Source organism: Clarias gariepinus, chromosome 13 (assembly GCF_024256425.1).
Source record: "Clarias gariepinus isolate MV-2021 ecotype Netherlands chromosome 13, CGAR_prim_01v2, whole genome shotgun sequence".
Classification (NCBI taxonomy): domain Eukaryota; kingdom Metazoa; phylum Chordata; class Actinopteri; order Siluriformes; family Clariidae; genus Clarias; species Clarias gariepinus.
The window spans coordinates 4,521,340-4,593,428 of NC_071112.1; the positions used below are offsets into that span (position 1 = coordinate 4,521,340).

The following is a 72,089-nucleotide window of genomic DNA, read 5'->3' on the forward strand; positions in this document are numbered from 1 at the left end:
TCTCTCAGCACACTGTCACATTGTACTCGGCACATTGTAGATACACTTTCTCTAAATCTACAAAGACACAATGCAACTCCCTATTACCTTCTCTGTACATTTCCATCAGCATCCTCGAAGCAAATACTGCATCTGCTACTCTTTCTAGGCATGAAACCATATTTTTGCTTACAAATGCTCACTTCTGCCCTTAACCTCGCTTGCACTACTCTTTCCCAAAGCTTCACTGTATGTCTCATCAGCTTTATTACTCTGTAGTTGCCATATCATTGCATATCCCCCTTGTTCTTATAGATTGGAACCAATACACTTCTTCTCCATTTCTCTGGGATCCTCTCACTCTGCAAAATCTTGCTAAACAGACTAGTCAGAAACTGTATTGCCTCTTTAACGCACTCCTCACCTCACTCTTTGAAAGTCCCTACTGTCACTCCTAAACTCATGCCTTTCCTTCGATCTCTCTGTCTCTCTCAACAGCACCAGTGTCTAACATCGCACTCGTGAGGTGCGATGTTAGACACCGTGAGCTGCCGGAATTGCCCACCGACGTTCCGCTTATGTTCCGCGAAGACCGCCCAAAAAATAAATGTTAAATTTTTCATGCTGGAAAGATGGAAACGTAACCACAGCGCAAAAACTTGCGGTGAATCATGATGAACCCTACTTGTGGCCACTGTGCGAAACCGCGTAGGTGAGATAGGGGTATAACACCGCATCTCACAGCGAGTCAAACTGCATAGGTGAGATAGGTGTACTAAGCATTACAATCACTCAGAAAAATGAATGGATGCTGTGTTTGAAACTCCCAGGTTTATTTTCTCATTTAACTAAATAAAATTTTATTAAATAACACGTGTTAAAAGAAAAGCCCATCCAGTTATGGATAATGGCTAATAATCAATGAAATATATTTTAAACAAAAAGCAGCAAGCAGCTGAACATCGGGACGTGGAGCGTATACGAAGGGTTGGCCTGGCAAGTGCAGGTCTGAGCAGGTCAAGAAGCTTTATAATCTGTTGCCTTGGAAGGCAAAACCTTTTTTTTTAAAAAAATAGCGACCTCAGGGGAAAATATGAAAAGGGCTGAAGTGCCCAGCTGGCTCCTGCACGCTTCCATGACAGCAATTAGGTTATATTATTTCTTGTTAACATTAAGGTTTAAATCTATCTTTGCCCCCTGCCTGTGTATTTTCTTCTCCAAATTGAGTGCCAGGCCTGCAGGCCTTGTTTCTCTCTGGTATGGTTCTTTCAAAGAGGCTTTCTGGGTATTGGACATTAAACATTGGATTGTTTGGAGTGCTAATGTACTGATATATAATTGAAATTTAATAGAATGTTCCACAATTCTCACTGGGCCCAGCTTATACAGTAGTTTGATACACACAGCGGGTGGTCTGGGGGCTCAACAGAACTGTTTTTTTCACTAGACACAAGAATGTTGGACATTGCTGGATTATCAGTTTTTTACTGTGGACTTTTTGAAATTTGAAACTGTTCTAAAAAACAGCACAAAGCACATACACTGGCTGCTGGAGGAGCCCTTGGTCCACAGGGCCTATCTGGACATCTCTGACATGACCTCCCTGACACTTCGACACCTGACCAACATAACAGAAACAGATCTCTCATGGGCAGACAACCTGGCAGCATGGTTGGAAATGCAATCCCAGCGTGTTCTACATTGACATCATAAGAGAGTGTTCAGCTGAAGAATTACCAAATAGGTGATAGTACAGCGGAAGCTTTTCTCCAGTGAGGGTCCTCTCCTGCAGTGCCATGGTAGAGGAGAAATAAACATTGAGACAGTAAGCTACTATTTAGAGCTTGCGTCAAAGTTTTAAACAACTCATGGCAAGAGGTACCTGGGTTTAATGATGATGTTAAACCAGAGTGGAGGGCATTGAACAAACCATTGTACATTGCTGATCTCCAATGGAAGATTTTACATGGTATTAATGCTGTTAATCATTTTATCTCCATTTTAAACCCAGAGGTCACACTAGAATGTCCTTTCTGTGGTTAAAGGAAAACTGTTTTTTCATGCTTTTATACATTTCCCTTGCTACAGACTCTATTTGTGTTTTTACAGTAAATCAAGAATCCTAATAGATTTTAATTTCTATAAGAGCACTGGGATCTTGGAAATGTTCATGGCATTGTGGTGATGATGAGGCTTTATGCCATTAAATATAATATTAGTCATAAACAGTGAACTGTTTTTTTTACACACAATCTTAATTAAGAAAACAACCACAACCATGCTTTTTTATTTGTTTACATATTTATTTATTTATCTATTTAATGTGTACATTTTTGTAAGTTATTAAAAACTATTTTACTAACCTACTTATTAAGGCACACCAAATAAAAGATTGTAAAAGTCAAATTTCCTCTCTCTCTCTCTCTCTCTCTCTCTCTCTCACACACACACACACACACACACACACACACACACACACGGACATGGAGATGGACCTTAAATGGAAGAAGAAAGGCTATCCATTAAAAAAGCAACACTAGAAATTGAATTACTGGAGCGTCAACTTGTGCGTATATTAATCTGTTGCATGTTAAAAGTGTATATAAAGCAATGTCATTTAAAAAAAACACACATTTTATTTAATTTTACTTTCATTGTTTTTCAGGAAATAAAGAAATGAACTGAGCAGCAGACCAGTGCAAACAATTTAATAAAAGTAATTTTGACAAATCCTGTCTTTCATCTCTGTTGTGTGCAAAAATCTGCAGAGGTTCCTCTGGGCCATCTTATTCAATACAAGGAAGGTGGCTCTCTCCTCTTATAGTGGCAATGTGGTGAAGCACAACACAAGCCACTATGATGTTGCATGCCCTCTCTGGACTGACCCAGACAAGGGTATCCTCTGTCCCCCAGCAAGTAACCACTGTACTGTCCTGTAATGATTCAAGTGTGCAATACTAATATATATATATATATATATATATATATATATATATATATATATATATATATATATATATAAAAAAACATTAAATAGAGCAAGACATACCCTGCTGAAATGTCTGGCATTATGATGACGTGGAAAATTCTGGCATCATGCACAGATCCTGGCCATTTTGTCTTATCATTAGTAATGATGTGAGTTGCCTCACATATTAAAAAAGTAATGAGTTTAATGATTTTAACAAGGCAAAAAGTTAAGCACACAAAATAAAGTTGTTACCTGTACATTGCTACTATGAATAGATTTCCTATTAACATCGTCTCCCTCATTTATTGAAGGAGCTTTAAAAATAATGTGGGTGCCATCAATGCACCCAATTACATTTGGAAACCCTGAAATAGAAAGTCATATCTGGAAGGATCGAGTGTGTGTGTGTGTGTGCAGGATGACTACATGTATACAGTAGATATAAATAGTATGACTACATATTAAATATGCATCATTGATTTTACTACAAAGGATAAACCTGCCACTCTGTGGAATTCCTCTTTAATACCACGCAGAGGTTTATGGCCAGGGAACTGTACACATGTGTGTAAGAAGTGTTTAAGTGCCAGACATACTGTACAGTTGCCTTTCCCACATGCTCTGCATCGCCCACGTTGTACAAAAAATGCCCTGACGCAAAAAAACGAAGTGCTATGTACAGAATTATTTCTGAGCGCAGACCCGCGGTTTGTGACATTTGCAACATGCGGTTTTAAGAGATGTGTTAAGTAAATTAACGATTCTGTTGAAAACCAATAACGCTCTTTCAAATAATCAATAGGAAATGAAAAAACATCAATACGCGGTCTTATAACTCTCTCCCGGAGAATTTTTTTTTTTTATAATTTGTGCCTCCACGTCCACGGGATCCTCATCAAAAGGGCGCTCCATGCTGAATAACCTTCTAAAAACAAACTTACCCTGGAACATAACCTGCTACCGAGCAGGTTATCTTCAGAGAGTAAGTTGCTATGGTTACATACATACCCAGAAAGTTACCTCCGTTTTTGGAACCGTTTTGTATCCACTAACTTACCCTCAAACTTATCTGGGTATGTCACATAACCTGCTTTCTGGAATACCCCCCTGGTTGTTTTGAACCTTGCTTTCAAAAATGTTTTAAACATTCTGTGGTCTGTTCATCCATAACCTGAAAACTCTTCATAATAAATTTATAGTCATTTGTAACAACTTTAGAGACTGAAAGGTTAAAATCTAATTGGTAGAACTGCAGGTTAAAATAACTCCATATAAAGTCTGTAGGCACTCAACCACCATTACACTTGCCATCAGGTTTAAATAAAAAAAGGTTAATTAGTCCTTAACTGAGAAATTACTGCAGTGATTAATATGTTTCAGCTGGCAATCAAAACAAAATAACAAAACGGAAAAATATATTCAAAAACAAAATAAGAATATAACCAAATAAAAATATACAACAATATGTAGTTAAAGCAGCTTATGAAACGGACACGGCGGATAGTGCTGGGATTTTATTAACATGTTTAACACTGCCGGTGTGTGTAGAAAGAGCTCCAGCAGGTTAGTGGCCGACACTGACGTGTTCAGTGAGATGGCTGATCTGTGTGGATTAATGGTGGTTGTAGAGCAAGCAGGGGTAGAAGCTGGAAAGACGGGAGAGAGTCCATGACCTCTTGTGGTGGATATACAGTTCCAGGGGTCAATAACAGAAGAATTGAAAAGTGAAAAGCAAGGAGTAAGATGGATTATGAAATGGTTGTACACAGATGGTCATGGAGGATTGATAAATAAGGAAAAAAAATAAGCCTGGAAAGATAGTGCTAAACCATCGAATGGGGAAAGAAATGTGGACAAAAAAACATTAATAATTGGCATCACTTATATAGTTTAAAAGGCTAAAGAAGTATTTAAGGTTAAGTGAATTATAATAAATTAATTTATGTCACTATATGCATTTTTGCCCTAAGATTATTTAGAAAAATAGTTTACTTCTGTTATTCTCTGGAGGTCATGACTTCACACAATTCCTGATTTAAAATATTGTAGAAAGTTGCTGAAATGCTGTTATGTTTTTAAATAAGACATGCATATATACTTGCCTCACTGAAAATAAACTTTAAAGTACTTGCATTGCATTGTTCTTCCTGGAATGATCTGGATTCAGATCAGCAATAGAGATTGAGCAAAGGTTTCCAAGAACTGCTAAAAAATTTTAACTTCCTTGGTAACGTTGCATCGTGAAAAACGGCAGCACACAGAAAAAAGGGGGAGGTTGCAAAATATTTGTCAGGTAGGTTTAATGGCTGATATATACTGTATGTATATATATCTCGATCATCCACAACTTTAAAACCATTCATGTAAAAACCACCTTGATTTTAGGTTCCCCTTGTGCCACCAAAACCCCTCAATGCATGACTTCCCAAGACCTGTTGTATCGGGCACAGGATGCAGCAACAGATCCTTCAAGTGCTGTAAGGTGTGAGGTTGGGCCTCCAAGGATCAGACTCCACATTTCACGAATAAGTTAGTGATGGGTCGTTCATGAATGATTAGTTCTTTTTGAATGAGTCTTTAACACGACTCAGAAGAAGGAGTAGTCTCAGAGAGTGATTCGTTCATTTTCTTTGGTTTGGTGATGCACAAAACATAGCAAAACCTCAGTGGGTTATGTACAGGTACTAGAAAAGAGTAGTTACCTTTAAGTCAGAATTCTTCTTCTCATAAGTCTTCTATTCTGAGTCGTTCATTCTTTTGTCACGTGACGCTGATAGACGCTAGATTCAAAAGAACGAACGACTCAGACTAGAAGACTCACTAGAAGAACCGTTTAATTCTGTTTCCTGTGTAATGCACTACGTCTATAAGAGTAACATGAAAAAAGAACAAACGATTGTAAGCATTGTAATATTTTCATTACTTGGACTATAGCCAAAATTTGTGTATGTAGACATGTTGGTGGACTTTTTACTGAAAATGTAATGTTTTATTTTATTTCTGATTGTCAGAAATACTCAGTTTCCCAGAAGGCAACTCGGTCAGGTGATGCGGGTGCTCACCTGAACCGAGGTAGCTCATTAGTTCCGTTATAAATAGCTGTTTGTTCTGGGAAACTGGGTTGAGCATTAATATTACGGATTATGTTATGTTCTCGTTTAGTTTGCAATTGTTGTATGGAGCTGTTTGGTTAAATTTACATTTGTTTTGATTAAATATGTACTGTATTGTTAATGTCTCCCTGTCTCCTAGCAGGATTAGCCTCTAGGAGGATTAGCCTTTTGTGTGTTTACCCTTGTGTGTAAGTAACTTCCTTTTGCATGTTTAGTTCTTAGTTTGTGTAAATACTAACCATTGCACTACTAACTGGTTTAGATCTTAGTCTGTTTAGTCTCCTAGTCTGTCTAGTCTCCTCGTCTGTTTAAATCTTAGTCTGTTAAGGTACTAACCTTTTTAGCCACTAACCTGTAAAGTTCTTAGTCCGTACTATACCTATAGTCTGCTGTGTACCTAGTCTGTTCGTCCCTTGGGTCTCTGGCTACGAGTCGGTTTAGCAATTAGTCTGTTTGGCTACTATCTAGCTTGGCTGCTAATGTGCATAACAGCTAGTAGGCCTAGCCAAGTCTCTCTGATGTGTTTAGTCCCTTGCATGTATAACCCCTTGTGTTTAGTCCTCAAGTCTGTTTAGTGTGTCTTGTCTCATCTGGTTTGTATCCCTAGTCTGAGTTCTGTTTATAGCATGCTCCAAAGTAAAGCCAACTTCCTTTGTCCATTTTTTTTTCCATTAAAAGACTTATAACCTGCTCTCGCTACCCTCTGCATTTATGCCTGCCATTCCAGCCCACAGTCCAACACCTAACAGTACGTGACACTGATCAAAAGAACAAAATAAACTAAATGACACAGGAAGATTCATTAGTTTTGATGAACGAGATTCAAAGGACCGAGTCACTGATATGATTTAAACTTCCCATCACGTGATTGAAGTGAAATCTGAGGAATTTAGGGGCTGGATCAACAATTTTAAACTCATTGCCTGTTTATTGAGCCAATCAGTTTATTAAATTCCAGGACATGAGCAGTATCGAAATGCATCTAATATTTAAATATTCCTGTAAATTGGATAGCAATTTAAGAAGCAGTTTACTTGCAACATGGGTGGCAACTTGCAGCAACTTACTGGCAAGAAAAAAATAAGAAGACAAAGCAAATTGAAATTCCTCCTCTACTGATAAATCTATTCCATTTAGACATTCATCCTTGTTACGACTTTAACTTTGATGGATAAAATTCTAAAATTATTATTAGTTTATCTGCAGGTTACAATGATAAGTTGACATATTTCATATAATTTAACTAATATCCTAAGAAGGTGTGTGTGTGTGTATATTAAATATAAATATTGTGGAAAAAATGCTGTTATGTTATTGCATAAGACATGCATATATTCTTGCCTCACTGAAAAAAAACTTTAATGAGCTTACATTGCATTGTTCTTCCTGGAATGGCCTGGATCCAGAAATTCAGTAGAGATTTAACAAAGGTTTCCAAGAACTGCTACAGAATTTATAACTTCCTTGGTAATATTGCATTGTTAAAAACAAAACAGTAGCAAACAGAACAATGGGAAGTAGCACAATATTAGGCAGGTTTTTTTAATCTCATGGCTGATCAACAACCTTAAACTCTTTGCCTTCTTAATGAGCCAATTATTTTTTATTAAACCCAGGACATGAGCAGAATCTAATTGCTTCTAATATTAACATATTGCTGTAAATTTGACAACATTTGAATAGCAGTTTACTTGCAACATGGGTGACAACCTGCAGCAACTTAATCGTAACAAAAATTTCTAAAAGACAAAGCAAATAAAAATTCTTGTTTCTTTTAAATATGCTTCCATGTTGTGACTTTGACCAATGCAGGTTACAGTGATAAGTCGACATATTTCATAAAAATTTAACTACTAATATACTAAGAAGGTAGAAACAGAACACGTCAAGTCTGTTATTTGTTGCTCATAACTACATTGTAGCCTTCAATGTTCAATGGAATTTAATGGAGGTAGCAAAACAGATGACACAAAGGGTTGAAGTTATTCATTTATGATTAAAATTTTAATTCATTTTCATTTGATTACCTCCATACATTTTAAAAAGGATAGAAAATAAGTTCAATAGATAATTCTTCATCATCGCCAATAATATAAAAACACATTTCCAGGAATTTATTTATTAATTTTATTTTGATGAAATTATTACAAACTAAGTAAATACATGTAACCATTATGATGATAAACTACAAAATAAACACCCAGTACAACCACTTTTTCTTTCAGCAAGGTGAATGAAAATAAATGCAAACAAACAAAGTACCTATTCACTCAGACTGTCTTTTATGGTGGCTCTGCATCTTCCTCATCATCATTCACCTCGGTACTTTCACAATCAGCTTGGTCACTGTAGCTCAGCTGTTCTTTATCGTCAGGATCTTCATCGTCAACATTACAGCATCTTTGGAGAATTGTGACTGTGTAAATACATCAATAATTTAAGCATTGTAAATTAAAATGTACTTTAAAGTATGTTCTTCATAATATTTCTTTTTTAATACAGAATGATGTTTCTGGCACTTACTATGGCAACAATCCCTATGGTTCTAACCTTGCTATGGCTCAGTATGCTACTGTAATCACTGGCCGCATAATAGTGCATAGCTAAACATATTGCTCACCACATTACAGCAAAACTACCAACTGCATGCTTTTCATGTTACCACCACGGATTCTCAAAACTCTTATGTCTTATTCAAGAGTATTTACATCTCATTTGGAGGAATGTTAACCCACCTGTAGTTAGGAGCAAAGTTGTCGTGCTGTCACTCTTGTTTGCACATTTGCATGAGTGCAAAAGTATGTGTTTTGATGACTGCAATTTAAAATACATTCAAAGTTTGAGGTATTTTTAGATTTACTGACCTTTATTTCTTAAAATAATGATGGACCATCTTTTCTCCTTATTTAACAGAGAGTTTCTTACCATAATATGGATTTGTACAGTAGTTGTGGTACTACTAACTGAGCAACTGCCCCTGTAATCACCCTTCCTCTGCACAAGACAACTGATGTTCCAAAGCACTATAAGAAGACAAGAACTGTCACAAATTAACTCTTGACAAAGCACAAGAGTCAATGGTTTTAAATTGAAAACCATTTTAGGTGACTACCTTATAAATCTGATGAGAGAAGGTGATGAATGTGCCAAGTAGTCATCAAAGCAAAATGTAGTTACTTTGGAGAATCTGAAATATATAAAATATAATATGTATTTTAATTACATAATTCCTTTATTACATGTCTCATTCCTTTATAGAATGGATGTCTTCAGTATTGATGTTCAATGTTGAAAATAATAAAGAATAGGCTAAAGAAAAAATAAAGAAAAGACACTAAAGGAGAAGGCATGCCCTGACTGGTAGTGTTTAAAACAAAATTAAATATTCAGAATATAAATATGCATAGCTTAGATAAAATGAACTAAAACAACCACAGAATAATTTAAGGATCAGAGAGAGAGAGAGAAAAAAAGGAATTTTCAACGCATTTCATGTTGGGGTGTGGCTTCAGTAATTCTTATCAGCAACCTGTATTTAAAGATCTCCATCACAGATAGAGTTTCACTTCCACAGATAGAGTTTCACGTTTCACTATCAGTAGGCAAGAGATCTTGTGCAGCTGTTACAAATGAAGGTACTGTTGGTTTCTTTTCTAGTTTCAAAATATATGCCTATATATATAAAAAAAACATATATAACATTTTATATATATATATATATATATATATACATATATATATATATATATATATACATATATATATAAAACGTTATACTAATATAATATACATCATACTTTTTTCTGAAGTTTGTGTGTGTATACCTGACATGACAGGTAAGTAAAAGCAAACAGAAAAATGTGTGGTTTAAATTGACTGAACTTAGATAATTGTGGAATTTAGGGAAAAATCTTAGCAAACCTATGCGTGATAGAAAAAAGATACTATAAAAAATAAACTAGTAAAGACACTCACCTGCTGAGTAAGACTACTCTAGCATCTCCCAACACATTTATCCATGTTATTATATGAATTATACATAATTGAATATGTTTTTATGAAAATGCCCTCATGTACTATACTAAGAGTTTTTTTTTTTTTGTTTATTTGTTTTTAAAGGATTATGAGTTTAGACCCAAATTTTTTTAACAGGCAAGTGGCATGAGAGAATAAGTAAAGCATTCTTCCAGACGGAAATGGCTAATGAACACGTGTTTAAATAAGAAAGATCAGGAAAAACATGTGATGTGTGGGAAATAATTGAGTAATTTCATTTTTATAATTAAGTATTATTTTGGTTTTTCTTAAAGTTTTGGTTTATTTAGACATTGAAATGCGAATTTTGCACATAATGAGGGTGTGCTGCTTTCTTAGACTACCAATGACTGAATGCAAAATTGTCAACTTTTAACCTACAGAATAGGGAGGATTTCAAAATCAAAGCAGAGGCTTTAAGGGTCCACCCACACAAACATCAAAGCTTCAAGGACATTGTGTGCTGCATTCTGGTGACTTTAAGTGTTAAATGAATGAATAAATAAATACATAGGTAAATAAATAAATAGATAAATAAATAAATAAATAAATAAATAAATAAATAGATAAATTCATACTGTACAGACATACACTGCAACAACATTGTTATGTACACTACCAGTCAAAAGTTTGGACACACATTCAGTGTTTTATTTTATTTATTTTTTTTAGGGATGTATTTACAAAATTCTAGAACAATACTGGAGATTTTAAAATCATAAAATAACACCTGGAATTAGGCAATTAAGTAACACTTGCAACAAGAACGGTCCATTGTTATTTTAAGACATTAAGGTCAGCTGTTCTGGAACAGTTCTTGGAAGAATAGTATTGTCAAGTTCATTTGCAAAACCTATCAAGCACCATGATGAAACTGGCTCTCATGAAGACCTTCCCAGGAAAGCAAGACCAAAACTGACCTCTGCTGCAGAGGAGAAGTTTATTTAGAGTCACCATTAGACATCACAAAGTAACAAATAGCACGTCAGAGCACTTACAAAGCATAAGTAGCAGGCACATCTCAATATTAACTGTTATATTAATATTGATATAATGTGATTATTGCATATTTCTACAATGTAGAATAAATGAAAATCAGGAAAGACCAAAGCGTTATAAGGACCAGAAAATCTGCTGCATAATAGGCTATAAATAACAATAAAGAACAAAAAAATAACAAAACAGAGGGCATGAAGTTGCATGCATTATTAAATGGATGTAACTATTACTCTTTCTGCGTGTGTGTGTGTGTGTGTGTGTGTGTGTGCACGCCGCGCACCTGCTTTGAGGCAGTTAAGCGGGTGAACTTGCATGAGAAACGAGGTGATACCCCTCATATGAGAGGTCTGACAATTATTTTAAAGAATTAAGCCTAAGAAATTTTGCACAACTATGACAGAGGCTAATTTGTGTTACAATGGTAAGACAACATTACAATGTTACAATATTTCTTATAAATATTATTAAGATCTAAAACAGGCAAGAGCTTATAACCTGTAAGCCTGAGAATGGCAGAGATAACATATTTTATTAGTGAAATTCAACCAGTGAAATGAAAAAGTATTTACTTAGATAAATATGTTTAATCTTTCCTAAAAAAAAATGTTTTTGGAATGACATCATGTTTTATATATTTCAACCCAGAGATGGTAGATAAACTTCTAAAAAAAAAAAAGATGATGCGATAGAGCAAATGTGTTATAAGTTACTGTAAATACTGTATGTAAACGGTCATGATCACAGAAATAAGATTTTCATATTGGTTTGAATATGAAATGCCGCAGTATTCATTTCTGATTTTTAGTCTTTCACAAATTCTTACTTGTTCATCTTCATCTTGCTTCATCTTCTTACGTGTGAGATACAGAAGGAACTGGCAACATTCTGGAACCTTTCTGTCACAGTGCTACGAGGAAAGTTTGAGCATGCTTATGACGACAGTATGTCCCTTATTCCCTTACACAATTTTACTACATAACCACATAATCAGATTCTTCTAGTATAAGATTTAACATGCTGGTTGATTGAAGTGTATTGTGAACTTAAACTGCATTGAACACTCTTTGTCTAATTAAGCAGCATATATCCCTACAGAATCAGACCCTGACCTTTATGTGACCCTGCACCTCCCCACTGCCTCAGCTCGTACTCTGAGAACCAAGACGATCAATAACTGCAAGACACCTGTGTGGAACGAAACCTTCCGCTTCCGTGTCTGCAGCCTGGCCAAGGTGAGTCAGGCCTTGTGAATTTTCCCCAAAGCAAAGTTGTTGAGTTTGGTCACATGTCAAATGTACTATACTTAACATCAATATTCATGTACTCCTGATTTAGCACTGTTCTAACCATAGTACTGCTGCATTATAACAGTGCTGTAAAAAAGCATTTGACCCCTTACTGATTATTTTTTGTTTGCGTAGTTTTTAAATAATGCTTTCATTTATCAAAGGAAAAAAAAGCTGGCCTAACATTTCTGGCCCTATGTGAAAAAGTAATGCGCCTCCAACCTTGCTAAATCATGAATGAATTGTGAATTTTGGAAAGCTCAGTTAAATTTCACTTGCCACATTTAGGCCTGATTACATGTTGAATTAAGAAATCACTTAACAGAAACTGTCTGACAAATTGAAGCACGCTAAAAGATCAGCAAAAAAAACAAACAAAAAAAAAACAATTTAAAGAAATTTAAGAACAGATGAGAACCAAAGTAATTGGTATCTATCTGAAAAGGGTTACAAAGCCAATTCTAAGGCTTTAGGACTTCAGGCAACCACAGTGAGAGCTTGGAACAGTGGTAAACCTTTCCAGGATCCCCTCTACCAAAATTACTCCACGAGCACAATGATGACTCATCCAGTAACTCATGAAAGCACACAAAACAACATTTAAAAAACTGCTGAACACACTTGCACTAGGTCGAGGTTCATGATTCTACAATAAGAAAGAGGCACAAATGCCATCCATATGAGCCCAAAGCAAAATTTACTGCTGACTAAAAATAACATAAAGGCTCATCTCACATTTGTAAAAAAACAAAAACAAAAAAAAACAAGGCTCTCAAAAAAAAAAATTTTTTTATAAATTTGGTCAACATCTGGACTTAAATCTGATTAAGATGCTGTAGCATGACCTAATAAAGATTAAACACTCCAATGTGCCTGAATTAAAACAAGAAGAATTGGCCAAACTGCTTCCACAGTGATATGAAAGACTTATTGCTAGTTATTGCAAATGTTTGATTGCAGTTTCTGCTGCTGCCAATGGTGGTACAACCAGTTATTAGGTTTAGGGTCAATTACTATTTCACAAGGGGCAGGCAGGTTTGGCCAGCTTTGTTCCTGTAATAAATGAAATCATCATTTATAAACTGCAATTTGTATTTACTCGGGGTATCTTTGTGCAATATTTAAATTTGTTTGATGATCTCAATCATTTAAATGGGACAAATATACATAAAAATAGGAAGGGGCAAATACTTTTTCATGGCACTGTAAATCACTGAACAGGAAGAGATAAGTAATTTTCTATAACATCAACTCTAGTTGTTTTAGCTGCAAAACTTAAATTAATGACTTTGCACCAATACATTAGGTTGACAGGGTATATCCCTTATGTCTGTGCTTTATAACAGTCAGGGCTGTAAATAAGTTTTCTGATAGATTCTAAATAAATACTGTAAAAATGTACACACATCAATCCCAGGTTTATGGTCTTTCTCACTCCAATATTAAATTACCAAATTCTTATAAAATACTTATAGAGGACATTCATGAGGTTTAACATTTTAAAATAGGCAGCACCTCATAACATCACAGTGATATTTGGAGATTTGGGGTGGTAATGGGCAGAGACAGGAGGATGGTTGTGATTATTCTCTTTTTTGTTATCACTGTCCCAGCTTCACCTGCCCCTCTCCGTCTGCAGGCGACACAGAGCCTTACCTCTTTTACAGAATTACCTTCCCAGTCAATGATGTACACAAACCTACTACAGTATATCTACTGTCACTTCCATGGATGTTTTTGTATTAAATCCAGTGTCTAATTAACTTCATACAATACTACATATCAAACAATACAAAGTATATGAAGTATAAACAGGTTTACAATACTTTGATATAACCAAGTGGTCTTTTGTTCTCTCCGATAGAATGTTTTGGAAATAAAATTGTTTGATAGTGACAGAGAGCAGGAGGAGAAATGTTCCTTTATTATACTTGACATCAGCACCCTTAAACTGGGTCAGAAGGAGACCAAGGAGTTCATCACTGATGACAAGGTAAGATCATTTACAAGATCAGAAAAAAGCAGATATTAAACCTGTGATAAAAAGTAAAGTTAGATTATTCAAATTATTAATTATAGTAACTTATTCTTGATTTATTATTATTATTATTATTATTAGTAGTAGTAGTAGTAGTAGTAGTAGTAGTAGTAGAAGACATTTTTAACCAGTTTTATTTATTAGGATGGCAAACTAAGCCTTTGTTGGAAAAAGCTTATGATATGATGAACATAATTAATTAATTAATATTAATATTATGTATATGTTTTATATATTATATGTTTTATATATTATACAAAACAATTTGTAATAATAAAAATAGTGTTAAGATTGTTTGTGTTATTTATATGAACACATTTTAATACATTTGTTTTGGAAATCTAGACATTGCAGTGTATACTGTATGCACTGCCACATTTACAGTTTTGAGTTTAATTAAAATTGGATGTGAACAATGTGAAGATAGTTGCTAAAAAAGCAAATAAATTATTTCTGCTTTCATTTTCAGTTAATGGACAAGCTGTGGCTGGAATTTAAGATGACAAAGAGGTAACAGTTATGGTTTAAACTATACTGTAGCTAATATAAACATGGAGGCTAGCAGCAGCTAGTGTAATGTTTTAAATAAGATGTACTGTATAATTAAGTTCAATTGCCACCAATCTACAAAACTAAATATATTCACAATTATTTGTTTTTGCAAAATTTTTTTCTGTTTTTCATCTGATTTATCATTAAGAAATGTTCTACAATAAAACATTTCACTCAGCTACACAGCAAATTGTTCAGTGTTTAAATAATACTTAGAGTGTTGAACACCCAGCAGTATTTATATGAGTCCATTTCGATGAATGCGGTAACCTAATACTGGGGATTGCATTGTGTAACAATGTCACTGAAATCTACATTGTGACAATATTATCTCACTGAAATATATAGCGATGCCACAGAAAAGAGCAAAATTGATTTTCAGTTGATTCCACATCCATTCGTGGCTCAGAGTCAAAGTGGCAAAATGGCCATGCTCTCTGGGTGTGAAAAAGGGTGTACTGTATCCCGTCATTCACCGTGGCACAAGACAATCATGGGCATCCACGAGCTCATGTATATGAGGATGGATAGCACAACCCTGTGGCGTAACATGAGCATCATTTTGAAAAGATGCGTCTTCCTTGTTTTAAGTGTCTCAGAGGAAGAAAGTATTAAAAATAGAATTATTAAAAATGTTGAAATTAAAAAATACATTTTAATTCTCTTTTATTTCATAATTTACTATCTAGTTACATTTTATTTGATTTCCTAATTCTATCTTTTGTTTAATAAAATTTTCTAGCAGGTATACTTTTTTTAACTGAAGTATAATATACTTTCTTAAATATTTTACATATTTATTATTATTGTTTATTTATTTCTTTGTTTCAAGTCATAAACAGTCACATATTCATTTTATTTTGTGTTATACTGTGTATGGTAGGGTATGTGACAATTTTTTTTTTTTATTTGATTTAATTTACTGACTTTTATATATGTTTGCTTGTGTTACAGTCCTGAAGCACCTGTTGAGTATCTCTCTAATGGAGTCCTACTGGTAAGAACCATAGTATTCTTTAATGAGCAAATTAAAGTGATCATGTGATGATGATAATTATGCAATTATTTTTTTTTTTACATTTATTTTTTCTAAATTCTATAATACTTGGGAGAGTCTAAAAATGTAAAAATGAAAGTTTATTTAAGATGTCTGCAGAAGGGTGTTTTACCTAAACACAGTAAAATAGTAATCCTATTAATAAAATGTTCGTTAATGTTACGGAATATAATATTTAAATATAGTTGCAAGCAAGGATAAGCGGGCCTAAGCCCGCGCATACCAAAAAGACAGCGGGCACAGTGAGAACATGCATTTAAAGGGGATATCCCAATTCCATTATGACGTAATTTTAGAAAAGGGGGAATTTTATGTTTAGGCCTCCAAAAAGCCAGATTGTTGGAGAAAAAAGGATCACACTATGATGTCATTCAATGTGATGTCACTTAATATGATGTCCCACAGAAAGTTATTAACCACTTTTTGGGCATAAGTTTAAGGCAAATTCAACAGCTGACCCATTTAAGTTGTCAAAAATCCCCCTGCAATTTTGCATCCTCAATGTCTTTAGATTACATAAGTGGTCGGTGGCGATCGTATAAATTGCCCCCCAAAATTGTAAATTTCTTCAGGTGCATTTTGGCAAATGACACAAAAAACTGACTTCCTGTTGAGTTAAGAGTATAGCATGCAATGTAAAAGTTGTTTAGCTCAATTAACTTTAAATATGTACTGGGTTTCGTGTGCATACTGGACATGCAAGTGTGTATGAGCTGTGCAGCAAAACCTGGAGGGAGGGACATTTACAGTAGGCATCCTAATAGCAGCAGATTCCAACTTGTCTGCCAATTTTCATGGGTTTTGAACATGTGAAGCCCAAAAAGCCCCAAATTATGAAAAAAAAAAATACTTCACACACTATGATGACATACTGTAGGACTTATGTCATAGTGCTTGGGCCCTAATTAGAAACACCTTATTGTGGGAGCAATTTACTAAAATATCCAAAATTTTACAGCAAAAATTCCACAAAAGAAAACCACCAAAAATTCCTACCTGACGATGTTGACACACATCCGATGGTGTTAACTACATATATAGTGTAAATTGAAATTCTGTTTGTTTGGGCAGCCGCCGGCGGGCGGTGCAGGGCCAGTGGGGATGCTGTTTGCACAGGTAGTCACATGTGATTATCAGCTTTTATGTCATGCTATGAGCAAGTCACAGGCATTTATCAGCTTTTGTATCGTATTATGGGTGAATCACTGGCATACCTCCCAAACTGTAATGATATGCAGCATCATCATCAACTTTTACATAATACTTTAATTTTTTCACAAACATTCCTCACTGAATCAGCTAATGGTAGTGAAGAAGTATGAGAGAGAGCAGAAATGTGTTATATGTTAGTGTAAATATAGAAATGATAATGATCCCATACATAGTGTATTTATATAATTCTGAATATAAAATGCTGCAGTATTTATTTCTGATCCTCACAAACAGCTTTATATTCTTACTTGTGTGTTGCAGAAAGAACTGGTACCATACCGGACCCTTTCTGTCACAGTGCTACGAGGAAAATTCATGCGATATTTTAACTTCTGTATGTCCCTTATTCAGACACACACACACACACACACACACACATACACACACATACACACACACACACACACACACACACACACACACACACACACACAATTTAACTACTGTACATAAGCACATGATCAGGTACTTCTAGTATGAGGTCACATTAGGGGGAAATCGAAATGGCTTAAATTTACCTCAGTTACAAACACTGTCTAATTAAGCAGCATATATTCCCACAGTTTCAGACCCTGACCTCTATGTGACCCTGCACCTGCCCACTACCTCAGCTGATACTCTGAGAACCAAGACGATCAAGAACTGCAGGACACCTGAGTGGAACGAGACCTTCCACTTCCATGTCTGCAGCCTGGCCAAGGTGAGTGAGCAGGCCCTGTGTATTTTCCCCAAGGCAAAGTTGTTGAGTTTGGTCACATGTCAAATACTATACTTAACATCAATATTCAGGTACTCCAGATTCATCCTCTACTAAATGATGAATTCTTACAGTGGCCAGAGCGATGTAAAAGACTGTTGTTGCTGCCAAGGGTGGTACCACCAGTTATTAAGTTGAGGGTCAATTACTATTTCACAAGGGGCAGGCAGGTTTGGCCGGCTTTGTTCCTGTAATAAATGAAATTGTAATTTAAAAACTGTAATTTGTATTTATTCAGGTTATTTTTGTGCAGTAATTAAGTTTGTTTGATGATGCCAATGATTTAAGTTGTTTAGACATTTCACGTCATTAAAAATTCTAATAAATAAATTAAAATGCCATCAAAATGCCAATATCAATGCTTGGTTTATGGTTTTCCACACTCTAATATAAAATCACCAAAGGTCATTCATGAGGAATAATATTTCGCGTTCCCATATTATTCCTGTAATACTCCCTTAATATCCTGGCATGTTCCCATGATAAATGAAATCATAATTTAAAAACTGCATTTTGCATTTCCCCATGTTATCTTTGTGAGATATTTAAATATGTTTGATGATCTCAATCATTTAAGTAGGACAAATGTGCATAAAATAAAATAAACAGGTGGTTTTTCAGTTACATAACAAGCTGCATTTTTGTCTTAATAAGAGAGGCTGGTGGAGAAAAGACTGTTTATAGCTGCTGTAACTTAAGTGTAAAATAAAAATTTTTTAAACAAATTTACAATGCTATGATGTAACTAAAAGCTCTTTTGTTCTGTGTGACAGGATGTTTTGGAGATAAACTTACATGATCGTGACAAAGTGCTAAATGAAAAACGTGGCAGCCTTCAGTTTGACATCAGCACCCTTAAACTGGGTCAGAAGGAGACCAAGGAGTTTATCACTAATGACATGGTAAGATCATTTACAAGGTCAGAAAGGAACAGATATTAACTGTAATAAAAAAGTAAAGGTATAGTATCCAACTTTTTTCCAACTTATTATTTAGGACCCAAGCACTATAGGGCACGCAGGACCCTCTTGATTTCCTAAGGATCCACACACACGCACACACACACGCACACACACACACACACACACACACATATATACAAATACACACATTACAAATTTTAACACTCTTACACTCACACAGATGCACATACTGTACATACACACTCATACACACATACACACATGCGCAAACACACTTATATATTACACACATACACACACATCACAAATGTTAACACACACATCTCTCTCTCACACGCACGCTTGGAGAAACACACACATACATCACACACATATACAGTACACAGACACACACACACATACATCTGTGTCTCTCTCTCACACACACTAACCCTCAAATGTCACACACAATACACACACACACACACACACACACACACACACACTTAACAAATATTTAGGGCCTAAACTGAAATCAGCCCTATACAGTGGTTAATCAATCGGACTGTAGGTCCTACCGTCGCCGCGCTCGGCGGTACCGTTTGGCTTTGTGCGTTTGCTGGCTTTTACCGTTGAGTGGCGCTATATAACTACAGGCTGACGCCTCATGCCTTAGTTCATTCTCTGCTGGATTAATGAGACACAGAGTTTTAGAACTGCACGTAGTAGCGGATAAAATCAAGTAAAACATTGTAGTTAAACAAATTTATAATCACAGAACTAAAATGACGATACAAATGTAGAATTTAAATTAAATCTTATTAGGATCAAATTTAAACAAAATAAATGTTAACACAGTGAGCCTTTAAATTTTATCACGTGTAATTAGAAAAAAAACGCGTGTAGGGTTTTGTGTCGTCTTATATCTTGTGTTCTTTAAATTTATAGTAGATTTATTAACTAAAATAAATGACCATAAAAATTATAACATTGTCAGGACGTTTTACTGCGTCAGCTGATGTTGGTCATTCAGCCCCGCTTGTGTTTGTGCGTTATTATAAGAATGAAATGCAGTAGACTGTTATGATCTGTAACGGGTTCGACCCATGTTGCACGGGCGGCACCATAAAGCACGGACACGAGGCGAGGTCTTACGGGAAAAGGGTAATTTATTTAGGTAAAATGGGGAAGGAAAGTGTTGGAGGGAGAAAGGAAAGAATGGGATAAAGGTTGTGCATGTGCAGTTCCGGGGGCTGTGCCACACTGGCATGCGGGCACACAGCTGACGATAAGTGTTGGTGCGCGGAGTGGCAGAACTGAGCACGCGGAGGCAGCGCTCCTGCACGCTCCCTCGTGACGGCGCTTCTCCCGCTGTCGATGGCCGGCGCGAGTTCTCGCTGACGCAAAAACCTAACCACACTTTTCCTCTTCGGCAGCGGAGCTGCGAGGGCGGGCACGGTGCGGGAGTGAAGATGCCGCGGGAGCTCGCGCAGCTCTTTCTCGCGCTGTCCTCAGCGCGGAGATCAAAGGGCGGAATTCTAGTGCCCTTGTTTAAAGTCTCTGGGGCGCGTCACATCTCCCCACTGACATGCTTTTTTTTATATTCTCCATTACATCACGTACTTCCCAGACCTCAGACAAACCTCCGCGCCTTGCTTTTATAATGCGGAGCAAGCCCGAGATCATATTAACGTTAATTATCGCCAGCCGGCACAAATAGGCGGCTCCGTCCCCTTTAGCTGCCTATTCAGGGAGCCTACGGAGTGAGGGAGTAGTTATAGTAGATTTGGGCGTACACCCATCACACGCGCACGCCGTGGCAGATCATCATAATTGTCCTAAACTTGTATTTCATAAGGTTTTCCGAGCGGTGGTACAGCGCAACGGGGGTCATTATTTACTATTAAACATTAAACGAATTTACAAAACTTAATGTGTGCGATTAAGCGCTGATTCTACGTAGGAAAGTAAAGAAGAGGATCCTGATGCTCAACATTTCGGAGACCAAACCCCATTTAAATTAAATTAACAAATATTGCATGTAAATAACAATAGCCCACGTTTAAAAAAGCATTTTTATTTAGATTATAAAAAAATAATCCTGCATCTGTTTTAGGTGTTCCAGCTGCCACTGTTCTAAAATTCAAATTAAATCAAATCTTATTAGGATCAAATTTAAGCACAATAAATGTTAACACAGTGAGCCTTTTGATTTTATCACTTGTAATTAGAAAAAAAGCGTGTATGGATTTGTGTCATCTTATTTCTTGTGTTCTTTAAATTTATAGTAGATTTATTAACTGAAATAAATTACCATAAAATTAAAACAGTGTTAGGACGTTCTACTGCGTCCGCAGATGTCGGTCTTGTGTTTTTGCGTTATTATAAGAATGAAATGCAGTAGACTGTTATGATTTGTAACGGCTTCGACCCATGTTACTCAAACAACTCAGTTCAGGTGTAAGTAAATGTCTGTGCTGTTTGGGGGAGGGACGTGCTAATGATTTGGTCGGCTCTGTGTGTGTGTGAGAGAGAGAGAGAGGGGTGTCGCGGTCGTTTTCAGTTAAACAAAGGCTCAGCTGAAAAATGTTAGGCACATCAGTCACTTAACCCCCAATAAAAGGTATTTGAGTGTTATGATAGTTGTAATATAACAGATGCGCACTGAATACTAAACCTAAACCAGGCACGGAGATTATTGAACCAAGATAGCCCCCATACCCGTTTAAAAAAATTAAAAAAAATACCAAAGAATATTATTGTGTATAGACTGATTAAAAACAATGCAATTTATGCTATCATAAGGAAAATAAGTTCTTCCATTCCAATGATTAAAAAAGGTAACAATGTCAACTTTAGAATCTAGAATCCAGGAGATTAAAATTACACAAATTGAAATCACTGAAAGTCAGCCTCAGATTCAAGAGGTTTTTAAAGTGGGGAGAAGTGCATTTCAGTTCCTCTGAATAGGTGAGAACAGCCGATTCACACCTGGGGAGGGTGAATAATTTGTATTTGAATGTTGTCTGGCATTGTAAAGCACTATAGTGACACTAAAAGAACAACCCAGGATTAATAGGAATTCTTATACTGCATAAACATTATTTAGCACAAAAAAATTCCTCGCGCTCGGGAAAACTATGCGTGCGGTTGAGCGCTGGTTAGACTATAGGAAATTAAATCGGAGGTTTTTTTTAGACTATTAAAAAAATAACCTGCGTCTATTTTTAGGCGTGCCAGCTGCCACTTTTCAGTTAGAAGTTTTCAATACAAAGCTTATAATGCCCACATGACATGACGGAATAAGGCACGGCTGGTGATGATTGGGGTTTGTTGGGTTACAGTGGATTTTACTACGCGGTGTGAGTGCAATGGCCATCCGTCTACTCGCGCTGACTCTGCTCTCCGCGGATGGCCGTACCGGCCCCTCCCACCTCTCGCTCCTTTGAAGTCCGTGGGGCGCGTTCCATTTGCCCTGCTTGCATGCCGCACTTCCGCGTTGTTGCACGCGCGCTGCATACAAAGCGCGTAGTAAAATCCACTGTAGCCCAACAAACCCCGAGTATTTTATAGCGCGAGGTGCAAGCCCGGGCAACCATAGTAACGATAGCTCACCAGTCATGTGTAATTCTGCGGTCCCGCTGCTTCGCATGTCTGAAGGGGAGGCCGCCTAACTAGTGAGCGAGGAGCGATATTGATTTGGGCGTACGCCGTGACAGGCTGAAAAAACTGTGTCAGATTAATGTGCAAAAACTATATAATAAAACTATATAAGACTACATGCCTTTATAAGACTCACCTTTTATTTAAGCGCACTCACAATAACGAAAAAACGTTGTGATTTTGTAAGTGTTGTAAGCTGCGCTGTTCTGTATTGTTTTTGGTGAACTTGAGCGCGTCAGAAAATGAACGCAAACGTTTTTTTAAATGGTCAGAGTCAGTCTGCTTGCTGTTTTCCCGACGCGTTCATAATCATTAGTCTACTACTGCCGGTGCGTTCTGGAAAACTCCATGCATGCGGCTGAGCGCTGATTAAAACTATGGAGTAAATTAAAGAGGAGAATCACGATGCCGAGTCAAAGTCCTGAGCCCAAACCTCATTTAAATTAATTAACAAATATTATAAGTAAAAAAACAATAGCCCACGTTTAGAAACCGTTTATAAATTCTTTCCGACATGAGTTGGCCCGGTGTTATGCGCAGAGCGCCGGGAGATTTCCTGAAGCTCAGAAATCACTGGGCATGTTTTCTAAATAGCCGCTATCTTTAATAACTGATGGAGGTTTTGAGCTGTATACACACGCATTCCTGCCTAAACAACTCTTAAAACTACACCTGTGACACAATAACAGTAATATTTCAAACATTCTGCAGGCTGATATTTGGAGAAAGGAAAGAATAATGAATAAACCAGTTGTTGGGTCAAAATAACCCAACCAGGTGTTCATTTGTAAACTACATCTCATATGAGCCAACATGAGCAACCCAACAATGTGTTTAAAGTACCTGAAATAATCCAGAACTTAAATAACAATAAACCGATACAGAGATACGCTGTATAACGGTCACTGTTGTATTTACGGCAACGAGCGAAAATGTCACTTTGCGCCACCTGGCGGCCATTTTACGAATGACTTTGAAATGCAACTGATTTATTTTGGCCGCTGACGTTTTTTCGCGGCGGTGAGCGCGACGGTAATAACCATTCCAATTGATCAACTACTGTATAGTGTGTGACGTGTGCAAGTTGTGTGTTGTGCTCGGGGTGGCGTTGGCGCAAGGTGCTTGGGCCCGCTCATCATAGCTTGCAACCATATTTTTATTATTCTTATAGAAATTCTTTTAACCTGTCTTGTTCATTAGGATGGTAAAAATAAGCCTTTGTTGAAAACAGCTGACATCCTGACTGGATATAAATAAATGAATTAACAAGACTAACAAAGTTGATGCTCTATAAAACAAAAACATTTCTTTGACTAAATAAAAAACTATTTGTAATAATAAAAAAAAAAAATAGTGTCAACATTGTTTAATTCTGTTATTTATATGAACACATTTCCATACTTTTGTGAGCCATTTGTTTTGAAAATCTAGAGATTGCAGTGTGTATACTGTATGCACTGCCACATTTACAGTTTTTAGTTCAATTAAAAGTGGATGTGAACAATGTGAAAATAGTTGCTAAAGATGAAGCTAATAAATTATTTCTCATTTCATTTTCAGTTAATGGACAAACTGTGGCTGGAATTCGAGATGACAGAGAGGTAACAGTTATGGTTTACACAATAGATAATATACTGTAAGCATGGAGGCTAGCAGCAGCTAGTGTAATGTTTAAATTAGATGTACAGTATAATTATATCAAATTGCCACCAATCTACAAAACAAAATGTATTCACAGATTTTTTTTTCTGCACAATGTTTTTCTGTTGTTTTCCTCTAATTTATCATCAAGAAATGTTTAAAAATTTAAAAACATTTGATTTAGCACAGCAAATTCTCCAATGTTGAAATAATACATAGAGTGTTGAATTAACACCCAGCGGTTACTCCATTACTGCTAAAATATTATTCATATTATACATACATCTGTCAGTATATCATCATTGTCAGTAAAATATATCATAAGTTTAGGGAGCTGGAGTTATTTTTATTCCAAATTAATTATTATTAATTGGATGATTGCGATTATAACCTGGTGGCACGGTGATGTAGTGGTCAGCACCTCCAGGGTCTGGGTTCAATCCCCGGCCAGGTTTGACTCTCGTCTCTGTGTGCATGGAGTTTGCATGTTCCCTCCGTGCTTGGTGGGTTTCCTCCGGGTATTCTGGTTTCCTGCCCCAGTCCAAAGACATGTACTGTAGGTTAGGTTGATTGGTGTTCCAAAATTGCTTGTAGTGTGAGTATGTTCGTGCCCTGTAATGGATTGACACCCTGTCCAGGGTGTACCCCACCTCGTGCCCTAAGTCTCCTAAGATGGGCTTAAAGCCCCCCGTGACCATGAATACAGGATAAAGCACTTATAGCCGATGAGTAAGTGATTATAACCAGGTATGTTTTGTCTGGTGTGTGTATGGTTCTGTGTGTAGCTTTAAGGAGGACATAAATGTGCGTCTGGATTTTGACATACCAGCAGAGGAAAAGGAGTTTCTGGTGAAGAGAAGGAAAGTAGTGTCTCGTGCACTGCAGAGATTTTTAAAACTTAAAACTCCTCTGGATCCCTCCAAGGTATGACTATAATTAATGTCTATAGTGTAATAGGAATTGATAATGTTTTTTTTTCTTTCATGAAGTTCAGACACAAATTATATTAAAGATCTTCTCTCTCACACACATACACACATGCATACACATGCAATATTTAAGAATAAACATGTTGTATAGTTACAAATACATGCATTATATGCACTTAGCCTTTGATTTTTTAAATAAACCACATTGCTTAGCCTAGCAAATCAGTCATGTTTACTGCTGATTAATTAGTGCTCATTGACCATAATTTTTTTCACTAGCCTTAAAAATTATCAAAACAAAACCTATAAGTTTTAACACACCACTGAGTTCTGTACTGTAATTCTAGGCATTAAAAAAAATGTCGTGTGCAAACAGTCCAGGTGTGTGTGTGTGTGTGTGTGTGTGTTAAGGTGCCGACGGTGGCCGTGGTGTGTTCAGGAGGCGGCTCCAGGGCCATGACAGGCACATATGGCTCTCTGAAAGGACTGCAGAGCCTCGGCCTGCTCGATGTCATCACCTACATCACCTCTGTGTCTGGCTCCACCTGGTGGGTGTGTGTGAAAGAGCACCTCAGGCATTTTATGCGATATAGTCTTACAGTGTGCTACTGTTTGTTTATTTATTTCTCAAAGAAATATTCTTAGCAAAATGTAGGTCTGTATGGAGCCTCTGGGGTGTGATTTAATCTTGTGCCTCCATAAAAAAACGTATTAAGTTATTATTTTGCCATTATAACGGCTCTAATCTGAGGTGCTGGTTGTTAATTGATGTTTTTGAGGCTGGGAACTCTAAATAAACTTCTCCTCTGCAGCAGAGGTTGTTACTTAATTGCTTAATATGTGTTATTTCATAATTTTGAATAAATGCAATTTTGACCAACCTTTTGACTGGTACTGTATCCAGAAATATAACTTGTTTGTACCATACAATACCTGGTTCCTATAAGATAATAACTCTCAATTCAATTCAATTCAATTCAATTCAATTTTATTTATAAAGCGTTTTTAACAATGGTCATTGTCTCAAAGCAGCTTCACAAAAATGAAAGAAATAAAAAAAAAAGAAAATTTTTGCATGTATGTGTGAGAAAAATGTGTCTAAATAATAATGAGATAAATGAATAAATGATGAATGAAATTTCTCTGATGAGCAAGCCAAGGGTGACGGCAACAGTGGCAAGGAAAAACTCCCTGAGATGGCAATAGGAAGAAACCTTGAGAGGAACCAGACTCAACAGGAAACCCATCCTTATCTGGGTGATAACTGATAGAGATGATATAACACCATGTGTGTTGTGCAGGTGAAAGTTCAATATAACATAAATTCTTTAAATTAACATGAAGTCCAGTTCAGCATAGGAATGAGTCAGCAGGTGCAGAGGGCAGATGGGGTCTGGATCACTGGGAGCACAGGAGCAGGATGTGTAGCTCCAATCATAATAAGGCAGAATTCAGCTGAAGCTGGTCCTTCTCTGGATGCCTCAGGATCCTCACAGGGTTGGCCTTTCTCTACTGAAGCTGGCACAATCTCCAGATGCCTCGGGATGGGTAAAAAAATACAGAACAGATGGAGAGAATTAGCGTAGTTGCCATTCAGGATAGGTGTACTGGAGTATGAAGTTATGGGATGAGTTACACGTATGCCAGATTAAAGAGATGCGTCTTGAGTCTACTTTTAAACTGGGAAACTGTGTCTGAGCCCCGAACACTGTCTGGAAGGCTATTCCAAAGCTTTGAAGTTAAATATGAAAAAGCCCTGCCCCCTTTTGTAGATTTTGAAATTCTGGGAATTACAAGAAGTCCAGAGTTTTGTGATCTTAAGGAGCGTGGTGGATTGTAGTGAGAACCCTGGCGGCTGCATTTTGGACTAACTGAAGCTTGTTTATTGAGGATGCAGGACAACCACCTAGTAATGCATTACAATAGTCCAGTCTGGAGGTCATGAATGCATGAACTAGCTTTTCTGCATCAGATACGGATACGAAGTTTGGCAATATTTCTAAGATGGAAAAAGGCTGTTTTTGTAATTTTGGAAATATGATTTTCAAAGGACAAGTTACTGTCTAATATTACGCCCAGGTCTTTTACTGTTGAGCTGGTAGTAACAGTACATCCTTCTAAATGCAGGCTGAATTGTAAAAGCTGTTGTGTGCTGGTTTTTGGGCCGATAAGTAATATCTCCGTCTTATCTAAATTAAGTAAAAGAAAGTTATTGGTCATCATTTATGTCCTGGACACACTCAGTTAGTCTAGACAATTTAGGTATTCCGTCTGGTTTTGTTGAGATATATAATTGGGTATCATCGGCATAACAATGGAAACTAATCCCATGTCTTCTAATGATGTTACCCAAGGGAAGCATGTACACTACCGTTCAAAAGTTTTAGAACACTTCCTAACCTCATGATGGTTTCTGATTTTTATTTCTTTCTACATTGTAAAGGAATGCTGAAGGCGTCCAAAAAATGCATTAATCTCCTTTGAACAGTTAATGGTGAGATGTTTCTGCTACTTCTGCTCTGTAAAGACTTCATAACGCCTCTAATCTGAGGTGCTGTTACTTGGTCATTGTTTAGGCTGATAACTCTAAATGAACTTCTCGTCTGCAGCAGAGGTAGGTTTTGGTCTCGCCCTCCTGGGACGGCCTTCATGAGAGTCAGTTTCATTATGGTGCTTGACGGATTTTGCAAATGCACTTGACAATACTGTTCTTGCAAGAACTATTACAGAAAGGCTGACCTCTGTGTCTTAAAATAACAACTAACTGTTGTTTTTGTTGTTGTTACATAGTTACCTAATCCCATATGTGTTATTTTATAGTTTTGAAATCACCAGTATTGTTGTAGAATGTAGAAAATAAATCACTAAACAAAAACAAAGAAATTTGCAAGTGTTCTAAAACGTTTAAACGGTAGTGTATATTGAGAACAGCAACAACTTGCTCTTATAAGATTACAAAAACAACCAAACAAACAAATAAACAAACAAGCAAAAAAACATTTGGGAAGAGAAATCTACAGTATTTGCATGTACTCCTTTTAAACAATATCTGAGCAATATCAGAACTAAATTAATTAAGTAACATAAAATGTACATTACTTAATTTTAATTACACATGAGTAAAAACTATTTTTTAAAAATATAAAAATATCCTCACATATTTATTGTTTAAGATACACATGGGCTTTGTCACACAGTGCACATTCAGTGTCCTCCTTGATCATATGTAAAAATGGCATAATCATGTGATCACGTGATCAACTGTAAAGATGTAAATAACATGTTAAAAAAAATAAAAGCATATGTCTACAGTACATTTCTGAGACATAACTATTAAAAGTTATGTTACTAAAACTACTTAACCATTTAAACCTGTAAGACAAACATGACTGCTGACACTGTGTGTTGAGTGGAGCTGTGGATTTACAGCAGTCTGGATTTATGCATCTGTACTGATGGAGTTTATGATCCACATCTCTTTCTTATACAAAGTATACAATGTATTAAAGTATCTCACTTTCTTTTTCTATTTAAGGACCTCTTCTAGTCTCTACTCTGACCCAGATTGGTCAAAGAAAGACCTGGATAAAGCGATTGCATCTGCGCAGAAGGAGCTGTCTAAGGATTTCCTCAGTTTCTTATCTCCGGAACAACGTGCGTATTATGTCTCTGAGCTGCAAGAAAGAAAGATAAAAGGTTTCCCAGTCTCAATCATCGATCTCTGGGGTCTTGTTGTAGAACACCTCGTCTTTGGAAAGGTTTGTTTCCATGTTGACATAGAAACCACTTACATTCCCAGTCAAAATGTCTCTGTATATTTGGAGCTTCTACAGTTTATACCACAGTACTGTTGCATGCACAGCAGCAACTAGGTTTATATACGCTACCAGTTAAAAGTTTGACTGGTAGCGTATATAAGCCCGAAAGGTCATGGGTTCAAGCCCCAGCACTACTAAATTCTCGAACAAGGCTGCTATCTGCACTCTGACTCTAGCTTCCTAACTGGGATATGTGAAAAATGAATTCACATCCATCTCTTTTTTTCCACTGATGCAGCCATTACTCATGCTAGAGCAGGATAAATCTGGCCTCATCAGACCAAAATACCTTTACAGCAACAACATAAAGGGATTACAAATTGTGTGATTTTTTTTTATTAAATATTATTCTTGTTTCAGAAACTAACAGGTACACTGTCTGACCAAAAGAAGGCAGTCTCTGAGGGTCAAAATCCGTTGCCAATCTACACAGCAGTGACCATGAAAGAGGGAACCAGTGGAGAACCAGTGCCTGGTACAAACTGCACATTAACCCTGTAACTTGTAATTTCACCTGCTATGATCTGAACTTTGCTGTCATTTTTCACACCCTTTTCTTCTATTAATTGTGTGGATTACAGAGTGGTGTGAGTTTACTCCATTTGAGGTGGGGTTCTCCAAATATGGAGCTTTCGTTTCTGCAGAAAATTTTGGGAGTGAGTTCTGCCTAGGTCATATGGTTAAGAAGCTGCCAGAAACACGCATCCCCTTCCTCATGGGTCAGTGCTGTGTTTGTGTTAATGAGATTCTCTGTGTCATAAGTCTTCCTAATACTAATTGAACTGTACATGTGTAGGTATATGGAGCAGTTTTTTCTCTGTTAAACTGATGGACATCTTCAAACTTTTGGGTGCAGAAATACCTTCTGAAATGTTGTCCTGCCTGGGGGACAAAGTTGACATACTTGGTAAGTACACCTTAGTACCAGCCTTGTTCATCTTTACTGTTGTATTTAACAGATATGTGCAGACATTCAACAGACAAAAACATTTTTTTTACAGCATCCGAATAAAACACAAGTGAAAAAAAAGTTTTTTGCCATTTGGCCACCCTCTGTACCTCAGACACACACCCTCATTTTGGGGTTCATAAATAATGGAACAAACTAATATGATTACAAACATAAGGATTGCCTTTAATACTAGGTATCTTAAGTCTGGACCATAACTACAGTAAATGCTTATATTACTCACTGGAGTTGCAGGCCATTATTACAACTACTGTACCTTCAGCTGCTGCTTGTTTGAGGGTCTTTCTGTGTTCAGTCTTGTCTTCAATGAGACATAAAAACCATGCTCTATTGGGTTAAGATCAGGTGACTGACTTGGACAGTGAAGAATATCCCATTTATGTGCCTTGGTTAGTGTTCACTGTATGTTTTGGGTCATTACCCATCTGCAAAATAACGCAGCATCTGATCAGTTTTGCAGCATTTGTCTGGATTTGTGCTGAGGATATGTCTGTATAAACTTCAGAATTCATCCTGCTACTTTTACAGCAGTCAGATCATCAATAACATCAGTGACCCATGTCACATGGCATGCATGCACGCTTATGACTGAACACTGTGTCCACCATGTTTGACAGACAGTGTGGTATGCTTTGGATCATGAGCTGTACAGAGGCCAAATGCCAAAAAACAAACAAACCTGCATTTCTTACAAAATTTATGGACCTGACTATTTAACTCTCAGCTGTGAGAGAGGTGAGGTGAGGCGTATTAGCATAAGGTTGGACTTAGGCTGCTGATTCTGAATACAGTTCTGTCAGTAACTGTATCTGTCCGCTAGAAGACTAAACATTAGTTATTTTCTCTGTCCTATAGAGACAGATAATATTTCTGAGACCTTGGATACTGTGCGGATCAGTCCAGAGCCTTCAGAGGAGAGAAGATTATGCAATCTTCGCCCATTTATCAGCAGTGTATATAACTTCCTGAGAGAATTCTCCCTCCACAACGAGTACAGAGAAAAACCAGAATTTAACAACACTAAGGGTTAGCACTAATTTTCTTTTTTAACTTGATTAATTTACAGTTTCATTATTGTTCTTCCATATTATACAAGTGTTATTCCCTGCTTCACATCTAGAGTGCATTTAAGATTAATGGATTTTATTTTATATTTCCTTCTCTTTAAATGAATGCTCTTTAGCGTCACACCCAGATGCATTTCCAACCAAGCTGACCCCTGCAGACTCGACTCTCGGCTTGGTGGATTCTGGACTGGCCATTAACATAGGTTGTCCTCCTGTGCTACGCCCCCACAGGCGTGCTGATGTTATTCTGTGCCTCGAAAATAGCTGGGATAAGGATCGTTTAACGGTGAGAAAGATAAGGGTAGAAAAGTTATACTGTGTGGGGCGTTGTTTTTTGGAGATAATATTTAATTTTACCAAAAAAAAAAAATACAGTGAAGTTAAGGTTCAGTGTAGCAGGATAACCTGGTGTGTATCTGTGTAGCTTCACTTGTGTCTGTACATCAACCATTTCAAATGTTGTCCACAACTAATGCTAAATATTAAGATACGCATAATTGTATTAAGTTCCTAATGTCTATGTGCAACAGACCCTGAAGCAAACCCAGCAATACTGCAGTGACCACAAGTTACCATTCCCAAACATAGATTTCACTAAGTACAAATCTGAGCCAACCAGGGAAGTGTATGTGTTTGAAGATGAGGATAATCCTGATGCTCCTATCGTGATCTGTTTTCCACTGGCCAACGTCTCCTTCAAAGAGTATAGAGCACCAGGTAAGGGATAAATTAATTAACTTTACTACAATTTTTAAACACTTGTTTTAATATGCTGTAATACTTTGCTGTGTGTGTGTGTGTGTGTGTGTGTGTGTGTGTGTGTTTCTGGCGGGCTGTGTGTGTGTACACTTGCTTTACAGGAATACAGAGAAGAGGAGAGAAGGAGCGAAATAAAGGAAATATTGATGTGACATCCGGCTCTTCCCCATATACTACCACAAAATTGCTCTTAGCATCAGAAGATTTCCAGAACCTAGTGGACCTCACCTCCTACAACATTCTGAACAACAAGGAAATCATCAGAAATGCACTAAAAAAAGCTTTGAACAAAAAAGGATTGGTTAACAAGCCCATAGGTGAACGTACAAATGACTGCATACTAGCTTAACCAGTGGCTGATTTAATTTACTGTAAATCAGTTTACAAAAGAATGCTTAAAAACAAAATAATAAAATCATATTAATCATAATCACAGATGTAGTTCTATATATGTTGAAATATAATTACGCTGCCTTGTGGCTGAGCATGAAATAGATATATACTAGATTATATAATTATGATATATAATAGATTATACTGTGTATAAGAGAGATACACGAGATAAAAGTTATGATTTGACGATTGTTTGTAATGACTTTCTGAAATAACATTTTTCTTGATTCATCTAAATCTTGTCCTAACATTGTTCTACTGTCAAAGACATTAAATTCATTGCAGAAAAACTAGACATTCACACTGTTTCTGTTTTATGCTCATTACAATTTAAAGAGAAATCGTTGGCCAAGCAAAATATTTGACATTGCTGCTTAGTTGACAAAGTGTGTACCCAGCTCAAATTTTAATATTTACCAGCTTAAGTTGTACTGGTTTAGGGCTCAATTAATTATATTTCCCTAGGGTTGACTTAGCCCAACGTTTATCTCTGTAAAAAAGTAAGTGTTAAAATCAATTAAATATATATATATATATATATATATATATATATATATATATATATATATATATATATGCAAGCAAATTTACTTTTGTTAAGTAAATAATTGCAATACTAAAACCCACTATGATGACATAATTTTCATTATGATATATATATATATATATATATATATATATATATATATATATATATATATATATATATATATATATAAAATAAAATAGCTATTCAATTATTCTTCAAATCCTAGGAGATGATCAGTATCTAAATGTATTAAGTTTCAAAATATTGCTTTAAATTTGACTGCAGTTTAATCATAGTTTGCTTGCATTGCCACACATGTTATTACTCCACTGATAACTGAGAGTCTAGTTCGACCCTTGACCCTGTTTGATTACATTACAAAATCTAATTCGTTTATCTTCATGGTACAATGATCAGTGTAACATATAATTTAACCACCAAAATACTATGAAATTAGAAAAAATTAAACAAGTCTACTTATTATAACTACATTGTAGCCTTTAGTGAAATTTGGATATTTGGATATTGTTGGATCAACCATGCATTAACAAACTTCACTTAATTCTACATCAATTAATGTTTTAACCTGATTTATATAATAAAACAGAAAATACTATGCATATGTAAAGCTTTTAAAAAAATAAAGGCTACTGGTGTTTCATCCTGGGGAGTGGCTTCAGTACATGCTGAAGTGATCCTCATCGGCAAGCAGTTCTTAAAGACCTGCATCACATCAACTTAGAGTTATTCTCTTCTTATTCAGGTTTTCCCCGGTAGATTATTTACAGTAGGCTACCTTTTTCTCATAACCCAAGGGATATTCCGCAACTGTTACAAATGAAGGTACTGTTGTTCTCTTTTTATTTAACCTTAGTAATGTTGATGATAAAAAATATTAACAATAATGTAAATAAATACTTTAGATTTGTAGATGTGTACAGTATATGTAGATTTAAAGTTCAGTTTCCACAGTAAGAGCCATGTCCTGATGGGACAGGTGAATAAGAAAGAAACTGAAAAGAAAGAGAATGTACATTTGTGGTTTTAAACTGACTGAACTTTGATATTGTGAAATATGAGGGAAAAACATTATGAAACATGTTTCTTAAAAATGTTAAGACACGCACCTACTTGTTAGGCTGCTCTAACACCTTCTAACACATCTATATAAAATTTATAGAACTGAATATATTTGCATCACTTTTATTTAAAAAAAATAAAAAAACATAAGCTTACTTTTCTTTTAACTGGGTGGTTGTGGTCAGACATGACAAGTTTAATACGCTGTACTGAGAGTATGTTTTCAGACACAAAGGTCTAACAGGCAAATGGTATAAGAAAATGCTTTAAGACAATTAGCAAAACAAAGTGAATAGTGAACACTTTTCTTATATTAGGAAAATCAGGAAAAAGATAGGAGGGTTGGGATAAAATTGAGTAATTTTCAGACTATAATTAGGTATAGTATTATTTTAGGGTATTTTAAATTATGTAATTCTTGAATGTTGTTAAATACTGATACTGTTAATTACATTCCTCAAGGAATCTGGTTTATTTTTATTTAGACCTTGAAAAGTACTTGTTGCAAATAAAAGTTTGTTCTTTTCTTATCCAACGTTCGTCTGGGTTCGTGCATGCCAACCTTGAAACCTAGAAGATAGGGAGGATTTTAAAAACTAAATGGGGGGTTTAGGGGTCGACCCCCAGAAAACAGAAAAAGAAAAAGACGTTATTTTCCACATTTGAATTTCAAAGATTTTAATTTTCTGTGAATATGGAGAATAGAAAATACATTTTCTCTATTAGCAGGAGCTCCGAAATAAAAATAAACATGTATGTACTACTGTGTAAAAGCCCATAAATAAATAACACAACAGACCCTGTGCAGCAATGGGCTTTATTAATAGGACATAACTACAGTATAGATTTCATCCAATATTTTAGCTTGGCAGATGAGAAACCTGACACTAAATAATCAGGTCGAATTTCAAATTCCTGATGAAATGTTTGTTTTTTTTGTTACATTTTCAATTAGTTTGCTCTATATTTTGTATTTACTGTGACACATAGGCAGCACAACTTATCCAACAAACTTCACTATTAATACATGTGGTCTTGATTTCTCTTGCCAGGGAGGTAAAAACCACCTGTTTCTGAAACGTTGTGTTCCAAAGTGAAACTTTGTGGAACTATGACAGCTGCTGATTTGTGTGCCTGTGTATATTTATTATAGATATTATTAAGATCCAAAACAGGCAAGAGCTTAAAACCTGTAATACCATTGAATATGTAAGAGGACATTATATTTTATTTGTAAAAATCCAACCAATGGAATTGAAAAAGCATTAAAGAGATAAATTAGTTTGTTATTGTTGTATGTCTTTTTGGCCGCTTCCATCGAGGGGTCGCCACAGCGGACCATTCAATCTTCACAATATCCTTCCTGACCTTCCTGATGCAACCCTCCCATTTTATTCAGGCTTGGGACCGGCAGTGCATCCAGTAGCTGAAGTTTGAGTATTTGCTGGGAATCAACACTGGGCCTTCCGCATTGGCGGCGAGAGACCTACCACTGAGCCCTCGGAGAAAAATTTGTTTTTAGGACATTACATCATGTATCATATGATTTAATGCAAAGAAGGTGGACAAACTTCTGGGGAAAAAATTTATGTGACAGAGTAGAAATGTGTTACATATACAAACGGTCATAATCACAGTCACAGTGTTTTCATATGGGTCTGGAGGGAAAAATGTTCAAGATTAATTTTTCTTCTTGCTCATCTTCTTACTTGTGTGTTACAGAAGGAACTGGCACCATACTGGAACCTTTCTGTCACAGTGCTACGAGGAAAGTTCAAGCATACTTATGACTACCGTATGTCCCTTATTTAGTGGGGGGAAATCTAAACAGCTTGTTAAAAGCACAAAAGCAGGGAATGTTTTTCTCTCTTTTTTTGTAGTAAAGGAAGTGTAAGGTAACATGAAATGTACCATGAAAACTTGAGTTTTAATGTCTTAAGCTTATACAGTATATATGTAACATTTGACCTCATCTATAACACTGAGTTTTAGAATGTTGCATGATTAAATGTAATGCAAGACACCATTGTAAATCCAATTAAGCAGCATACAGTATATTCCTACAGTTTCAGACCCGGACCTCTATGTGACCCTGTGCCTGCCCACTGCCTCAGCTTGTACTCAGAAAACCAAGACGATTAATAACTGCAAGACACCTGAGTGGAACGAGACCTTCCACTTCCATGTCTCCAGCCTAGTCAAGGTGAGTCAGGCCCTGTGAATTTCTTCCAAACCAAAGTTGCTGAGTTTGTCAATATTCAGGTACTCCTGGTCCTCCATCCTCTACCACAGTGCTGTTGAATTCTGAAATCTTATAGAACAGAGTTGAATAATTTTGTATAACATCACTAACTAACTAGTTGTTTCAGCAGCAAGACTTATAATAAGACCTCCTCTACTTCTCTAGTACCTAGTCTACTAGGTATATATAGACATAATTTCTGATATGGTAATTTTTCTGTGAGTAAAAATACTGTAAAAAAAAAAACATTTGGATAAAGTCTCTGTGTGTAAGTGTTTTATAACAGTCAAAGAGAAAACTGTAACTAAGTTTTTGACATAGGAGCTTCTTCCCTTTGCATGTGACAGTTTTTTAGTTATATAACAAGCTCTTAATATCTTCAATAAAGAGAAGAGAATCTGGAGGAGGAAAGGCTGTTTATAGCTGCTGTAACTAATTAGAGGAATAGAGGACTATGTAGAGGAACTAACTTGTTTTTTTAACTTGACATTTCACATCATTAATAATTATTATAAATAAATTAAAATGTATTCATGTACACAATAATGCCAGGTTTATGGTTTTAATACTAAAACTAAAAATTATAAAAACCTAAATCCTTATAAATGGCTTATGAAGGTCATAACATAACTGTGATACTTGAAGATTCGAGGTGAAGTTCAGATACAAGAGGGTGGTGGAAGGTGAAATCTTTCTACTTTATGTACACAATTATGTTCCCTGTAATGCACACAAACCTACCTACTGTTATATTCATGGATTTGATGTATTAAATCCAGTGCCTAATTAGGTACTGTACATAAAAAAGTATATAAACCAAATTATAATGCTTTGATGTAAACAAGTGGTCTTTTGTTCTCTCTGACAGAATGTTTTGGAGATAAAATTGTATGATAGTGACCTAGTGCTGGACGACAAATGTTCCATCATTCTGTTTGACATCAGCACCCTTAAACTGAATCAGAATGAGACAAAGGAGTTCATCACAGATGACAAGGTAAGATCATTTACAAGGTCAGGAAGGAGCAGGTATTACAAATGTACTGTAATAGAAAATACAGTAAGCTAATTAAAGTTATAGTATCCAGCAATTATAGGTTAAAGTTGATGCTCTAATAAAACAAAAGCAAAAAGTTGTAATAATTAAAAAATAATGGCAAGATGCTTTTAAGATTTGTCTCATTGTGTTTAAGTGTTATTTATATTATACACTTAAATACTTTTGTAAGCAGGTTGTTGTCTAAGTATAGACATTGCCGTGCACTGTACTGTAATGCCACATCCACAGTGTTAAATTCAATTAAAAAGTGGATTTGGATTTAATTTCAGTTGCTGGACAAGCTCTGGGTGGAATTTGACATGACAGAGAGGTAACAGCCATAGTAACACAAACATTTTTGCAAATTTTAAAATGTAACAGGTGGCGTTGTACATTTTTCACAACATGCTTATGAGTGTGCAAATAAATTTCATGAAAATTAAGCCAATGGTGCATTTAGTAGATCAATAAACATGGAGGCTAGCAGCAATTATGGTAATATATAAAGTATATTTACACTTAAGTTCCACCAATCATCAAAAAATAAGTCGATTACTGACTTTCTGCAAACTTCTGTTTTCTCTATAATAAAGCATTTGATTCAGTTACATGAATCACAAACCCACAAACTTGGTTAATCTATTTAGTATTTTTCAGTAGTTATACTTTTATATCTTTATACTTTTCACAGTTTGCACTTTGATTTTGTCAGTTATGTTCCTGTGCAATTAAAATGTCTAATTTAATTATGATTTATTTCATTACTTTATTTCTACTTACTTTTTTGCAAGTCCTATCTCTAGTTTAATTTTATTTTCTTGTGTATATATTATTCGTAATATAATTCTATTTTTCTGAGTATTTTGACCAGTCACATATGCACTTCATTGTGCGTCATACTGTGTATGGTTGTGTATATGTCGAATAAAATTTTCATTTGATTTGTTCACCTTTATATACTATACATTGCTTCTGTTACAGTCCTGAAGCTCATGCTCAGTACCTCTCTAATGGAGTCCTATTGGTAAGAAATGTAGTATTTCTTAATAAACAAATTGAAGTGATCATGTAATGTGACTTAGTAGTTTATTTTTTTCTTACTTTATTTATTTTTAATGGCATTTAAGTTGATCAATCCAGCAGATGAAGAAAGCAATAAAACATGCTATGGTGCGTTGTTTTAGGAAACCCATGTTATGATAATGAAGTGCAAGTGCAGGTGACAGGCATTTTAAATAAAGAGAATACAACAAGACCAAAAACCCCAGGTTGGAAACAAAATTCTAATAATCCTTATGAGCGACCAAGCAATCCACAAGCAACACATCAGAGACTGGGCTTAGGCAAGGGTAGGAATAAGAATAGGATCAAAGTTAAAAACCTGGAAATTTTTTTTAAAAATAGTGGCTTGGTGAGCGCACAAATGATGCAACACTTTGCAAAGAGATAAAGAAATCAGATGGCTATACAGATGCAGATGGCATACACAGAACAATTAATGAAAAAACTAAAAACACCTGTCACTTATTAAAACACATGAAATAGTGTTGTGAAAAAATCTATTTAGAACCAAGGAGACATCAGTTATGAGTAAAATAGACAACATTTTTTAAAGCTTTGCAGAAGGGTCCTGTAGATCAATATCTACATTTACATTCACGCATTAATCAGATGCTCTTACCCAGAGTGACTTACAGTCACAAGAATACAGTCTAGATGCATGTATTCTTGATTGAGAGATGGTGGGACCAGCTAAGCAGTGTTGGAGGATTGGAGGGTATGTGGTGCAGGGTGGGGTGTGTGATAAGGTAAGAACTTAGAGATAAGGGGTGCTGGAATCCTGGGAAACTTAGGAAGGTTGAAAACAAGCCATGCATTTTGTATCAGCTAAAGAGGACAAATAGTGCACAGAGGCAGACCTGCAAGTGGAGAGAAATGGGTGGATTCCTCTGATGTTATCAACAAGAGCAAAGTTAGCCATTTATGGGGAAAATAATGTGGACAGTGATTAAAGAGAGATTGTAAGACGAATCACCTGAACAGCAGTTAAGTTTTACTTAAATTTAGTTTTAGCTGACCAGGACAAAATGTTTGCTAGACATGCTGAGATCCCCCACTTGCAAACCTAAGTGTCTGAGGGAGGAAAGAAGAGAATGAGTTGAGTGTCATTCGCAAAAAATGGTATGAAAAGCTGTGCGAGGATATGACCTCACCAAGAGATCAGGTATAGAGGTAGAACTGAAAAGGACCAAGTAATGAGCCGTCTGGGACACTGGTGGAGAGTCTGCATGGAGCAGATGTGGATCCCCTCCATATCACCTCATACAACCAATCTTCTAGATTAAATGCAGAGAGTTTGCAATGCGTGCAAACACATTTGTTTATATGCGGGCAGCTGGGGATATCTGTCTCTCCTAATCTGACTTGTTGCTATATACAAGATTAAAAGAACAGGACTTTCTGTACTCTTAACGCTACCCATATCATCTGCCTAAACATGCACAATACGGTCACATACATAAAAACTATGATAGGAGATGTTCTTCACTCTAAGATGATTACACCATAACCTATAACACTATAATCAGTAGTTAAATACATCATCAGATCATATAATTAAGTTTTTCCCTTTCAGAAAGACCTGGGTAGAAAAAGTACAAGAAATACACATCATATGTATACAAACCATAATGCAATATGAAGATTTCTACAGTTGAGCTGTCAAGCAGCTTGTTATCACAGCTCTAAACAAATTCAGTTTTTTTATTCTCTCCTGAGTTTTGAAAGAATGCAGCTGGTCATGTTATAGAGAAACCACAAAGCAGCTTGACAGTCAAAAACATTGAAGTTGCAGCTTGACCACAAACTTACAAAGCACTGACACTGGAGATTCTATCTAAAAATGCACATATTAAAAAACTATATTGTGCTTATCCAACAAATAGTACCTATGGAAATTGTTAGTATGGAAGCCAAGCCAGAAGTTTGTTTGCTGTTAGAGAAACTAAATTAACCTTTTAAACAATCAGAATGAAGAATTTAGCAGCACTATATGAATAATGTCATATGTTTAGTCAACCCTGGTAGAGAATTGCAGAATTGTGTTCATTAATCAGCAGAATGTAACATCAGTAGTCAGGTACATAGTCACATTCAGTATATGCAGAGGCAAAACAGTTCTTTTAAGTTGCATATTACAGTAGGTACATATATTAGAATATTAAAATGGTTTTACCATTTATTTATTATTATTATTATTTTATTTTTATTATTATAATTTTTTTTTTTTACTATTTTTAAATGGAAACTTAATGTTGTATGATTATGGATCAAAACCTTTTCTGATTCTCCTGACGGAACAAATGAAAGAACTCTGTAAGTAATGCAGCTTTTTTGTTCTAACAGTGTACTGTAATAATTAATACATTTCAATAGCACATAGCATATATAGTACATACAAAACATTTGGCAGCAAAACAAGATAAATGTAATTTACAGACATTTATTCATTTTGACAGATTTTTTTTTTTTTCTGACATGCAAGTTTTGAGTTTTCATGTTTTAAACAAACCACGACATGTAGCAGACGCATTTCAGACCAAAAGCTAAAACGTACTGAAAAATCAATTGAATCCATTCTTTTTTATGTGATCAGTGAAGCAAACCTACAAGATGTGCAAAAGAGGTGGTTGTCATCATCAACTAAATATGTTCAGTGGATTTTTGAACAATGTAGAAGCAGAGAAAATGGATTTTTATAGTCTATTATTGGCACATGTTACCACATCATCAATGGAGCACAAGTATACATTGCTTATGTCTGCAATAGGTTATGTGACAAAAGACGCAAAATTATAAGAGATGCAGAAAAACCTTTGACAAAATACTTTGGCATTTGTGCGTGTGACTCAAATAAAACATGTTCAAAATATTCTCTATCAGTTTGTGACTTTCAATTTGCAGTACTATCAAGTTGCTTGATATGGTACTAAAATATCATTTAAATTTTGTGTAAATAATATGTTTTTCTCATTTTATCTTAAACTGAATAATATGGACAGCTCATATATTTTGTGATTTTAGGCTGCACCTTTGTCTACTGTCGAGGTAAAGTTGGACAACCTCCCTGCCAATGGTAAGGAAATAGAACAGGTCACAGTTTAAACATTTGGGCTAGTATGCATATAGCATACAGTAGCATTAACTTGTATAATGTCTGTTCCTATTAGTTAAACAGAACATGCTGTTAAAGTTGCATGGAGCACATAATGAAGTTCAAACAATCTCAACATCAGAGGGAAGCGGCCTCATACAGGCTATTCGATACTGCATCAATAAAAACCTGGCAACCCAGATTGAACTCTTAATGGTACAGTTTGTGTTACATCACCACATTTTATTTACGTACTTAAGTTTTTTACGTTTTATTTACACTTAAGAAGGCTTAGAATAATTTCTCATCAATGATGAAGAACCGAGTGCTAAAATTTATAGTATAGTGTACGATGTTTTTTAAATTTTTTGTTGCTTACCTGTTTTGTATGATCTGTTTTGGACTATAAGGGAAAAAATAATGAAATCCCACCAGCAGTTCCTGTAACCAAGTTTGGACCCACAAGTGAATTTACACTTGTTCTTCCTGTGGCAGAGGTGATTTTTAACATTTACATTACACATGCCAATCTCAATATATCTCAATCTATCCTAAAAATCTAAACCTAAACCAAATCTAAAAAACAGAAACCACAAGTTTACCATTTTCAGTGTCAGTTCAAAATTGTGCATATTTCCTTATCACCTATGCAATACTCCACATCACAGGTTTCCAATCCTAGTACTGCAGGACCCCCTGCCCTGCAGATTTTAGTCTTTTTCCTGATCTAGCACACTGTGGGATGTATTATAGTTTACTATGGTGAACTATAGTACATACCATAATCTAGCATGTAGCCAAGAATGTAGCCTATAGAACCATGTTTTATAGTGTGGTATATGTACTATATCAGCAAATAAGTAACAATGATGTCAAAGTAATATCGTACCGTATACTGTATTCTGTATCACCTGCAAAATTTCTTAAATTTTCTTAAAAAACCTTTAAATTGATATTTATACTAAATATTCATATTAAAACATCCATATATCTAGAGAGGAGTCTGCCTACCGGACATTAACTCCCATCTCTCTTCACCGGAAGAAGAGACTCAAAAAGGTCAAAAACATAATGGAAACATCTCACCCTGGCCACCCTTTGTTTGAGCTGCTGCCATCAGGCAGGACCACAAGGCCAAGGACAAATAGATTAAAAAACTATTTTAATCACAATGCTGTTGCTGCTTTGAATACCGCTGGAACGAACTAGAATGTGTGATATGTTAGTGGAAAAGTGGCAGGATGATTGTGTGTGTATGATTATAGCCCTTTAACACGATAATCCCTGACATCCTTTCGTCCAAACTCCTACACCTTTCTGTACCTCCTGCCATTTGTCAGGGGACCACCAGCTTCATGGCAGGCAGGAAACAGCAGGTGAGGCTTTAAGTTGTTGTTACTTCTAGCGCATAGTCATTAGCACTGGTGCTCCGCAAGAATGTGTCCTCTCCCCTCTGCTATTCTTCCTGTACACTAATGTACTGCATGTCCGAAGACTCAGCTGTTAAACTCCTAAAATTTGCAGATGACACTACACTCATTGGACTCATCCAAGATGGTGACAAATCTTCATTTCAGCCGGAGGTAGAACACCAAGTGCTTTGGTGCAGTCAGAACAATCTGGAGCTGATAACACTCAAAACTGTGGAGATGACAGTGGACTTTAGAAGACTGCCTTCAACACTACTCCTCCTCACCATCTACAACAACCCTGCAGACTCTACAACTCTGATCCAGAACAACAATAAGACAGCAACACTATCTTATCAGTGTAAGCACAAGAACTTGGACTTAAATGTCTCAAAGACCAGGGAGATGGTGGTGGACTTCAGGAAAAGTGAGCAGGACTCCCAGTACACTCTGCTCAAGATAAACGGGACTCTTGTGGAGAGGGTGACCAGCTACAAGTATCTGGGAGTTGATATCTTTGAGGACTTGTCCTGGTCACTTCATATTTCTTCACTGGTGAAGAAAGCTAGGCAGCGCTTGTCTGTACTACCTTAGACAACTTAGAAAGTTCAGGATCTCTGGAAGTCTGAGTAAAACCTTATACAGTACACCTCGATCATCCAATTTGTTGTCTCTGGGAATATTACCATCTGGTATGGGAACATTAACATCTGGTATGGGAATAGCAGCTCCCAGGACATAAAAGACTTGAAGAGAATGATTAGGTGTGCTGAGCGCATCACCAGGACTGAATTTACAGGACGTTTACAGTACATCAGGAAGTGCAGGTCCAGGGGACAGCGCATTATAAAAGATATTCACCACCCTAGTCATAATCTGTTTTAGTGTCTGCCATCTGGTAATAGACTCCGGTCACTCAGGGCATGTACGGAAAGACTGAACAGTAGCTTTTCCCACCAGGCTATAGGGGCAATAAATACTTAACCTCACCAATGACCGACAAATTCAGCACAGAGTCACTTTAACACAAGTTACTTTATCAAATACTGTTGCACTGGTTTCACATTTTTACAACAACATTCTTTATGATTTTATATTTATACTATATTGTATATTATTTATTTCACTGTCTCCTTAGTCTATTTTTATTTTGTACATACTTAAAAAACAAAAAATCTGAGTCTGGAGTTTGTTGCATTGCATTTTACTACTCTTGTACTTGTACAACCATGTATGTGACAAATCAAATTCTTGAATCTTGAACTTATGGGAACTCAACATCAACCCAGCAGAAAATGTACTTCTTGCGCCAACTAAGGAAGCATGGTCTGCCATAGAAGCTGCTGAAACAGTTTTAGAGTCATTGAGTCTGTGCTCATCCATCACTGTCCGGTTTGGGGCAGCAACAAAACAGGACAGCAACAGACTGCAGAATACAGTATAAACTGCAGAAGAAAAAAAACATTGGCGCTCCCCTGCCCCCTCTCCATGACTTGTACTGTACAACACCCAGGAAACAGGCAGGAAAAATTTCTACAGACCCCTCACACCCAGGACAAAACCATTTTCACCTCTAACCTTCTGACAGGCGCTCAGGAACTATGCACCCCGGGGGGTAGGGGTAGTCCTTGTTTTTGTGGCTACTGTTTTGGGATGATGTCAGCACGTAGCACATTGTTTTTTGGTTTGCACTGAAGGTACAACACTTAATTTCGTTGCACTTGTGTAATGACAATAAAGATTCTATTATATTCGGTTCTATTCTAAAAATAACCTAAACCAAAACCAACTAAAGCTAAAAAAGTTTTTACTTTCTCACACCCACTCTGTCTTTCAGCTTATATGAAATAATGTGACAAAAACTGATGATGCATGAGATTTCATAATTTTCATGTTGAATGCAAGATCGCGTGCTGAAAAAGTTTGTTTTTCTCCACAGGAAATGGTAAATTTACATTTGAACACAGTGGACAGGTACTGCTTTAAATTATAATTATTATTATATACACATCTGCGAGGTTTGTCAGTGAGACATCATGATGACATGAAGTCATTTTTATTCCTTTAGGAAATTTCAATACTTATATGACAAGCTTCATCAGGTTTACAGAATGGTGGAAAATAAACATGAAGTGATTAAATAACACGTACTGTTCCACCATTTACAATAACTGATGTTGGCCCTCGGATGATAATATTGGAAAATAATGAAATTTCTGCAAGAGTCGTGAATATTTTACTTAATCCTTACATTTGGGCATTTGGCAGAAATTGTGATTATACGTAATCTGGTATGTGTCTGTGTGTATCGTTCTTTATGTAGCCCTGAGGAGGACATGAAGGTGCGTCTGGATTTTGACATACCAGCAGAAGAAAAGGCATTTCTGGTGAAAAGGATGGAGGTGGTGTCTCGTGCACTGCAGACATTTTTAAACCTTAAAACTCCTCCAAATCCCTCCAAGGTATGACTTTGTCTATAACTTTGTAATTTGACATTCTTACAGAGTTCCTCAGGGTTTCTCAGACAAAACCAATGAAGTTAAATAGGGCAATGAGACCTGTACTATACGATAAAGAATGTCATGTGTGCAAACAGTACATACTAACCATAAAAAGGTGTGTGTGTGTGTGTGTGTGTGTGTGTGTGTGTGTGTGTGTGTGTGTGTGTGTGTTTAGGTGCCGATTGTGGCAGTGGTGTGTTCAGGAGGCGGCTCCAGGTCCATGACAGGCACATACGGCTCTTTAAAAGGACTGCAGAGCCTCGGCCTGCTCGATGTCATCACCTACATCACCTCTGTGTCTGGCTCCACCTGGTGGGTGTGTGTAAAATAGCAGCATTGAAATCTTATGCAGTGAAAAAGTATTATTTTTTGTATATTTGTCACACCTAAATGATTGGGATAATCAAACAAATTTTTAATACTACACAAAGATAAATCAAGTAAATACAGAATGCAGTTTTTAAATGATAATTTAATTTGTATAGGAAAAAAGAGCTGTCTAAACCGACCTGACCCTATTTGAAAAAGTAAACTTCCCCAAACCTCAATCGTTAAATTTAAATTATCTCTGATTTCTTCCAGACCTGTTAAATCAAGTAATCACTTAAATAACTTGGAAACATGTCAAGTACTCTTACATCATGCAGTGATGTAAAGGAACAGACGAGAAACAAAGTAATTGACAAGAATCAGAACAAGATCTAAAGACATGCAGGCCTCACTTGCCTAAGTTAAGGTCAGTGTTCATGATTCAACAATAAGAAAAAGACTGAGCAAAAATGGCAACCATGGTCCATGGACTTTTGGGCAAATATTCTGTGAAATGATAAAGTTTTACTTTTTGGAAGGTGTGTGTTCAGTTACATCTTATATTTAAAAAAAAAAGAGAAAAACAGTGTGATGGTCTGTGGATGCATTGCAGCTTCAGGACCTGGACGACTTGTTGTAATTGATGGAACCATGAATTGGGTGCTCTCCCAGAAAATCCTGAGGGAGAATGTCTGGCCATTATTTCATGACCTCAAGAGCATTTGAGCATTGATTTGGGTTATGCAGCAGGATAATGATCCCAAACACACCAGCATGGCCATCTCTGAATGGATCAAATTCAGAACCATTAAATTAAAGATGTTTGGTTTTTCGAGTGGCCTAGTTAAAGTCTGGACTTAAATCCAATTGAGATCCTTAAACAGGCTGTTCATGCTCAAGAACCCTCCAATGTGGCTGAATTGAAACAATTCAAATAGTTAAAAGCCTTCCATTGAATAATTACCGCAGTGATTAATGTGGTTCCGCTGACAACAAATTTAACCCCAACTGATTCAGTGAGCAGCTTCTTATTTCTTAAACAACCACGTGAGAAGACACATCCTGTGATATTGGCAGAGATTTTATTTTGTTTCAGAAGCATCAAGGTATTGTCCTGCAATAAAGTAAAAAATAAAAATAAAAAATAAAAATAAGGAGATTGCTGAAACTACTGGGATTGGGTTGATAACTGTAAAGCACATTATAAAAAAACCTAGAACCATCATCTTCCTGGGAGAAATGTGGAAAAACATCCTGAATGATTATAATGGGAAATCACAAAAAAAAAAAAAATACTGCTATGTTTAGTAATGAAATTGAGAGAATTTTCACATGCCAAGAGAACTCAATGGATTGCGACTAAAGAGCTGTGTAGCATTAAGAAAATCACAAAAAATGGCTTCAATTTGCTAGGGAGCATAAAGAATGGACTGTGGAGCAATGGGAAAAGGGTCATATGGTCTGATGAGTCCAGATTTACCCTGATCTAAAGTTACCCTGCACAGTAATACAGTAAGAGAGGTGGATAAAGTTCTGCATCCATCATGCCTAATGCCTAGTAAAGTAGTATGGATATTATGCATCTGAACTGATTAAGTTTGTGTTCCATATCTTTCTCTTTATGTATGCAAAATATTATTTCTTTTCTTTTTTTGTTTAAGGACCAATGCAAGCCTCTACTCAGACCCATTTTGGTCAAAGGGAGGCCTGGACAAAGCAATAGAATCTGCACAGAAGGAGCTGTCTAAGAGCACAGCAAGTCTGTTCTTACCTGCACAGCTGTACCTTTATCACTCCGAGCTGCAGAAAAGGGAGAAAGAAGGCTACTCAGTCTCACTCATCGATACCTGGGGACTCATTATAGAACAGCTTGTCTTTGGGAAGGTCTGCTTTCATACAGTTTATACCACAGTACTGTTGATTTCACAGCAGCTTCAACTAATCGCAGGATTATACACAGGCTTGTTTTAAATGTTATCGTTTCTAGCGTAATGGCTAATTCACATGGACTCAGATATTTAGACATTACATATAGAGCGATTACAAATCATGTGTAACCTTTGATGGTAAATAATATTTTTGCTCCAGAAACAAACAGGTACACTGTCTGACCAAAAGATGTCAGTCTTTGAGGGCCAGAATCCGCTTCCAATCTACACAGGAGTGAACATGAAGAAGGGAGCCAATGGAGGCTTAGTGCCTGGTAAAGACTGCACATTAACACCGTCACTTTTACAGTATTTTTAGATCTGAACTCTGATGTCATTTGGTACAGCCTTTTATTCAATTCATTTTGTCGATTACAGAGTGGTGCGAGTTTACCCCATTCGAGGTGGGGTTCTCCAAATATGGAGCTTTTGTTCCCGCAGAAAATTTTGGAAGTGAGTTCTACCTGGGTCATGTGGTTAAGAAGCTGCCAGAAACGCGCATCTCCTTTCTTCTGGGTCGGTGCTGAATTAGTTATAGATTTTCAGGCATAAACTCCATTAGCCATGTTACTTGTTGTATTGTCTAACACTAATTGAATTGCATGTGTATAGGTATGTGGAGCAGTGTTTTTTCTGCTAACCTGATGCAGCTCTGGACAGCTTTTTCTGGTGTAATACCTTCCTGGGCTTCCTGGCTGGTAGACAAAGTTGACATACTTGGTACTACACCTTAGTTCCAGACTTGTTCGTATTATATTCGTTGTCTTCGGCATTCTCATCAGGAACTAGCTAATCATTTTGATTTATACATATTTTTCACATTTCATACAAATTTCCAAAATATTCCTTTGATTGTGCAAAGCTGCTTTGCAAAAACGACAATTGTTAAAAGCGCTATACAAATAAAATTGAAAAGAAAAAAGCATTTTTGCACAGTTGAATAAAACAAAGGCATGATTCAGCTATGAATGATTCTGACCTCTACCATAATCACATACAATCAGTGCTATAAACTGAAAAAAAAGAAAAAAAATTTGGCATTTGACCTTTGTACTGTATACCACCACATTAAAATTTGAAATGAAACACTCAAGATGTTAGTGAAGACATTTAGCCTTTAATTCATGGGGTTTGAGATGCTTTGCCAGGTTTTTACTGTAGCTGCCTTTAGCTGATGCTTATTTGTGGGTCTTTTTGCCTTTAATTTTGTCTTTAACAAGTGACATGGCCAATAAAGAATATCCAATTTATTTGCATGGCTTAGGTTTTACTGTATGTTTTGAGTCAGTATCCAGTGGCACTATAAAGCAACAATATGAGCTGTTCCTTTCTTTCTCCACACTTTAATTTTGGTTTCATCAGTCCAAAAATCTAAAGTCTAATTTGGTCTTTTTGATCTTGACTATTATCAGTGGTTTGCACCTTGTTGTGAATAATCTGTATTTACTTCTTAAAGCTGTCTCTTGACTTTGACAATGACATGTCTACCTCCTTAAGAATGTTCTTAACTTGGCAAGATGATGTGAAAGGGCTGTTTTTCACCATGGACACAGTTCTGGGGTCCATCCACTTTAGTTGTCTTCCCTGGTTTTCCATGCTTTTTTTTTTTATTTTTTTTTTACTGTTGCTGAACCAGTTAATTCCTTCTTTAAAGGAATGTTCCAAACTGTTGTATTGGTCAATCCCAGAGTTTTGCCTATTTTGCTGATGGGTTTATTTAGTTTTCAGCCTAATGATGGTCTTCTTACCTTGCATAGAAACCTGATGTGAACAGCTATCAAATGCAAATGTACAGTACTGTAATACCCAGGGCTTTAATCTCCTTGATGAGCCATATGCTTCATTATTTTTGACCCCCCAAAAATGTGTGCGTGTATAAAAATAGCTTAATGCCAAAGGCGAGGACCAAATTGTAGGTTAAGTCAGTTTTTTTTTGTAAAGGCTAAACTATCACCTCATGCATGTGCTTAGCCCAATACCCACACACAAATATTAGTTTGGACTTGAAAATAACCCTGTAATCATCTATCTTCTAAAAGAGTAGACACTGATTATTTTATCTGTCCTGAAGAGACAGATAATAAATCTCCGACATTGGATACTGTGCGGATCAGTCCAGAGGCTTCAGTGCTGAACAGCTTTCTGAATTATTGCCCCATTGTCAGTAGTGTGTATAACTTCCTGAAAGGATTCTCCATCCACAACTTGTACAGAAAATGTCCAGGATTCAACACCACTAATGGTCAGATTTTTTTTTACTTGAATATTTTACAATTTCATTATTATGCCTACAGTAAGTATATATATATATTATAAGTGTGATTTAATGCTTTACATCTACTTGACCATGGATTTTATATTTTTCTTTCTCTTCGAATGAATGCTCTTTAGAGTCACACCCAGATGCATTTCCAAACAAGCTCACCCCTGCGGACTCCACTCTAGGCTTGGTGGATTCAGCATTTGCCATTAACATGGGTTTCCCTCCTGTGCTACGGCCCCACAGACATGCTGATGTCATTCTGTGCCTCGAAAATAGCTGGGATGTGGATTCTTTAACGGTGAGATAAGGGGAGAAAAGTTAGACTTTGTGGGGTATTCTTTGGGGTAATAGTTTATTTTACAAAAAAAATAATGCACAGTAAAGTTTACGTGCATTTATCATATATCAGATGCAGTGTTGGGTGTAAATCGCTACAAGCGTTACTTGGATTACTTTTTTGATCTAACCAGTAATCTAATGCATTAGGTCTACCATTTACGTGCTCAGTTGTTTAGGTTTTTTTTTTTAAATGTAATCCATTATTCAGACAATTTATGTAATGCATGAGGCAGACAGCAGTCATTCCCAATCCGTTAGTGTGTGTGTATGTAAGTCGTCCTACAAGGCACACCTCAAATAATAATTTAATAATTCATCAATGTCTTTGTTATCTGAAAGAAAATTAAGATGTGATAAATGTAGCAGTATAGGCTGGTGTGTATTTGTATAGCTCCACTTGTGGTTGTACATAAACCATTTTAAATGTTGTCCACAGCTAATGCTAAATATTAAGAAACACATAATTGTAGTAATGTATTTCTAATGTGTATGTGCAACAGACCCTGAAGAAGACTCAGCAATACTGCAGTGACCACAAGTTACCATTCCCAAACATAGATATCACAAAGTACAAATCTGAGCCAGCCAGGGAAGTGTATGTGTTTGAAGATGAGAAGAATCCTGATGCTCCTATCGTGATCTGTTTTCCACTGGTCAACGTCTCCTTCAAAGAGTATAAAGCACCAGGTAAAGAAAACATTCATCAACTTTGCTACAGGTTTTTGGGGAATTGAGTTTTGATGTGTTATAATTTCCTGGGTCGTCATCCAGACTGTGATTGACCAGACATCTCCTGAACAAGACAATAAAAGGATAGAGTCAAAGTGTAGCTACTGTACTTATGCTTTTGTAATTATGAAACACCTTATTTAAACATTATTGGTGGTAGATCACTCCTTACGTGTGTCACTGCAGGAATAAAGAGAGGAGACGATGAGCTAAATGAAGGAAATATTGATGTGAGCTCCAGCAACTCTCCATACAATACCATCAACCTTACATTTAAGTCGGAAGACTTCCGAAGACTGGTGGACCTCACCTCCTACAACATTGTGAACAACATAAAAGTCATCAGAAAGATACTGAAAAAAGCTCTAAACAAAAAAATGACTTCAAAAAATTGCATACTAGCATAACCAGTGGGATAAGGAATTTTACTTTACAGTGGTTGTGTTGTGTATTTTGGTCAAATCAGTTGAGAAGAAAAGATGTGTTTTAAAACAGCATTAAAACGATCTTAATATTTTTTTCTACAGTTGAAGTATTCATATACTCCAATTATAATGAACTACTTTATAATTAACATAAATAGACACTTCCTTGTGGCACAGCATAATAGAAGGGCACATAATTTTCCTTTGATTATGTAAAGCTGCTTGGTGACAATGACTATTGCTTAAAGCACTCTACAAATAAATTTAAATTGAATTTTATTATTCTGTGTATGAGGGATTTATATGAAATATAGATTGGTTAAGATTTTGAGATAGTTAAGTCTTGCTGGTAATGAGATAAATGTCAATGTAAAATATTAAAATTACTGGTTTTGGGTTACGAATTGTTCAATGCATTATGAAAACCTGGAAGGATTCTGCTGAACTGTCAACTTTAGAGAAGAAATATAGGTGGAAAAAAATATAAATAAGAAAAAAAGTTAGTTTGACAGGGAGCATTAAGATTAGAGCAATGGAAAACAGTCATGTGGTCTGATATGTCCAGCCCTATTAGGCTCAGCAGTGTTATGTGGCAATAGAATTTCAGCCAATGACCTGAATGTATTAAATGACCAGATTATTCCCTCAATGTTTTTTTTTTTTTCTTTTCTTAATGGCACAGCAATATTCCAGGTCTCAAATTATGAAACAGTGGTTTTGGAAGTATGAGCAACATTTTCACACAGAAACTGGCCACCACATATATTTTAAAGGAATGCAATATGTATAACAGTATGGTACACATGTTCATCAGCATTTTGCCTGTGTTGCAATAAATCAGGAAAAAAAGGAGCGGAGGGGGCGAGGGGGTTGTTGAGGTAGTTAAAAAGTTCAAAAGCAGGTGCTGAAGACCTCTATGGTATGCAAGCTGGAGAAGCGGCTTACCTGTACAATGATGGGCCTGCAAGATGACTCCACATCTTCAAGCATGCAGCAAATATCCAGGGAAGGTCCAAGGCACAATAGACATTTCCACAGGTTACAAGTAAAGAATTAACTGATGAGGCCCAGTTTGACCCAGCAGGTGGGAGACAATGTGCAGGAGTACCCTGACCACAAAATTCAGTTTTGCAGCGAGTGTGGTGCCCACTAGGGGACGAGAATAGAGTGATGGAGTTTAAAGCCTGAGTATTTTCAGGCCTAGTGCAGCACAATAGATTTGGGATCACTGGTCCATGTCCCTGACACCCAAGGCCACCTCTGATTGGACTGGTGTTGAAGAGAGTTCCAACCCTGTCTATACTTTTGTGTTCATTCAGGTCTTATAAATGTGATGCTTTCTGAAGTTGTTTTTAAAATGTAACTATAGTATGCCTGTTTAGTGTCAAATCAATAATGCTGATAAAAAGCTGTACATTTCCAAGATTAAAATAACTGAATTTTCAGGATCAGTTTGTTTTTAGCTGAACAGATTATAGTCAAATCAATGCAAACTGATTCACTAATACTTAGCTGATCCATCCTATGAGGCTATTTGTTTAATAAAATGAGAAAAGTTACATTTATGAGTTTAGGGTTAGGCCTGGAATCCCCCACTAGCAAGTAAAAGGTAATGATTTCCACCTGTGGCAGCTTAACAAGAGATAATTATTTAACTAGTGTCTCTGAGCATGTGTGAGTGAAATCAAATCCACTGAAAAATTGAAATGCAAGTCTTTCGCAAATTTGTGTTGTTTTTTTTTTTTATCTGAAAAAAAGCAACTGTTTCAGTTTCTGAAAGTAGGTATTAATAACTCTACATTTAACAGTTTATACAACACTACACACACAACACTGTATCATACTATATGATATGAAACATATGCTATCCATGGACACATGGAGCTTCAGAACTGTAAAACTTTAATAATAAAATAAAGCAAAGCAAGAAAACAAATGAATAAAAACTAGAATAAAATAAATTAATAAAATAAATAATCAGGAGCAAAACAATTAACAAACGCAACAAACTTCACTGATAGACTCTTCATTAAAACACCAACTTAAAGGCACAGGCCAATTAATTTAATTAAATTGTAAATTTGAAAAATCTTACAGTATTTCTTATTAGGTCAACATGTTTTTCAAAATAAAGTTTCTTCGAAGACCAGCAAAAAAAAAAAAAAAAGACGTTTTGGCTCATGGAATTTCAGCTCGGGGCGTGGCGTCCCTGCCTGCTGCACCGAGTCATATCATATCAGCAATTCATGAAGGAAGCAGGTCTTAAGAATCTCTTTCAGCACTGAGCTGAAGTTATTTTCTTTTTCAGGTTTACCCTGTTAGAACTTTTAGCTTCTCGTCAGCCACAGGAAATTCTGCAAAGGTTACAAATGAAGGTACTTTCTCTCTCTCTCTCTCTCTCTCTTTTCATGTCACCTACTGTAAGTCAATGTTGCAGTTTTGATTAAAGTAATAATGCTACTGTAAATATATACTTTAGAAATGTCACCTGTCCTGGAAGGCCAGGTAAGTAACAAGGAAAGAGAAAACAAAAGTAAACGTGTCAAGTGAACTGATTGAACTTTTAGAGGAATAATGTGTTACTCAAAGGGCCTGAGGAGAAAGTGAGGGTTTTTTTTATTCAGATGTGTATAAAAAAAGAATCAACATATCAATATAATATAAACACACTGGATTGAATATACTTGCAGTACTTTAAGAAATGTATATATAAACATACAAAAGCTCACCTTTTCAACTGGGTAGGTGTGGTTAGACACGCCATGGCAAATCTGATGCCTTGTACAGCTGAGTGTTTTCTTTTTTTTAAAGAAATATGAGCTCACACACAAGATTCTTAACATGCAGGTGGTATAAGGACATGTTTCGAGAAAAAAAAAGTGAAACACTCATCCAGGCTGAACTGCATAGTGAACATGTGTTAACATGAAGAAGAAAAAGATGAGTTCGACAGGTCTGTGATAAGGCGTGAGAAGTTCATGAATTATTAAGTAATGATACTTACTTACTGACTTACACTATGAGTTGACATGCCTTTTTTTTAAGGTGTGTGTGTGTATAATACTTGAATGCTTTTGAAATTGAATACTTGTAATCCTAATTGCCTTTTAAATGTTTATTTAGACCTTGAAAACTTCCTTGAATTATTCAAGTTTATTAAGGTGGTATGATGTATATCAACACAATGGATTCTTGTGTATTTCATTTACAATTCAGTTTAAACCTTAATCACTTAATCAGGCAAAAAAAATATATAAATAAAATAAATAAATATCAAGTACTCCAGGTGGGGAAAACCTACAGTATTTATAGAAAATATGTGGTAAGTTTCTCTTTTTTGTGGTTTTTGTGTACATTTGTTACATTTAAATAAATGTGTCTAATATTGTCCGTGGGGTTAAAATATATTTTAAATATGTACACCTTTTGGAATAAGTATTACCATAAATGGGCATTAAATGACACTTACCTTGATTTGCAACATAAAAATAATGAAAAAAGAAACACACATTTTTTGGAAAATATAAATTTTTCAGCTATTTCAATGAGTGTCTTATATAAAGTTAAAACATCTAAAGTATTTTTTAAAATGTAGGAAACAATTAATGCACCAGTTTTTTTTTTTTAACACAATGACTGAAATAAATCAAGACAATTATTAGGGGAAGTTAACTAGATTAATTTGGTTTAAATTAATTAGATTAGATTTTAGATTATTTGCATTTTCTAAAATACTATTTGTTATTTATAAATAAAAGATGCATTTAAAATCAAGGACGACAACTGGTTGTGTAAAAAGAAATGTTTTTAATTAGAAGTGTGAAATGGTTTTTCCTTACAGTTACAAATACTGTGAAAAAAATTCTTATTGTCATTGTTTTTAACAGTAGGTCTACACCAGATTCTGATATGCAAACCAAGTTGAAATTGGTTTAAACCTTTAAATTGGAGTTCAGTGCAGGATGTATTTCTGCTTCATGTCCAGTTTTTCTTAGGCTTTACTGAATCACCGTGACCTTAACCAGACCAGGATGAAGTGCTTATTGAAAGAGAGTTTGTGAAAAGTTACTAATTAACCAAATAAAATGTTTACTCATATTTATTATATTCTACATAATTCTCTTTAAGCTTAACATTTTTTACTTAATTTGCTCATCTCGCTTGAGGAAGGTCACTTTGCCTGCAGGGACTAGCCTTTTCTGGATTCTTTGTATGGATGGTAAACATTCAGTGTTAACACTTGGACTTGGGCAAATAAAATCCTTTTTTAGCTGATGCTAAAACATCTGCCAGGTGCAATGGAGTTTTACCTTAATCAAAGATTACTTTTTTTTTACAAATTCAGCTTTCACTGGCTGTGATCAAGACCTTTCCTAAATTCATAAATCCAGTGTTACAAATACATAAAACATTGATGTATTATTTATCAAAGAGTGATATGAATGAGCTTAAGTTCCTGTTCTTTTGTTGCCTTTGTTCATCTGCATATTTACTCAGGATGAAGTTACTGTAACTGACATCAGTGTTGCACTAATATAATAATCCTATATCAACAGATCCTGTTTGCCCAGTGTGACATTAGAGCCTCCACCTCTAAATTGAGTAGATTAAGTAAAACGCTAATTACAAAAATAATATAACATTAGAGCCAGAATACTGTAAATCACAGTACTTTTATTTCAATGCTTTAGAATATTTGATTTAATACAGGTTTTGTAGTTCATCCATCACGGTTTAATCTTGTAATAAATTTCATATAAGTCACTAACTTATTGCAGAATATATATATTGCAAATTAATATGCAAACCAGTACAGCTGTGATAGATTGGCAGGGTGTATTTCTGCTTCAGGCCAAGTGCTATACTGGGAGTCCAGCTCCATCCCAAGTGCTTTTTTAAAGTTAGCTCAAATTGCTGCTCAAAATGAATTAGCTAATTAATTAGGCATGCACTCAACATAATTGTTGTAATGCTGAATTTATTTAAAAAAGTATTAATACAATGAAAGATTTCACTTCTGCAGGCTAATGTTAAATGTCCTGGTTAGGAAATGACCAATAGCACACCAAATGGGTTTATTTAGGTTTAAGGGGGGACTCTTGTAATATGTACTTATGAGTAAGCCAGAGCTGCAGATGTACTGAAACATAATATAGTGAAGTACAAAGTATATTTTTCTCCGATTTAGTCCCATATTTTTAAATGCAGTTGTGTGTAATGAAAAAGCCATAAACTTTTACAGATGTGATCATTATAATCAATAGTAAATACTCTTATATGTTGTTTGTCGGCTGTTCATGAACAGAAAGATAGGCCCACTTAACCAAAGGGAGGAGGTAGTTTGTGTGGAAAGCATCGGCTATATATATATATATATTACCTGACCAGCATTTACTAAAGATGATAAAAATATAATTTGACATTATTTGACAAATGTTGTTTGACTTTATTTACAGGAATTAAAAGGATAAAGTACTTTAATCTTTCAAAGGAATTTGGTTTTGAAATGCTTGGGTTAGTAAGGTCATGCGTTCAGTGTAAATATGTAACGGTTCACAGTATTTTCATATGGATTTCAACATAAAAATGGCAAACTGATTTCCACAGTGCTCAAATTACAAGTTTTCAGTCTCTGACAAATATCTCTGTTTATTTTGTTACCTGTGTGTTGCAGAAGGAACTGGCGCCACACTGGAACCTCACGGTCACGGTGCTACGAGGACACTTCGAGCATACTTATGATTACCGTATGTCATTTATTCAGCGCAAACAAACACACATTACTAAGTAGATAATCAGATATTGGCATGGGTTACTTTATCTACAACCATGTTTCAGTTGTGCATTTTAGAGTTTCACTTTAGTTTTTAGTGTTCAAAGTTTATCTAATGAACACTCATATCATGCAGTGGTAAACATTCAGTTTTAACACTTGGACTTGTAATTTTTTTAGCTGATGCTAAAACAGCCACTAGGTGCAATGGAGTTCTACCTTAATCTAAGATTGCTACTTTCACAAATTCACCTTTCACGACGGCTCAGGAAAATATTTTGAAATGCAGTTGTGTGTAATGGAAAAGCCATAAACTTTTACAGATGTGATTATAATCAATAGTAAATATATTTATGTTGTTTGTTGGCTTTTTGTGACCATTAGAGTGATATAATTGGAACCTTTTTATGAGTGCAGTATTGGAACGATGCCTAATTCTGGTATCGGAAACATCTACTACTTGGTTCCCCAAATATACAGATTAGTCTTTTATTGTTTTTGGAATGCTTGGGTTAATAAGGTCATGCATTAAGTTTAAATATATAGTGGTTCACAGTATTTTTATATGGGGTTCACAGTACTCTGATTTCCACAGTACACAAATTACAGGTTTTCAGTCTCTGACAACTACCTCAGTTCATCTTGGCACCCGTGTGTTTGTCTGTCCTTTATTCAGTACACACAAACACACATCACGAAGTACATAATCCGATATTGACATGAATTACTATATATACTTATTTTTGTACATCAATAACACAGAATAGAATAACCTCCAAGCATTACTCAGTTGTCCTTGTGTTGATCTCCCTGGAAAATTATATAAACTGTATGATCTAGAAGTATTTCCCATCATGCAGGTTTATTTTTAGTAATGCATTAAATAAAGATTAGTCAGTGCAAATTGATTTTATTTATAATCATACAACCAATGTAATACTTGCATTCGCATTGGTCTATAAACTCTCAAGTTTATTAATGGTAATGAACGAGTAAGCAATGTTGGTTAAAGAATCTTAATGTAAAACTTAACTGATAACAGTATTGATTTGTGGATAAACTAGCAACTGGTAGATCTACTGCCACTGTTGCTATGATTGTAACATGCAAAATATATGAATATGATAAAGTTTTAGGCACACTGTTATTTTTGGCTTCTGCTGTTTGCTTTTATGTAGAGCAAAAATCCAACCTGTAGTCTTGCTGAATGTGTAAAGATTAGCCTCCTTATAAAACAGAATGCTAGCACCAACATGTTTGCAGTGTGGTGCGTAAAAACTTCATAATACAGTTGAGGCCAAGGTATTCATTCAGTTCACACCACCTTTCATAATTGCTTCTTAAAAACTAATTAGTGAGGTAAGGTATATATATAATCGAACACATTTAATAAGAACATAGTTTTAAACTGTGGATTATGGGGTGGAGTGTGAAACTGTTGCAGTGATTAGAGATTCCAACATTTACCACGACTGTTTACGTTGACGCTTATCCAGTAATATGTATATTTACACAGGCTAAGCGTTTAATCAGAATGTAACCTTTCCTGACATACACAAAGTGGTTTTGCACAAAGTGATTTTTAATCTGCCAGAAATATTATAAAGGTCATGGTAAGCGTCTCATCTTTTCCAATAAATCACACATTTTGTGTTATTTTGTTACAAGAATTTGGTCTCATGTAGAGTATAATGAGTGGAATGCTTTACTACTTACAAAAAAGTTACTTAATTCGCTAAGTTTAAAAAGTCTAAAAGTGCATAAACAAACTATTTATAACTTGCCAATGGGATGGAAAGTGACATAGCCAACCTGGCCATTAGAATCTGCTCTGGATGTCTTGACTCCCAGGCATTCACACTTACAAACACTAAACTGTTTTTTTCTTTTTTATAATGCAGATTTTTATCTGCGGGTTTGGCATTTCATCCACATCCAGTTTTTGTTTGGAAAACTTCGTCCAAAGTAAAGATTTTCCAAAGCTTTGTTTTCAGTGTCTTCCTTGTGTGCCATGGTGTCATTGTCTATGTGCCAGTCTCCTTGATTTTACATCAACTTTGTTTATGAAGATATTTGTGCAATACTGGACTTTGTACAGTAAACTAGTGACTGTGTTACATACATGTGCAGTTACATTAACGAACAGAGGTGCCTGAATGTACGAAGCTCACTGCTGCTCCATACAAAAAGTCTAATGATACAGACTCCACAGACCGTGATGGCGGTTTTAGACAAAACTCATCAAGACTTCTACAGAGCGCAACCAATATTGGCGTTTTGTTTAGGCTTCTGTTTGGCCCCAAGTTGGCCCCCAGATCATGTGCAGAATTATTTAAAAAAATTAAGTAGGAAAATCTCTCATTTTATGTTTTTTTTAAAATACCTGGCTATGTGTGGACATGGCCTCAGACTAAACTCACTTTAATACACACTTAGGATTCTGTCTTATCATCCCGAAGTCAGACAGAAAGATAGTAAACATTGCGATGCATTAATGTCCTCCACAGAAGTCAACTACGTCTTTTATGTCAGTGTCTTGTTAAAGCTCTACAATCATTTCTTTTGCCTCAGCAAAAAACCCAGTTAAAGCGAAATTGATAAAAGACAGCTGTTCTTACAGAGGTCTCCAACTAGTAATGGAAGCAATACGTCCTTCCTGGAAACTTAATAATTTGATGTCACCAACATGCACAAAAAGAATAGGGGAATGTTCAGATCAAGTGTTCACATGGCTAGCATTAACCTACTGCAAAGCTTTACACACCTGCTTTAGGATAAGGTGTTTAGATGCATGAAAAAAAAAGTATCCAAATCATATAGAACATTCCTGGACTAAACTGGAATAACGTGCCCGAGCAAACGCCCAAAACCTGTTTGTGTCACACCTGATGAAGCAAAGTTTTGTTAGAAGCTTGTTAAAGGCTACTTAAACAAAAGCCTTAACTGCCTCAGGATGGGGAGTGTATAGAAACATGAAATGTGCTACAAAAACTACATTTAAATGTTGTGAGCTTAAGTGGATGGAAAAGTTTGACCTTAGTCCCCCTGAGGCTCAATGTTGCATTAATAACTTAAATTGTAATGATTAAACTGCATTTTACACACTCTGTCTAACTTGGCGGCATATATTCCTACAGTTTCACAGCCTGACCTTTATGTGACCCTTCATCTGCCCACTGCCTCGGCTTGTACTCTGAGAACCAGGACAATTAATAACTGCAAGACACCCGAGTGGAACGAGACTTTTCACTTCCGTGTCTACAGCCAGGCAAAGGTTAGTGAACAGGGTTCAAGTCTACTCCCAGGGTTAAATGGTCCTGTTGCTGTTTGTTTCAAGTTTAATTATTCTAATTATTTCACGTCTTAAAAGCCTAAAATGCATATTAGAGGATAAACCAGTAATACCTACCATAATCGAGTAATTAAGTATTTTGTTTTACAACATCAGCTTTACTATACTTAGATGTAAGCCTCATATTAATGACCTCGCCCTAATACACAAAGTTACGCAAGGACTGGAAAGTCTTTTTAGAGGCACTGTTATTTAATTGTTTTAGACATTTTACTAAATTAATCATTAAAAAAATATACTTAAAATGTTTTTCATGTACACACCTCGATTCCAACCTCATTGGTTAACACCCAGCCCAGAGTGTTGTGTATTTAATATAAAACATCCAATAAAGATTCATAAAGATCCATTCATAAGGTATAGAATTGCATACTGTAGGAAGGAACACAACTTGACATTCTAGATTCCTTTTATTAACACACGGCCTAATTACCTACATATAGAACTGTAACAGCGTACACATTGTACAATGTGTAAATACAGTACTTGAGTGTAACTTAAAGGCCTTGTGTTCTCTCTAATAGAATGTTCTGGAGCTGAATTTGTATGATAATGACCTAGTGCTGGATGACAAAGGTGCCAGCATTCTGTTCGACATCAGCACGCTCAATTTGGGTCAGAAGGAGACGAAGGAGTTCATCACGGATGACAAGGTAAGCTTATTTAGTTGTTAATCTTAAATTTTTCATGTCACAGGAGTAATATTACCTGCTCAAAGCTTAACACTGATGCCAAATTAAACTGCCTAGAGAATAGAACAGATCTGATTTTGCTGTCCAATATGTTTTGTCTTTTTCCTGTTTTTATTACTGCATCATATATTTAAGACAACCATAAGGCATAAACTCTCCTAGATTCTACTAGACCCTAGAACAACCCTGTCCACACCAGCCTACAAACAGTATACACATTAGTGTATATTTTTATTTTAAAAAAAAATATTTTTTTACTTTTTTTTTAAACATAAAGTTCAGCACCCGAACCATGTCAGGCCAAAAATGTCCTTCTGTACTGCACTGTAAAACACACACTCTCATGGCTCATTACTTGAATATATACATGTATATTTGATTTCATCATACATAGGGTATTGATTGCACACTAATGAATGGGTACAAACTATAAACCACACACCATGATATTTGAGTGTACTGTATAATCTAGTTTCCTAGAGATAAACAATGTATGCAAGATGAATGCATAAATATGAAACAACTAATGATTAATTTCTGGTCTTATTTGCAGTTGAAGGACAAGCTGTGGGTGGAATTTGAAATGACCGAAAGGTGACTGATTTTTGCTTGAAAATGACATGTGATTTAAAGATTGACAGAAAACATACATGGTTCTCAAAATGTTCTTTACATGTGTAAAAATGTAGGTTAAAATGAAGAGAGAAAATAAAGTAAAATCTGTATAGCAAATACAATGTGAATGTTAAAAAAGATAAAGAAGAAATGGTAAAATATGAAATCTTTTGGTTTCTAACTGCACTGAATTTTTAAATAAATACATAAAATACTGACTACATGATTTATTAGGAAATTGAAACTTCAATGATTAATCGATATCTTTGAAAGATGAAATTGATAATCTCAGAATTATATTTTATTAGATTATTAAACATGATGTGCAGAGCTCTGTTCTTTGCTTTTAACTTTTGATTACTTGTTTGATCATATGAGTTGCCTTTTTTTTAACACCCTGTGTAATCGTGGAGGTGGGTAGATAATTAGACTTGCGCCTGGTCTAATTATGCCTTTGGAGATAGAATGTAAGTTTAAAAGTTTTAAAATTTAAGTTTGATGAACTTATAGTCCCTTTTGTTTTTGTTACAGTCCTGAAGCACTCGGGCAGTACCTCTCTAATGGAGTCCTGTTGGTAAGAACTGTTATATTTTAAAACAAGAAATAAATCAAAGCAATCATGATCACTATGACATTCATTCATTTTGAATAAATGTCATAATTATTTTTGTGCTATTATTTATTTAATCATAATACGGTCATGTCCACACGTAGCCGGGTATTTTTTAAAACATATTTTTCTTCTTCGTTTTTAAAAATAATCCTATCCACACTTTTAAAAATATCTTTGACTACATGAAAACGCAAAACTCCCTGTTAAGTGCTTTTAGATGCCCCATTAATCAACAGGGAGCCAATCAGAAGCCTAAACAAAACATCATTACCTGTTGCGCTTTGTAGAAATCTGACGGGTCCCGTCTGAAACAGCAGTCACTGTCTGCAAGGTCAGGGTCATTAAAGTTTTGTACAGTATGTAGCAGCAGTGAGCATAGTACATTCAGGAACCTCTGTTCATTACCATAATGTGTGAGTAACGGCACGTGTATGTACGCATGTAAAAAAGTCCAGTACACAACGTTAATACAGTCACTAATTTACTGTATGTAAGTTCGTCAGTGCACAAAATATCTTTTTGACAACAAAGCTGATGTCAAATCAAGGAGACTGGCACACAGACAATTACATCATCGGCACAAGGTGACTTTACAACAAGCCAAAATCTCTGTTTACCCTGTTCACACAACACCACTGAAATCTTTACTTTGGACGGAGTTTTCCAAAAGCTCCGTTTTCAATGAAACAGCCTTTGCGTGTGGATGAAAGGCGAAAACCGCAGAGAAAAACAGATCATCAGCAGGTTTGGAAACCTCTTAAAAAAAAAAAACAAACAAAAAAAGATTTTCCAGTTTGCTGGCCTGAAGCATCCAGGCGTGTGTTAACACTATGCCAAGAGGAAAAGACGTAAGCAATGGTCCTAAAGAAGCAATTGTTGCTGCACATCAATCTAAAAAGGATTATAAAACCATTTCCAAACAGTTTTACAGTAAGTTCAATGTACTATACAATACAGTTTCCAATCTTCCCAGGAGTGGATGTCCTACAGCAGCTTATTCATTCACACATTCACAAGAAACACCTCATACTTACTGGTCAAAATTGGGTCATGCAATTGGACAATGATGTGAAGCACACAAGCAAATCTACAGCAGAAAGGCTGAAATATAAAATATTTTGGAATGGCCGAGTCAGTCCAGACCTCAACCAATGAAAGAGACCTTAAGAGCACTGTGCATAAACGAATGCCAAAAAGCTCAATGAACTGAAGAAAAAAAAAGACTTTAAAGTCCTCCACAACGATGTGTGATACTAATGGTCATGGAGGCAATAATTTACTTTAAGTCATTTCTGATAAACGTGGCTTTACAAGCCATTGAATCATGGAGAACTAAATATTTCCAACTTTTTTGGCTTCATTTTTGTTAAAAAAATAAATAATGACATGATGAAAAAAGTCATTTTGTTTGTCTGAGGTTGAGTTTGCCTGATAATGAGACCCGCTACAATCTTTCAATATACATCCTATATTGCCAAAAGTATTCACTCGGCTGCTTTCACATGCATATGACAGAGTAACATACAATTCTTAATCCATAGGGGTCAATATGATGATGGCCCTTTGCAGCTATAGCGGCTTCAACTGTTCTGGGAAGGTTTAGGAGTGTGTGTATTGAAATCTTTGACCATTTCTCCAGAAGCTCATTTATGAGGTCAGTCACTGACATAAATTGGACTAGAAGGCCTTTATGGACCTTGCTTTGTGCAGTGGTGCACAGTCATGTTGGAACTGGTGAGGAGAAGTTTTTTTTTTTTAGGAGTTGGCCTCGGCCCCTTATTTCCAGTGAAAGGAACTTTTAATGCTTCAGCATACCAAAACATTTCGGACAATTTCATGCTCCTAACTTTGTGGGAATGATTTGGGGACGGTCGCCCCTTTCTGTTCCAACATGATCGCGGACCAGTGCACAAAGCAAGGTCCATAAAGACATGGATGAGTCCTGAACTCAACCCGATAGAACACCTTTGGGATGAATCTGCGAGCTAGGCCTTCTCGCCTAACATCAGTGTCTGACTGGAAGTGGCTTCTGGAAGAACGGTCAAAAATAAACACTCTTAAACCCTGTGGAAAGCCTTCCAGGAGAGTTAAAGCTGTTATAACTGCAAAGGATGGACCAAAATTATATTAAACCCTAAGGATAAATAATTGAATGTTATTCAAGTTCATAAGCATTTAAACTTTTGGCAATATATTGTGTGTGTGTACATTTAATTTAAAAAAAAATATAAAATAGTATAGTAATAGCTTTATTCACCAATATATATTTTGGGGTTATTTAAGGCTGCCCCCTTGTCTACTCTGGAGGTGAAGTTGGATAAACTGCCTGCTGATGGTAAGAAGATAAACCCGTGGAAACTGTTAATGACAAAATAATTGTAGTATGGATGTTGCATGGCATTTCCCTGTATGTTCACATTTCCCTGTATGTATCTATTTTAGTTCGACAGAACATGCTTTTAAAGTTAAAAGGAGCATATAATGAAGATCAGATGATCTCGTTGTCCAAGAACAGCAGCCTCATGCAGACCCTTCGCTACTACATCAACAAAAACCTGGAGACCAATATTGAACTCAGGATGGTAAAGTTTTAAGCCATGTCTTTAGAATTATTCTAACACATGCATGTAATAGATGCATTTAGAGAAGCTCTGAATAGTTTTTACAGTAATTAGTGAAACATAGGGCAAGAGCAAATTGGTAAAGCTACTGTATGATTTTTGTTTTTTTGGGTAATGAATTTGAATGAATGATTGCTGTCTGTTTCCTTTTTTTGTTTTGTTTACTCGATTTGGATGATGAGGAGCAAGATCATGAAAGCACAAAAGCAGTTCCTGTTACCCCATTTAAACCCATACATGAATTTGCACTCCCTCTTCCTGGGGCAGAGGTGAGAGGACTAATGATTATTATTTTTTAAATGTTCACATTTAAATTAGACATACCAAGCTCTGCACCTAGCTTTAATCATTCTAAACCTAAAACACCCTTTTACCCTTTTTCACAAAGTACCAATCCAAACCTCACCATCACTCTAATCTAAACACAATGATTCATATTATAAGAATGCACACAACAAATTAAATCAAGCATTTTTCTTTTGTAATTTAAACAAAAATCCATAGTTTAAGGTCTGTATTTTTCTTTTAACCCAAAACGGATTTTTAGACCCTCTTTTTCTTTTAATACATAAAATAGTCTAATTAAAAACTGATGGTGTGAACATTTATTATTGCTCTAGCATTATGCATTTTAAAAACATGCAGGATTATGTGCTAAAATGTTTGTTTTATTCCACAGAAAATGGTGAATTTACATTTGAACACAGTGGACAGGTACTCCTAAAATTATGATTTTAGACGTGCATCTGTAAGCCGTTTTAGTAAAAAATAATGATGACATGTTTAGGGAGCTAGAGATTTTTATTATTATTATTATTATTATTATTATTATTATTATTATTATTATACATCATTAAGAAATAGGCATACATATGTATGACACACTTCATCTAGTTTACAGAATGGTGGAAAAAATAATAGATTAAAATAACTGGAATTATTTGACCATTTTCTAGAACCGATGAAGGCCCCCAGATGAGTGACAGATGTTAGGATTAAAGTCCAGTCTACAGAGACAGAAAATATTATTTTTTTTGTAAAAGTCATTACGTGAATATTTAATAAATTAATGCTTGGAATTTATTCCTGAATATCTAATAATTCCATGGTTTCATTACAACCAGATGTGAGTTGTATATGTGTGTATGGTTCTGTGTGTAGCCCTGAGGAGAACATGAAGGTGCGTCTGGATTTTGACATACCAGCAGAGGAAAAGGCGTTTCTGGTGAAGAGGAGAGAGGTGGTGTCTCGTGCACTGCAGACATTTTTAAACCTTAAAACTCCCCTGGATCCCACCAAGGTATGAGGCAGTAATCGTTTTTGCCTTTTATTTTCAGTCCAGTCCCTGTACCTCAGTTTCAAAGGAGTAGTTAATGTAATTTAATTTAACATAACATTTCCGTATTTTAATGAAAGTTATTTTAAATGTTTGTTAAAACCATACAGTGACCCATAAAGTGACCTCATTTCAAACATAAAAAAACCCTTTAACTAAAGTGAGAACCAGGCGCAGATGATGACAGATGATCAGGCCAGTATTTGTTAGTGCTGATGCTGAATTCTGACTGAGAGGACAAATGAAGTCACTGCTAAGGTTGTTACCTTAAACAACCAATATTTAAATTGTATCTTCAGGCATATTGAAGCCTGTCACAGTAAAATATTTGTTCCCATGGGGTTATGATATCACAAGAAGTCAAAATTGTGTAGCTACTTGTCTGTGTATAACTTGTCTTTTGTATGTCTTTTCAAAAATGGTACTTGTCCCAGCCTTCATTGATTCTTGTTAACCACCATTTTTGACCTCTCTGTATACAAATTTACAATAATAAGAATTAAAACAAAGCTACTATAGTGCTAAAAATTGAAAAGTGTGCCATGTGAGCAAACAGTACTGTATGAGCCAACGATATAAAGGTGTGTTTAGGTGCCGACGGTGGCTGTGGTGTGTTCAGGGGGCAGCTCCAGGGCCATGACCGCCACGTATGGTTCTCTGAAAGGGTTGCAGAGTCTTGGCCTGCTCGATGCCATTACCTACATCACCACTGTCTCTGGCTCCACCTGGTGTGTATAATAGAGCACCACAAGCACAATTTCACTCCAAGTTTTGCAGTTCTGTGGCACTCTTGTGACAAAATATAGGTATAAATCACACGTTTTTCTGTTCTGAAAGCCTTTTCTGTAGCTATCCTGCCAACTATATCTCATAAAAATTGTTTTAGTAACTTTAAATGTCAGGAAAATGTTTTTCATTTTTTATTTATGGATATTCAGAACAAAATTAATTAGCAAACATAAAAATCTACAAAGTAAACCATGGTGCATCAAAAACTTTTATTTTAATTATTTTATTTTTGCACAAAGTGTGTGGAACCAACACCTACAGTAACATGCCAGTTTGTACTGCACTATCTGCCTCTATGAATATCACGTAATGAAAAGATTCCTTTTCTTTTTTCTGTTTAAGGGCCGCTGCTGGTCTCTACTCTGACCCATTTTGGTCAAAGGAAGGCCTGGATAAAGCAATAGCATCTGCGCAGAAGGAGCTGTCTAAGAGTAAGGCCAGTCTCTTCTCTCCTACACAACTATATTATTACCGCTCTGAGCTGCAGAACAGAGAGAAGGAAGGACACCCGGTCACCTTCATTGATACCTGGGGGCTCATCATAGAACACCTCATCTTTGGAAAGGTCTGCTGCTCCTTATACTGTCAGTCAAAATCTTTAAAATTATGTAGAGCCTTTACCTTGCTTTTACAGTGTATACAAAAGTACTGTTGAATGCCCAGTAATTCCAGCTATAAACCAAATCATATGTTTCTATTAATGTGCATGTTCATATACATTGTTTTTAATGTTTTTACTTACGAAATGCAACATTAATGCACTGGTTTTGATACATTATTGAGTAATAGGTAATTCACAGATCCACAATATACACCCACTGGCCACTATATTAGGTACACCTGTTCAACGACTAATCAGCCACACATGACCACACAATCACATGGCAGCAACTGGGTGCATTTGGGCGTGTCTACATGGTCAAAATGATCTGCTGAAGTTCAAACTGAGCAACAGAATGGAAAAGAAAGGTGATTCAAGTGACGTTGAGCATGGCATGGTTGTTGGTGCCAGACCGGGTGGTTTAAGTATTTCCGAAACTGTTGATCTACTGGGAATTTCAAGCACCACCATATCTGTGGTTTACAGAGAACGGACTGAAAGAGAGAAAATATCCAGTGAGAGTCAGTTCTCTCGTTATGGAGACATCCTGCCTTGTATTAATTATTTAGGCTGCTACTGGTGGTGTATTGGTGTGGGTAAGATTTCCACTTTCCTTGGTACACTATTCCACTTTAATGGATAAAGGGGAATAAACCATGAAATTGGTTTAAATACCACAGCCTACCTGGAAGTATTCTTACTGACTATGTTCATCCTTTTATGACCACCAAAAAATGCGCCATGTCACAAAGTTAAAATCATTGCTTGAACTTGACAGTGTTTAAAATTAAAACTCCTTCACAGTCACCAGATCTTCAGCCAATAGAGTGGCACTGGGATTGGGTGTAACAGGAGATCACATCGGTATGGACTAACACCATTTAGCACCTTGGTTAATCTATGTCATTAAGAATTTGGGCAGTTCTGAAGGCAAAATGGGGTACTGTAGGGCAATGCTAGCAGGGTGCACCCTAGTAAAAAAAAAAGTATACTAAGTTTATTAAATCCTAGCATGCCAAAGCATACTTAAATGCACTTGCAGCCAGACTAATGACTAGTATACTTGAAGTTTGCTATTTTGGAACAACTAATTTTGTACTAAGTGTATTTAAGTTGTAATTAAATTGTACAAAAGCACAATTTGAAGTGTATTAAGTACACTTTTGTGTGCTAAAGTGGAACAACTTTAAGTATACTTAGTACACTTAAAGTATATGCCTGTGTGTGTACTAACGTACATACCTGACAGTAATTAATACAATTTAAGTATATATTTAATATATTACAAGTACATTACAGCTATTTTTACTGTGTTACAAATACATGATTAATATACTATAAGTATATATTTTTATTACAGCAGTAGCTGTTATACTTCTGGTCAAATACAAATACTAAAAAAGTACACTTTGTGGTTAATACAAATATACTTTATTGTATCATACAGTACATAAAACCTTCTATATTACAGTATTGCAAATGTATTACCAGTACACTAAAGGTGTTTAGGATAATTTACAAATGCTGAATGTATTTTCTACACTATAACATGTTTTTGAAACACATTACATTAGTACAGTAATTATGAGGGATATTTTATTCATGAGTTTAACAGATTTAATTTGCACAAGGTTACAAAAAACTGTCCTATAGTTTATTTGTATTTAACAAACACACAAATTTAAATTTAAACTGTAGTCTGAACACAGACAGACATCAGTATTAGAGTATACAGGTACAGTATTAGTTTAAACCTGGTGTGTGGACACAGACAGACATCAGTATTAGAGTATACAGGTACAGTATTAGTTTAAACCTGGTGGGTAGACACAGACAGACGTCAGTATTAGAGTATACAGGTACAGTATACAGTAAACAATACATTGTATAGTTTAAAGTATGTACTTAATTACGAATTACCTAACAAAAACCGTTAAATTTACCTTATATAATAACGATACGAACTAACGCACGCGATGTTGCAGCTTCCAGCCGTTAATTCAAACTAGAAGTGGCGGACTGGGGAGCCAATCAGAGAGCGGACTTTCTGAATCTGCCCGCCTACAATCTCTGATTGGCTGGTGAGGCGCCAATTACTAGTCTATGGTTGGCTGGAATAGATACAGAGATATCACATCGCTGCAGTGTCACTTTATTCTGTGAGCGCTCAGAAGAGTGAGAGAGTGCAAACAAATTATCTTAAACAGGAAAAAAATTATTTTCAGCGCACAAAAACGAGTCTAAAAGCACGAGAGAGTAGTGCACTAAATATAAGTACATTTAAATTTAACTGATAATATACTGAGACTTCCGAATATTAAAAATTGTTTTCTAATGTATACTTTCTGTACGTTTGTACAATGATTATTTCGAGCATATTTTTTAAAAATATACCAAAATACATTAAAAAAACAAGTTTAAATAAGTATACTTTGGAAATTAGACCAACCTTTCACTTAAAGTATATTTTTCAATAATATATTTTTGAAAAGTGTACTATAATACAATTATTTTTAAGTATATTAAAAATTTAATTCCAAAATTTGGTAAAAACATGATGTTACTATACTTTTTATATATTAACTGATGGTACAATTTTTTGTTAGTATATTTGCAATGTACTATCAAGGATTTCAATATATTTGTAATACACTAAAGTGTATTTTTTTTTCACTGGGGCACCTAATTAACTGGCCGGTGAGTGTACTGTAGACATAAAAGGATTACAAAAGCACGTTTTAAATGTTAATTATTTTGCCTCAGAAAAACACAAGTACACTGTCTGATCAGAAAAAGGCAGTCTGTGAGGGCCAGAACCCGCTCCCAATCTACACAGCAGTAAACATGAAGAAGGATACCAATGGCTGCTTAGTGCCTGGTAAAGACTGCACATTAACCCTGTAAATTGTAGTTCAACCTGCTGTGAACTAAACTCTGGTGTCATTTGTCAAAGTTTATTCTTCTATTGTTTTTGTTGATACCAGAGTGGTGTGAGTTTACCCCATTCGAGGTGGGATTCTCCAAATATGGAGCATTTGTGCCTACAAAAAATTTTGGGAGTGAGTTCTACCTAGGCCATGTGGTTAAAAAGCTGCCAGAAATGCGCATCTCCTTCCTTCTGGGTCAGTGAAAGTCCCTGCTGTACAATTTACACTAGCCACGTTATATGTTGTAATTTTTTAATTGAACCCAGTCAAACTGTATGTGTAGGTATGTGGAGCAGCTTTTTCTCTGCTAACCTGATGCAGCTCTGGACTGCTTTTAATGGAGTGATACCATCCTGGGCTTCCAGGCTGGGAGATAAGGTCGACAAGCTTGGTAAGTATGCTTTAGTATCGACCGTATTCACCATTAACATTACCTTTAAATAGATATACAGATATGCAACAGATGAACAACATTTTCAGTATTTCAGCATTATACAGAGCTCTTTTTATTATTATTTGTTTTGCACAAACTACATGAGCAAGGGAAATTATTAATAGATTAACTGTACTACTGTAAGAGACATGAGCCAGATACTTGCACATATGTATCTTTATTAGACAACAATAGATAGATAGCAAATTAAGTATATACTGTACACATTATAAACCCACAGCTGGGTTAATGAGTATTACACACTCAACAATTGGTAAATTGCCTATAAAATGAAAGTAAAATGAGTGCTGAATACACAGGTACTTTAAAAGGATGCACCAAGTCAATTTTGCTCAGCTGAATTCGGCTTAATTAGTCTCTGTTGAACTTGGAGTGCATTTTTCATGGAACAAGGGTGGTGGCAGTTGGTGCTCATTACTTGACATTTACATTGATGAACTCTGGGTGATGAACTTCATGGTCAGTGTGCAGAGCAACTTTATAACCAAAACGTAAACTTCCAAAGGTCCAAACTGTCCCATTATGCCTAATTTGGAGCTTAACCAACCAATCCTTTACTTCTCCCATCCAATGGTCTTGGAAATACCATAGAAAGGAAATCTATGTTCTTATTCCAAATTTGAAAAATCAGGAGACTCCCAAATACCTTGATGAAATGTATTGTTGTAATGCACATGTGGTAGACAATAATTCCAATCTCGTTTTCATAATAATGAAAAGGTAAGGGTTTATGGAGAGTCCTACTAAAAGCTTCACATTGCCCATTGCCCAGAACTGCATGCAATATAGCTGAAAGTAACCTCCCCCAGAGGGCCAGAAAACCCAGTGGAACAACACTTCTTCCTCAATCAAATAATCCCTAGCTAAATGTCTGTTCCTTCAGTACCTAGGCTAATCCAGAAAAAAAGCTCCCCAACAATGTTTGACTGATAGTACTTAGTTAGTAACCTAGTAACCCAGTGTAAGGATCTATCCAATGATGTAATCTACAAAGCACTTTTGTAAGCCGCTCTGGTTAAAGTGTCTGCCAAATGCCTAAATGTAAATGTGCTGTAATAGGGTCAATGTGGCAGATGTGGCACTGGCCTTGGTTTTGCTAAACACTTTAATAAACTCTGGGTTACATCCTGGAGAAATGTATACAATAACTTGCAACTCGTTGACGAGACGCCATTGCCTACAGTACATATCTGCGAGGCTGCAGTATTTCCTGCATATTTTAAATGACA

At 35.9% G+C, this 72,089-nt stretch overlaps 3 protein-coding genes across 3 annotated transcripts in view; all 3 read left to right on the forward strand.

Annotated features, from left to right (window-relative positions):
* The first annotated feature begins 9,645 nt into the window (after positions 1–9,645).
* On the forward strand, positions 9,646–32,097 carry LOC128535715 (cytosolic phospholipase A2 epsilon-like). The gene is made up of 19 exons (XM_053509762.1): positions 9,646–9,698; positions 11,966–12,038; positions 12,193–12,329; positions 14,248–14,376; positions 14,891–14,931; positions 15,928–15,970; positions 17,504–17,576; positions 17,806–17,942; positions 18,773–18,901; positions 24,953–25,129; positions 25,546–25,682; positions 28,670–28,892; positions 29,313–29,427; positions 29,534–29,671; positions 29,749–29,859; positions 30,778–30,948; positions 31,106–31,275; positions 31,520–31,706; positions 31,850–32,097. Exons 1-19 carry the CDS (start codon positions 9,693–9,695, stop codon positions 32,095–32,097), a joined length of 2,445 nt encoding a protein of 814 aa, XP_053365737.1. The 5' UTR covers positions 9,646–9,692.
* A 1,336-nt stretch (positions 32,098–33,433) lies between these two features.
* LOC128536076 (cytosolic phospholipase A2 zeta-like) lies at positions 33,434–51,366 on the forward strand. The gene is made up of 20 exons (XM_053510232.1): positions 33,434–33,513; positions 35,473–35,545; positions 35,817–35,953; positions 36,861–36,989; positions 37,322–37,362; positions 38,013–38,055; positions 41,115–41,166; positions 41,261–41,400; positions 41,595–41,681; positions 44,533–44,567; positions 44,917–45,055; positions 45,270–45,406; positions 47,065–47,287; positions 47,492–47,606; positions 47,710–47,847; positions 47,944–48,051; positions 49,403–49,573; positions 49,723–49,892; positions 50,434–50,620; positions 50,849–51,366. The coding sequence occupies exons 1-20, from the start codon at positions 33,508–33,510 to the stop codon at positions 51,067–51,069; spliced, it is 2,352 nt and encodes a 783-aa protein (XP_053366207.1). The 5' UTR covers positions 33,434–33,507; the 3' UTR covers positions 51,070–51,366.
* Positions 51,367–53,338: 1,972 nt separating this feature from the next.
* Positions 53,339–72,089, forward strand: part of LOC128535360 (cytosolic phospholipase A2 zeta-like) — a 21,592-nt gene continuing 2,841 nt past the window's right edge. Inside the window, exons 1-16 of the mRNA XM_053509237.1 lie at positions 53,339–53,462; positions 56,762–56,834; positions 59,998–60,134; positions 60,737–60,865; positions 61,458–61,498; positions 62,051–62,093; positions 64,416–64,467; positions 64,575–64,714; positions 64,936–65,022; positions 65,433–65,467; positions 65,915–66,053; positions 66,681–66,817; positions 67,221–67,443; positions 70,243–70,357; positions 70,464–70,601; positions 70,690–70,797. Of these exons, the coding sequence (XP_053365212.1) occupies positions 53,457–53,462; positions 56,762–56,834; positions 59,998–60,134; positions 60,737–60,865; positions 61,458–61,498; positions 62,051–62,093; positions 64,416–64,467; positions 64,575–64,714; positions 64,936–65,022; positions 65,433–65,467; positions 65,915–66,053; positions 66,681–66,817; positions 67,221–67,443; positions 70,243–70,357; positions 70,464–70,601; positions 70,690–70,797 (1,603 nt within the window). The 5' untranslated portion in view covers positions 53,339–53,456. The remainder of the gene's footprint in view (positions 53,463–56,761; positions 56,835–59,997; positions 60,135–60,736; positions 60,866–61,457; positions 61,499–62,050; positions 62,094–64,415; positions 64,468–64,574; positions 64,715–64,935; positions 65,023–65,432; positions 65,468–65,914; positions 66,054–66,680; positions 66,818–67,220; positions 67,444–70,242; positions 70,358–70,463; positions 70,602–70,689; positions 70,798–72,089) is intronic.

What these genes read in the sequence shown, in the direction of transcription:
- LOC128535715 (XM_053509762.1), top strand. An exon ending in TCTGTGTCTGGCTCCACCTG is followed by an intron (nt 25,683 to 28,669) that starts GTGGGTGTGTGT and finishes TTTCTATTTAAG; the next exon opens with GACCTCTTCTAGTCTCTACT. An exon ending in ACGCATCCCCTTCCTCATGG is followed by an intron (nt 29,672 to 29,748) that starts GTCAGTGCTGTG and finishes GTACATGTGTAG; the next exon opens with GTATATGGAGCAGTTTTTTC.
- LOC128536076 (XM_053510232.1), top strand. An exon ending in GAATTTGACATGACAGAGAG is followed by an intron (nt 37,363 to 38,012) that starts GTAACAGCCATA and finishes CTTCTGTTACAG; the next exon opens with TCCTGAAGCTCATGCTCAGT. An exon ending in AGACAAAGTTGACATACTTG is followed by an intron (nt 48,052 to 49,402) that starts GTACTACACCTT and finishes TCTGTCCTGAAG; the next exon opens with AGACAGATAATAAATCTCCG.